The sequence below is a fragment of the Trachurus japonicus genome, chromosome 12, assembly GCF_045865225.1.
Source record: "Trachurus japonicus isolate A0001 chromosome 12, Traja_1.0".
NCBI classification, from domain to species: domain Eukaryota; kingdom Metazoa; phylum Chordata; class Actinopteri; order Carangiformes; family Carangidae; genus Trachurus; species Trachurus japonicus.
In genome coordinates this window covers 31051952-31112012 of record NC_140918.1, presented here as the reverse complement: position 1 = coordinate 31112012, position 60061 = coordinate 31051952, and the positions used below count along the sequence as shown (strand labels likewise).

The following is a 60061-nucleotide window of genomic DNA, read 5'->3' as shown; positions in this document are numbered from 1 at the left end:
GTTTTTTGTTGTTACTTCCTTATTTGTTCAATAAAACATTGGTTATTAGCATGTTTTATTGTGTCGTGTTAAGTCATCAGACATCACAAGAGTAACAAACAAACAGAGGCATTGCTTCTACAGTATATTATGTTTAGAGATGTGTTACATGTCATATATCCAGGGCCGTTGTAAAGGGGAGAAAGGTGATGATAATTCTAGGGGCCCAGCGCCCAGTAGGGCCCACAAAAAACCCCAGTAGTCTAATCTTTGTATGACTGAATTATTCTGCATAAGACCCTGACTAATACTCATAGTAATGCTGCATTAGCATCAAAACAAAGTAGGCTAAATAAAAAATTATAATACGTACGTAGTCTAAGAAAAAAAGTGGAAAAGTTAGGGGGTAGGGGCCCACTTCAGTATTCTTTCAGGGGGCCCAGAATTCCTAGCAACAGCCCTGCATATATCACATCACAGTACTAGATGTGTCATCATGTTGTAGTAAACTGCATCATCAAATCATTATCTTATCTTAATATTATATCTTCCAATCATATTACTAGACTGCATTTCATTGTGACCACTCTCTTATTAAACTATGATGTGCCATCTTTTGATATCATGTTACACCACTGTGTCATCCAGCATCATATATCCTGTCACATTGAGTATTGTGTTATTATTTTACCAGTCTGGATGTCTGAGTTCCACTGCGTGATGAGTTTCACTTTCTGTCTGTCCTCCAGTTGCATTCATGTGCTGTGGGGAAGTCCAGGAGTTGAGATGTTTAGTGTAAAAAGACAAACACTAAACACAGATGACACAGACAGCTGGAAGACTGGCGGCCAGAGACGAATAAGAAAAGAGAAACTGTCCGTCATGTTGGGGAAGGTTTGGGATGTCCGTCACATTAGTTCTGGTTTCCTCATGTGTGTATTATGTGTTGTTTCCTGTCACGGCTGCAATCAGAGGCAGCAGGTGATGAGAGGTGAGATGAGATCAAATTTTAAAGACGCCTGTGGGCAAATGGCATCTTAGCAGGAGCAGGCAACAAAAAGCAGCGTCCTCAGTTTGCAGCACAAAAAAAACAAAAACCCTCAACCATTAATGATGGATACATGGACACTGCAGGATGTCCTCAGCCACCCGGCCGTCTGTAGAAAGACTGAATTAATTTCACATTTATTTCCCTCAGACCCCAATAAGGAGACTGGAATTTATTCGTCATGCTTTATTGCCCAGCTTATTGAAAACTCCCTGTTGTTAATTTTACAGGAAAATGATGAGAATAATAATAAGTGTTGTGAGTTTTCAATCATTATTTTTTGTCTCTTTGTTATTTTATTGATTACATGATTTATATCAAACCCTATTTACACAAAAAGGAGATTTATGAAAATACACTTTGATCAGTTTTCACCTCCAGCATCTTTCTCTCAGGGCTGTAAATGTTATGAATCTCTATATGAATTATGACAGAGATAATTTGAGCAACACGGCCCATTTTGTAGTTCTTAATTAACACATAATCTGAATTAACAAAAGGACTTCTCATCTGTGATGTCATGAAAACAACTGAACACACTCCTTTAGCCGATGAAGATTTCTCATGCCTTTAATAAACTTTGAGACTCAGATTTAAATTAGAAATTCAAGGAATTTCTAATTAAGGATGGACAAAACAGAAGGAATCCTGTTCAGGTGATATCAGTAATGACAGAGGAGATACATATCACAGAAATGCAACAAAAGTATTTTATTTTCAGAGCTGGAGATAGGGACACACGTGGCATCAGTCTTTATTGTGATATCACAAATGAGAGTTTTCTAAAAAAAAAATTCTAAATAATCAATTATGAATAAGAATAATATAACCTAAGAGAAAATAAAACCTCAGAACAGATCATAACGTGGACGCTTTACATTCACATATAGTGTTATAGACGGATTACTCTGGTTAAATCAGAGGAAGACACTACACAATACTGATGTTTCATTCGAATCCCACCCTGGACATCAGCACCGTCCACGAAGCTGCAGCCATCAAAGACGCTGATTGGCCAGCCGCTCCGTGGGCCACGCTCTCGCTATCTCTGCCGGCCATTCCGATTGGTCTGATGCTCCATCAGTCACCCTCCATCAGCCCGCTTCTCTCCCCCGCCCCCCCCCCCCTCCTCCTCCTCCTCCCCGCAGCACGGTGGGTTGAGCGGTCTGCTAGGGGACCGTGGACAGCTCCCGTCTGAGCAGCAGAGTAACGCAGGAGGAGGAGAGAGCTGGATATGGGGAAGCCACCGCACAGGCCCGTATGATCGAGATAACAACACTTTTTTTTTTTTTTAATGTGCACATACCGGGGGGGGGAAATACACAAAGACGTGGAGCTGGAGAGGCCTTAGGAGGACGGGGGGAACAACCGAGGGAGTGAAGGAAAAGGAAAAAGGGGGGAGAGGATTCGGATACTGACCCATCCCGGAGCATCAGGGGGAGAAGCAGCGAGAGAAAGGAGGAGAAGGAGAGAGAATTCCGCTCGACCTGATGGACTGAGAGGACAGATGAATGAAGACTGCTTACACTAACGCCTATCGATGCCTGGCCAAGGACCTGGACGCTTACGCCATGAACACGGACATGACAATGGACGGCATCGGCAGCCTGCATGGCGGGGTGTCGGTGAGCTCCGTGGCCCCCGACGCCGCTGAGCTGATGACCGGCCACAGCCCGCACCACCACGGCCGCGGGGGGAGCTCGTTGTCGGCTGCGGCGGCGGCGGCGGCGGCGGCGGCGTCCAGCCTGCGGATCCACCAGGACCTGGCCGCTGCCGCCGCCGCGTCCTCGCGCTCCGCCATGGTGTCCGGCATGGCCAGCATCCTGGACGGCGGCGGGGAGTCGTACCGGCCGGAGCTGTCCCTGCCGCTGCACCACGCCATGAGCGTCCCCTGCGACACGTCCTCTCCCGGGATGGGGATGAGCGGCACCTACACCACCTTAACCCCGCTGCAGCCGCTGCCCCCCATCTCCACCGTGTCCGACAAGTTCCACCACCACCACCACCACCACCACCACCACCAGCGGCTCTCCGGGAACGTGAGCGGGAGCTTCACCCTGATGCGCGACGAGCGGGGGCTGCCGGGCATGAACAACCTGTACAGCCCCTACCACAAAGACCACATGTCCGGGATGGGTCAGAGCCTCTCCCCGGTGCTGGGCAACGGCCTGGGCTCCATACACAACTCCCAACAAGGTCTCCACAACTACGGCACCACGGCGCACGGAGGCGGCCACGACAAGATGCTGAACTTCGACGCGCACCACACCGCCTCCATGCTGGCCCGAGGGGGCGCGGACCACCACCACCAGCAGCAGCACCGGGGCCTCGGTGGCCCCGCGGGCGGGATGATGCCGCACCTGAACGGGATGCACCACCCGGGACACCCGGCCGCCTCCTCGGCGGGTCACCACCCCCACCCCCACGCCCACCCCCACCTCCAGTCTCCATCCCACGGGCCCGTGTTGGCTTCCACCCGGGAAAGACCGCCCTCCTCCTCGGGGACGCAGGGGGGGAACGGCTCGGGGCAGCTGGAGGAGATCAACACCAAGGAGGTAGCGCAGAGGATCACGGCGGAGCTGAAGAGGTACAGCATCCCCCAGGCCATCTTCGCCCAGAGGGTGCTGTGCCGCTCTCAGGGGACCCTGTCGGACCTGCTGCGGAACCCCAAACCCTGGAGTAAACTAAAGTCAGGCCGGGAGACCTTCAGGAGGATGTGGAAGTGGCTGCAGGAGCCCGAGTTTCAGAGGATGTCGGCCCTCAGACTTGCAGGTAAGAGCAGAGAGCCGTGGCCGCCTGATGGCCGCTGCTGTGGTTGGCTTTGTGCGTCCGGACAGGAGCAGGAATTATTGGAACTCACTCCGTAAAAATCAAAAGATCATTTCCCCCCACAATCACTAATTTGTGCAGACATCCCGTCCTCCGCTGGCTTTGTTTTGGCGCACTCAGTTCAGAGCTCCAATTTAGGTGAATGAAATTTATTTAGAATCACTGGTGTTATGATTACCATTATTGATCAATAACACAAAGAGATCGATACGAAATGACAAGGTCATGGGATTTCCCTCCAACTGTTTCCTCTCTCTCTCTCTCTCTCTCTCTGCTCTGCAGTAACACACATTTGCTTTTCATGTGTTTCACTCACACACTTTAACCCAGACCAGTTTTCTATTCTGCTCTAAATTTCTAAAAGCTTATCATTAAAATATTCAATCAAGCCAATCAGGATAATTAAATAGAAAAAAAGAAATAAAAATACAGGAATTTTATTAAGAATTGAAGAATTAACTAGCCTACATTAAACATCAAAGATGTTGATTAACCTAATTCAGTAGGGTACATTATGTTTTTATAGGGAGCTGTGTTGCTGTCATCAGCCTATGAAGGCTCATTGTATTGCTGTGGTGTGGACAGGGACAGAGGTGTGAGGATGCATTCAGAGCAGACAGAGATGACCACAGCAGCGTTTCTGATTGATAGTGAGGAGCTTGAAGTGATCAGGAGGCTGTGACACAAACACAAGGTTCGTAGCATCAGTGAGTCTGGTGCCCCCTCTAGTGAGGGACTTGGTTTCTGTCCCAACAACAAGCCTCTATTGTCTGCAGGGGACACAGCAGCAGCAGCAGCAGCAGCAGCAGCAGCAGCAGGGATCAAAATAAAAAAGGATCAGGTGGCTCCTGAGGATCAGGGTGACAGTGGATTATACCGAGGCCAGGCCACTGCACATTATACAGGAATATTCTAATATAAACCGTGTTATGTTTGTTATGTAGAGGTGGTGAGGAGTGAATGGTTTTATTTTACCATGTGATGTTTTTGTTTTTTATGCAAAATTAGAAATCAGTTGCAGATTAATGATCCTTTAAAAAGAGCAGTTATTCACCTGATTCATCACTTGAATCAGTTAAATAATCTGTCTTCACCTGCAGCTGTTTCCTATGGGGCACCATTTACGTCTATGCAGTAGGTGTGAAGCAGGAGAGACAACACAAGTCCACTGTCTCCAGTTTGGGACATTTTCAGCGTTGCATATATCAGCCTAAATCATTGTGTTTAAATACTTCATTTTAAACTCAGCATCTTTTACATTAGAAATAAAATATAAGTCAATTTATAATGCCGCTTTTTCTTTTTTGAAATAGATTAAAAAAAAGAAGTAAGTCAAATCAATCAGAGACACAGAAGATAAAATAAATGAAAGCTAAAATAATAAAAGATAATGGTGTGATAAAGAGAGGGAAGAGTGTAGATGTGTGTATTAACAGAAGTTATGTTAAAGTGTTAACCTCATTTGAATGAGTTTTTATGTTATTCATATGTTACAGTTACAGTATATTATCTTAAAATGAGGGAGACATTTTTCAACCAAACAATTCATTGTTTTTGTTTTTTTTTGTTTCCTGATTTCATTTAGTTCTCAAAGTTCTGAATCTGTTATTTGATAGCCACCTGGCTGTAACTGTTTATTATGTAGGATTTATTAGAAATGGGCCTAGATGAAATGGTGTCGATAGACCTGGGATCACTGGGAAAATCATGTTGAAACTTACTTAGTTTCAAACAAGCAGCCGATTGACCTCGGCTCACTCATCTCTGCTTCAGTTTATTTTATTGATCGAAGGAAAAGGCATCAGATCTTGGGACTAAAAATCTGCCATACCAAGTATCTGCGTAGAGCAGAGTATCACAACACTGCAGGTGACGGATCACAGAACGCTGTCTAACAGTTTGGAGCTTTTGTGAACTGTCTGTTAGCTCAGAGTGAATGCAAACAGTCATGAGATAAATGTGCTGCAGTTGTCTGAAATAATTTAAAGAAAGAAATCCCCTTAACTTCTGCTTTCACTTTGGATTTGACTGTTCAGTGAAAACCATCTCTACGGTGTCATGTTTGGATAAACTGAATACGTAAAACTCATCAAATGACCCTAAAAATGTTTCCACAAAAGGAAAAAAAAACAGGTTTTGTTTTGTCTTTATTTGTACAGGGATGTTGGTCATACATAACATTTTAAGTGGATGGGTATTACTGCGATTATTAATCATGCAGATTAGAGATTCAACATGAAGTTAGTAAAATAAACCAATTATTTTATGCGTTTTTTTGTAATTATAGATTTTGTTTTACACATTTCAAGAGAGTAACAATGCCCCTGTAACCTTTAGTATCATAGAAAAGTATAAATAAATCAACTTTATAGCTATTGGTGTGTCCTTTTGCATAACACTCACTTTTGCAATGCTGCATTTAAAAAAAACACGTTGAGATAACAGTACATAAAAATGTTAAATTTGAAGTAGGAAAAATGCACTGATAATTTAAAGGACACAACCTATGTGGAGTTAAACATGCCAGTTCTAACATACAGTATACTTCATTCTATAGACTTATACGTGTGTGTGCGTGTGTTGGATCCTCAGTGACTATAATAAGTGTATAATAATCTGAGAAATTACCTGAATCATGTTGTCAATGTACTACAAGATAAAAAAAACTTTATCGATCCTCAGGGAGTAAATTTAGCATTTAAGTAGCAGGAAACAGATCCCAGAGCAGTGAGAGGAAGAAGCTCCTAGAAGAGTGTGGCCTGTAAAAAAAAAAAAGAGTAGAGTATTTATACCAAACGTCTTTTATTGTTGTGTCCGATTGGTGTGTATTTATGGCCTGTTTTAAGAGTTCACTCTGAGTCATTAGAAAATAGATTAGACTTATTTTCCACAGCTTGACTCAATTTTTTTTTATAATTAAATTTAAAAGTAGCCGCTGTTTCTGACTGATTGGTGAACAGTTGAAAAAGTGGAGTGTATTTATATGATATTCTTTAGAGATTTAAATTTTTAAAAAAAAGTAAAATTACACACTCAATGACCTCATTGTCTCTTAGTTTCAGTAGGTTAATGTTCTCAGTATTAGTTGATGTAATGTGTATAAACCTGAGCACTATTTCATGTAACATTTAATGTTCCTAAATGATTGGGAAAAAAAAAACTTAACTAAAAACTAAACTATTTTATTTAATTAATTTCTATAGTATCTGGAGATTGTATCAGAGATTTTTTGAAATACCTGCTCTGGTAATTTTATGGCTGCGCCTGCGTCACATCACAATATTAATATCTGTAATATCTGTTGAGTGTGTGAACGTTGCTCTGAGATTTAAAGAAAGCAGCCACATTAACAGGTATAGAGCAGCAGGAGTCATGGTATAAAACTGACTTTTTTGCTGAACAGATTCAATTCGACAGTTCTTTTGAAATCAGTAGATGCCCCATTTGTTAGAAAACTGATGAAATCCATATTGAAATGGCCTTGATTTTCTGAGTTGATTCAGTTCAGCTCAGACCTCCAGTACGTATTTGAAATATGTGTTGTCCTTGATGAGGAAGAGATTATCTGTGCAGGAGATTGCTTTTCGGTGTCTTTGGTCTGTGGTTTTTCACTCTCAGCCAGCATAGCTATTTGATGATATACGTTAATAAATCTATAGGTTCATAGGAAGTGGCCTGGGTGATGCTGAGTAGAGGCTGGAGCTTTTCATTCATATGATCTGCACCTCTGCTTCTGAACATTGCGCTGATATTTCCACCTCATCACAATATTTGTATACATTATGATTGACAAGATTATGAAATTAAATAAGTGGAAACCTTTTTCTTTTAAATGAAATGAAAAATCAAAATGTAATTTAAAAAAAAGTTAATTGCAGGATGCAGAAACATTTGATGAGGTTTATGCAGCTTTAAAAGAAGGAAGCTGACTCCAGTTACTTTTAGATTTTGGATCAATTCAACAGTTGGTGTAGAGGGGATGGGATGACGTGTGACAACATCGTGACACATGCAAATCAGACAGCGCTGCAGCTGTGAGCAGTTTGTCTAAGCCAGCTAAACAATAAAACTGCATGGATGTTTCTGTATGTTCAGAGCTGACAGTGTAGCTACCGACACTGGCCTCAAACTGAGACCACACAACCAGATATCCCCTTTGTAAAAAAAAAATCTTTGCGCACTTAATGATCAGTTAAAATCATTAAATATCATTAAAAAGTAAACAACACAAATAGAAAGCTCAGTTCAACAGCTAAGTGTAGGTGAAAAAGACGTTGCATATTATCAAGGCTGAGGTAACAGGAGCCAGTCAGGGCAGGCACTACGGGTGATACTGTGAAAAAGAGACGGCTTATTGGATAATAGTGTTATAATTTTATGATATTTTTTTTACACACAACAAAAAAAGGGGATTGTTTCCTTTCAAGCTTTAATATGAAAATGTTCCTTTTGTTTTTTGTCATCCTGGTTTGGCCTGCTGTTCTAGCTCTCCTCCACGGTGACTGTAGAACGACTGTAGAAGCAGAGGGAGCTTCAGTTCCTAGATCAACAGCACCACAAGAAACCAATAGAGCTGAGGTCAAAGGTCAGAGCTGCAACACTCAGACAATAGATGGAGCAAATATTCCCCTGACCCCGAGACAAGCAGAGAGGAGGGAGAGAAGGAAGAGAGGGAAGAAGAGGAGAGCTATTTTTGTTTTCTGACTCGCTGAGTCTGCTGCATTCATGTCCTGTTAGTTCATAACAGCAGGAATAATTATTATAATAAGCCAATGCTGTGAATCTTATCACATCTTGGACCTTGAATGGTCAGTTAATTGTCCAAAAGTCATTTTTCTCATTTTAGTGTGAGGATAAAAAGCCTCCCCAGCAGTCTCTCTCTCTTTGTCTCTGTCTCTCTGTCTCTGTCTCTGTCTCATATCAAGCTCCGGGAATTTGTCTTTCACATTTTTACATGTTTAAAATTTGCTGTCAAAGGTTTGTGGACACATGTAATCCATAAGGTGGATGTCATTTTGCAGCCAGGCTGTTGTCGTGTTGAATGGGTTTGAGACTAGAGCTCTTCACAGACCAGTCAGGTTCTCCTACCTCAAACTGTGAAAACCATTTCCTCTCATTCTGGACGAGACTCTAACTGGAGAGTTCTCCTCCCCCACTGGAACAGAGCAGTTGTAGCCTGATAATTAAACTGCCATTTAGTTTCATTTGATTATTCAGTTTGACACTTTTGTTCACATTAAGGTCAATTTCACATGGTTGGACTATGGCTGTGACTTATATTCATATTGTGGATTATTGTAAACCAGGTTGTGAATTCTCAATGAGTCAAATACTAGCAAACCACACATCATGAGCAACGTTTTCTGTTGTTTGTTGTCGTGTGGTTGGGCAAAATTAAGACCGGTCAGATCCCTCTAAAACATTTTTTTGAAACTGTTAAATTGTTTTTGACTGATAGAAATAAACATTTTTGAAAATTGTTAGTTGCAGGTTTCCATGGATGTAGCTGAAAGTAGCCAGCAAGTCATCAGTCATCAATTAGCAAAACAACAGCTCTATGTAAAACACTGTGAAATATTGGGACCAGGCTCTAGGAACCAACCTAAAATCATGAAAACCACAAGTAACCTGTACTTAAAGGGATAGTTCACCCAAAATTCCCACACCCAAAACTCATTATCTACTCACCCTCATGTCGACTAAGAGCTGTGATTTTCAGAGTCCTCCGTGCCTTCTCTGAGTTACGGGGGCGTCCGTGCAGCAGTATTTGTCCATATAATGGTTGTCAATGGATACCAACTTTCTTCGTCCAAAAAGACACACCAAAAAACATCCAAATACCTCCATACTGCTCGTCTGTAATGTCCCTCTTGTATTGAAGCCCCGACATGAGAAATTGTTCCGCCAGTGAACTGAGACACTGGGAGCTTCCGCTACAAACAAGCTTAAAATATAGACTTATTTAATTTTTTTCTGAACAATTTCTCATGTCGGGGCTTCAATACAAGGGGGACATTACAGATGAGCAGTATGGAGGTATTTGGATGTTTTTTGGTGTGTCTTTTTGGACCAAGAAAGTTGGTATCCATTGACAACCATTATATGGACAAATACTGCTGCGCGGACCCCCCCGTAACTCAGAGAAGGAACGGAGGACACTGAAAATTCTCACAGCTCTTAGTTGACATGAGGGTGAGTAGATAATGAGTGAAATTTGAATTTTGGGTGAACCATCCCTTTAAGTATAACAACAGAGGCTGTCAGAGCTGCAGGTGAAGGCCTGTGGCTTTAGAATATGTTGGATCATGCATGGTGTCCTGGTGTCCACAAACCTTTGGCCACCTAGTCTGCGTAGAGAAATGACAAAACAGATTTAATGAGAATTCCAATGGAAGTAACAAATCTGTATAAATATCTGACTGGCTCCTTCTCTGCCTTCTGCTTCTGCCTCATTTTGAATCTGTTGCTTTTCCTTGCTGTCTCTCTCCTCCCTTGGACCCATCTCTCTCTCCTCTCTCTCTCTCTCTCTCTTTTGGTGGGGAGGTATTATGTGATTGTCGGGGGAATTGAACACAAGAGCAGAGGCAGCAACGGCCCAATGAATTATTGATGGGAATCTCGGCGTGACCCGCCTCGGTCTGCTCACTTCACTTCTTCACCTCGCAGCCGGGTTAACCAGGCAAAATGGAGGGTGAAGGAGAGCGAGAGAGGGAGAGAGAGAAGGAGAGAGAGGGAGAGAGAGGAGGAGTCCATTGTTTGGTTGGAGGATGCTGCCCGTTTGTGTCTGCAAAGTGAATTATGGATGAAAAGAAAACAATGCTCAAATCAGTGTTAGAATAGCTGAGTGCAAACGGCACGTTGCAGCAGGAGACAAAGCTGGACGCTAACAGATCACAGGATCAATTCCCACAGCACGTCACCCTGCTGCTCTCACACGCTCATTCTATTCTATGTCGCAGTTTTGTTTGTTTGTTTATTGCTGTTAAGTTGTATTCCAGTAAAGGCTGAGTTGCTGGAAGACTCTGTGGCTGTAATGCTGTAATGAGGATCCATTGCTTTTTTTTTCATGTGTTGGAGGAGAAAGCCATAGATCATCTGATGACAGATCCTTTAATGTCCACTTAGACTCAAATTGTCCTGAAAATCTGAATGACTGAACCTAAATATTTTCCATTTTATGCATCCTGCTGCGAGCAGACATAGTGCATTATTAATGAGCTGGACTCTGCTTTATGACACGGATTACCAGCAGTTAGTCCACGTGTGTGTGTGTGTGTGTGTGTGTGTGTGTGTGTGTGTGTGTGTGTGTGTGTGTTTGTGTGTGTTTGTGTGTGTGTGTGTCTGTTTGGTCGTACAGTTTCAGACTGTGGGAATACGGTCTGTGTCCGTTTTCAGGGTTTGCGCTCCGACCTCCTGCATATTCATAGGCCGCTATTGATCTGTAATAATGGATTTAAGGCTGGTGGGGGGAGACTTCTGATGTTTGTTTGTGTGTCAGCGTGAGAAGGTTTGACAGAAGCTGCGTCGGAACACGACTGCATATGTGAAAAAACGTAGTATAACGTCTTTTGTGTGTCCAGAAGGAGCTGTGAGTGGTTGTCACTGAGGAATCTGGGGATGTGAGCACACAGATCCATCCCAGATTAGACATGTTTATATCAACTATTTTCTCTTGTGTGTTTTCGGATTTAGAGACATCATCATGCAGGAGTGGAGACTTTTTTTTTTTTTTTAACATTCTGTTTATTAGATTTTTCCATATTCAAGACAAGTGTTTGAGTAACTCAGTGTGAACATATTTTTCAACCCAACCCCCCCTCCCGCACCCTCCCCACATTTACCATTACTGGTATATACCAGTAGTTTGTATTTAAGTATATTTACAGAAATATACTTAAATACAAACTATAGTGCTATAAGATCATAACATAAAATAAAACAAAACAAATGAAGAAAAATACATAGTGAAAATACAAAGATAAATTGATAAAAGGAAAAGTCAAATAAAATATAAATAGATTCTCTAGTCAGCAATTACGTCTAGTTTTGGTGTGATCCTTCAATCAACTATGTCCACTGTGTTCAGATGTTCAATCAAATTACTCCATATTCCTTCAAATGTATCTCGCCTTTGTTTTAGATTGTATTATTTTCTATACCAGAGGTCAGTTCACTAAGCCAAAGCGAGGGTATGGGCGGTGTTCCCTCTTCCATTTAGAGCTATGCATTTATTGGCTATTGTCAAAGCTATTCTTATGGTCTGATTTTGTTGGCCCTTACAGGCAGCATCGACCTGTCCCCTAATAGAGTTAACCTTGGTTCAGGTGGAATGTTTGTTTTTTCTATCTTGGATTATGGTTCTAAGTGTTGTTTCCCAGTAGTTGGACAGTTGTGAACAGGGCAGAACATATGAAGAAGAGAACCAGGAGTGAAGACTACAATTTGATCACAGAATGTAGATGTAAGGCTGATGCCTTCTGCTATCTTTGCCACTCACATAACCGTCACCTTGCTCATCATAGTGCTCCCACAAAAATATTCAACGACTATAGCATTTGAATTTTGTCGGCAAAGGGAATAATAAAAAAGCTACAATCTGTGACTCTACAGTAGATGTGTTTTTTTTTACTCCTACTCCAGCCAGCAGTGATAGATGTTAACACACCATCCAGGAAAGAGTGAACTGCAGCCCTGAAATAAGTTTGAAAAACACACAATGACTATTTCAGAGGAGCATCAACCTGGTGTGAACAGAAATTACAAAAGTGTTCAACCAGCTTTTATTAGCAAATAAAAAAACCCGCCCATACCCATAAATTTATACCAACAACACCTATTGATTCAAAGTGTGATGCAGAGGTTGGAGACCAGCTGTTGTTATCTAGCAGGTGAATTCTAGGGGAAGATTGCACATATCTGAAAGAGTTTGCCTGTTGATTTATGTGGGGGCTCTGCCTACAGCGATCTTTACTCAATCTGTAAACTCCAAACATCAGCCTCGCATCTTCAGAGCCTCCACAACCTTCACTGTAGCTCCCAATAAGAATATCAGAGGAATAGCGTAGTGATTTTTTATTAAGACTGTCCACACCAATTACGATGCTCCGGTCGGGCTGGAGCAATAGAAATGCGTCTGGGGCCGACTGAGCTGCTCGGGTTCAGAGGAGAAAATGGTCCTGTCGCCACTTTATTGCGGCGGTCAAATCAAACGTGACACCTGGACTCTGAGCTCATCGAGGCGGCGCACAATCAGCTACGCAATACGACACACAAACATACGCAAGGAGCTGCAGGGAGAACAGGAACCAGCTCTGAACCATGCTGCAGAGGATGGTGTCAGTGTGTGTATCTCACCACAGTAACATCATTGTTAAAATTCCTTGTTTGTTTGTGTGACCCCTGATCGAAGAGAAGGATGAGTAGTTTTCTCTCCTTGTGGACTGGAGCTGCAGGAGTAGAAGGGAAAAGGAATTCCCACCCTAATCTTCATCAGAATAATGAATAAATCTGTCTTTGTTTTTGTTATTTTAGTTTTCTTTTCCAGAGATCTTCTGTATCTTTATGATTTTGTTTTTGTGCACTCACAGTCTGGTGTTGGATTTTTAGTGAAATGTCACGTTTTTTCGGGTCCCTGTTGAAAACAACTCGATACATCTCATGAGGCTCATCTTGCAAACAATATAATTTGTTCAAGGTTCCAGTTGTATTCAGTCTCAGGTCCAATCAATATTGGAAACCTGTAAAAAAAAAATGTTTTTAGGTCAGGCCTGATGCAGTGGAGAGGGTGCAGAGCAGGAGCTGATCATTTACATACACTGTATTCCTAACATCATGGAGGATTGATTTACACATGTTTATATAGAACAAGCCAACTGGACCTCGCTCCAGATTTCTTTCTGTCATTCCTCTTTTGTTTCCTTCCTCTAGTTGTCTCTACCTCTTTCACTTTAATTAGTATTGGTGTCACTGTGCAGCTGAAATAACTCTGTCGGAGGCATAATGACCAACGACAGGCGGGAGGGAGCTGTCAGGCAGCGGGCAGGGTTTATAGTGAAAGACCAACCGTGCTACAAACAGAATGTCAACACAAGATCAGAGTCACTCATTCACTAAAAAAAAAGACAAATGAAAATTTGACTATCATGATTATTACTATTGTAGTTGCTGCTATTAGAACCCTTATTATTATTATTATTATTATTATTATTATTATTATTATTATTATTATTATTATTATTATTATTATTATTATTATTATTATTATTATCCTTATTTATTATTATTAAGATTGTTATATGATAATATTAAAACAATGTAAAATATACCAGTTAGATAGGATACACATAATTAATGAATAATTATAATTTAAAACAATGCATAAATGCATATTTTTCCTTCCTCTCTCTTTGGTGTCTCTCTCACTCTCTCTTGTTCTGTCTGCAAGTCAGTGTCTTTTTTTCCTGAAATGTGGGTGTGTGTGTGTTTGTGTGTGTGTGTGTGTGTGAGCGTGAAGCAGCAGTTTGGGCTCTGCCGCGCATGTGGACGGCTGATGTGGATCGATGGCTGTAATCCCGAGCAGATTAAAAGAGCATTAATACTGGCAATGATAACGTAAACGGTGCGGACCCAGATCTCCATTGATCTGCAGGAACCTGATCCAGACCAGTTCCTGGAAGAGATGGGAGAGGTGGGGTGTAGAGACAGAGAGAGGAGAGAGACAGAGAGAGAGAGAGAGAGAGAGAGAGAGAGAGAGGTGTATTTGATTGGCTCAGACCACAGAATAATAATAATAACAGACCACTTTGTATAAAATATTACATGCAAATGAATAACTTAGCAAGATGTGAGTGTGCACACGGAGCTGCTAGTGATCTCTACAGGCTTCCCTTTCCTCTGGTGGTAATCAACACTGGCACTGAAAATAAATGGTGACGTGCTGTGTTGGCCAATAAGAATGCAAGTCTCTTTAAACAAAGCGGTTTTCTCAGAGAGAAGTCTTTGTAGTCATTATTGATTGTTGTCGATGGGCTGATATATGAATTCACTGTATGTCCTCTGCTGTTGTGGTGTCGGTTGTTGCTGAGGCTGCTGAGCTCAGGTGGCTTTCTAGTCAGTGACCTGGTTGTCAGTGGATTCCATATCAAACCGAAGCAGAGCAGTAGAATCGGTGAAGTGGTAAAATGAGATTTTAGATTCATCTGCAGAGGCTTTATCTCATTATCTGTAAAATCCTTATTTTTTATATAGTTTGTGCTTTGGCCCAAAATGTCTCTGCACACTGAAGCATCCTCAGGAGGATGTCTGATAGATCCAAGGGCAACTCACAATGGTGGTGCATGATAAATAGGCCTACTGTAGAAACTGAAAGGTTCAGGAAACCCTTCATTCCTGTTGCCATCAAAATGCACATTGTGGCTATCATTATACTTGGCAATTACTGTAATATCATATCACTATAAGTTATGTAAGCTACTGGACAATTTGAATCTCCCTCCATGGGATGAATAAAGTATTTTTCTACTTCTTCTTCTTCTAAATGCTAATGTGCATGGATGGGTCAGGGTACACCGCTGTCATATTTCCCAGCATACCAACTTACACCCAACACATCTGTTTAATGACACATCTTTTCACTGATGAGTTGTTTCTCCTTTATCAAAGGATGTGATGTGCTCGATCCATTTGTTTTCCATTTATTGCGTTACCATAGATATATATACTGACTAGATGCCGCGTTCCCAGGCAACTCTATTGAGTGGAATGTGTCAACGCGGCCGCCATCTTGGTCCGGGGGAAGCCGTGTCACTGCACTAGTCAACAGAGGCAGAGGTCTATCAACCATTAAAATCGCCATAACTCACCGAATATTCAACCGATTTTCAAGCCGTTTGGTTTATTATAAATGTCAGACATATATTTATGATACAACAACAACAAAAAAGTTTTTGAAATTTTTTTATAATTTCTTTTTTAATGTATTAAACATACACTCATATACTCAGACACACACCCACATGCATAAATACACTGACATTTGTTCTACAAGGGTCTGACCGGGTCTGACTGCTTGTCAGACGTTTATGTCTATGGTCAGAAACCCTGGACCGAGATGGCGGCGCTATTGACGTACGCTGAGAAGCAGAAGGCGGCATCTAGTCAGTATATATATCTATGTTGCGTTACCCAGGTGAGCTAACTGATAACATGCTAGCTGGAAGAGAACATGCTAACACTAGTGCATCCCTAACGGAACTTGAGGTTTCTCTTTGAACCTTTTGACTAAAGTCTCATCTGTAAACCATGCTGTAGCTCTGTTGTGGTGGAATGAGGCAAGGCAAGGCAATTTTATTTGTATAGTCCATTTTTACAAACAGTTTGTCTCAAAGGTGATCAACAACATCCTCTACCCTTAGACCCTCACATCCACTCCCTAGAAAACCCTTTTAACAGGGACAAAATTGGACAAAACATCTCCACCTGTAATAACTTATAGTCAGGTCAGTTTGAGCTGCTGTTTCATAGAAATTTCCCCATTGAGGGAGGAATGGAGGCAGAAAAAGAAGCGGACCGTCCAGAGGACTTCCTGAACTTGAGTCTTTGGAATCTTTGTATTGGAGTCAATTGGCAGTAGGAAGGGGCCTGGCTGCACTCCGAGGCTCACAGTTTAAATTCTGTAAGTCTCTCTGCTTTTTTGAGAACATTGTGTGAGAGAGGACACGTTTGTCTACAACCGTGAAAAAAGCATGTGTGTAGAGTTTAATTTGGGGCTGGGAGCAGCGTGGAAAGAAGAAATTCAGACAATTTCAGGCAACTTCTCCCACTCAGGCTGCTGATGTCACCCACTCTAGCCTGAACGTTCTACACAATACACACCCATTATAATCTCAACATTCAGCGGTGATTGATCAAAAACCATAATACCTATTGACAGCTATTCCACAGCCATAGAGGTCAGTGCAGAGCATTAGCTTGGTGGCACTAAGGATAGATCAATAAATAAATTAATTAATCATTTAAATAGAAAAAATGGAACACTCAGCTTCGATGTCAAAAGGTCTGTTGTGACATCATCAGACAATAGTTGTATATACGTAGAAGAGAACACAATAGTTCATGACACACATTGCTGATAGATCCAGACGGTCTGTTCTGAGCACACAGTGTGATTTTTAAGCATAACGTTTTTCAAACTTTCTTGAAACTAATGCAATGGCGAGTTCTAGTCCAGAGGCAACAATCCAACAACTGAGGATGAAGATCGAGGCACAAATGATGGTGTCAAAGGTTTTCCAACATGAAATGTGCAACCTGAATCTCATGCTGGCTGACAAGAACGCCACCTGCGAAACTGAACATAAATGGGCGCTCCAACTTCACAGAGAGTTGAAGCAGACCAAAAAGCAGTTGGCTAGACAGCAATCAAGATTAAGATTAAGATCAAGACCAAGACTGCCTTTATTGCCATGGTATGATAAGAAATCCAAATCCCTGAAACAAATGTGTTTCAACCGGGGGAAGGAGACCAGGAAAGATCTGGAGGAGGCTTCATACCAACACGCCCAGAGGTATGAAACTGCCACGGTGTCAGAACATCAGCTTGTGGAGAAAAACCTGAGGGCTGAGATTGACAGGATGACCAAAGAGATCAGTTTAGCTCAACAAAAAGCATCAGAGCAGGAGCTGGCTTTTAAGACAGAGCTGCAGCAGCTGAAAACCCAGCTCAACGCTCAGCTCAGACTAAACTGTAAACTGACTAAGGAGCTTGGAGAGGAGAGAGAGAAGAACACAGCTCTCCATGAGGCTTCATACCAACACACCCAGACGTATGAAGCTGAAGTCCTCAGGGCCAGACGGCAGGCTGACAACCTGCAGCATGTGCTGGAGACAGAAGTGAAGGCTTATGCTGCCAGGATGATAGAAGACCAGCTCCTGGAGAAAAGACTGAGGGCCGAGATCAACACCCTCCAACAAAAGATGACCCAAGAGATCAGCTTGCTTCAGCAAAAAACATCGGACCAGGACCTGGCTCTGAAGAAAGAGCTGGAGGAGCTGAGAGCTCAGCTCATCCCTCAGCCCACTGCAGAGCTGCAGGCAGAGAGGAGCAACAAAAAGCCCCTCCAACAACACATGGCCCCCACACCAGAGGTCAACATGGACGGGCGTCCGCCATTCTCTGGGGCTGAGGAATCCAAAGAGGTGGAAGAGGAGCAGGGAGGCCTCGTCCAACGTATCTGAACTGACTTTCCCTCCCACCTTTTTTCCTTTTTCATCTTCTTAACTTTTCTTTTCTTAACCATCTTTCTCCTTTTTCTTTTGTGAATAATGAACATTAAAAAACAGCAACAAAAAAACAAACACAATCAAGTCTTTGAGATGTTCTTCCTAATATAATGTTGTATTTAGCAGCTTCTAAGTGTATAGTTAGGTCTTTAAAGTTGTTATTTTGCAATACCAACAATGGTTGAAATAATTTAAAATGAATTGAAATAAATAAATGATAGCTGCAGGTGGCAATTCTCGGGTTCTAACCTTTCTGTCTCAAGACTGAGCAAAATCAACAGGGTTCTACCGCTTGACCCTCTCTTGCTTTAGCTGAGCTGAAAGCTTCATACACACCTATAACCTCAAGATTGATCCAAATCTGGTTTTTCAGTTGTGCTTATATGTCATTTGTGGTGGCACCTATGGGTCAAGCTCAAAATGTTTTGGTAGGCATATTCCTAGTCCTGTTCTGAAGATATCTACCAAGATGTATGATTATTAGACACATGGTGAATGATTTATGGCAAATATTTGCTAAGCCCCGCCCTCTGAAAGAATATTTTGGTTGACGGCAATGACCAGTATTGCTCATTCATAATAGATATGACTATCTTAGTCCCCAGAGGCGGTGTACCAAATTTGGTGTCAAAATCTGAAAAGTTCCATTCATTTGACTGTTTTTTGTCTTGTGCAAATTAGCAACAAATCTATATTCGTGGCCTTTACGATCCAAGAGGCTTTTTTGTAGAGCACATTGAGCTGGACTTGGAACGCTAACCCTTTGGGGTTAGAACCCCAATAACAGGCATTCAGAAGTGAATGCACCAAGCAAGCTGCCTGATGAGTGACAATAATGTGTAAATGTTGTTTGCATGTCTGAATGGGAGAGGGAGTCCTACATGTTGGCCGTGCTGCAAGAGCATAACTGTCCTGCATGTGTTTTCAAAGTTGGTTGGTTGGTTTACTAAGATCCCCATTAGCTTTTGCAAGGCAGCAGCTTGTACTCACTAGAACTAAAGAACCTAAGGAACCAGTTGTCATCAGTGTAGCCCTGTTGTTTTTGTATTCACCTCTTTGTGACATCTTTTTTCTCTCCCGGGGTGAGTTTGTATTTATTCAGTTGACCTTTTGTTGTTTGTTGTTTGCTGTTTTTGCCGCTCAAGTTGAAACTAAACCCCACTGATCAAGAAGAGAAACCAGACTTTACGGCTCAGATCGGTTTTCTTTTCCTCTGTGCTCTCCTCCTGTAGATTTGGCAGTAAAAGCATTAAAAGCAGCCACTTTTATGTGGATCAGACGGATGGGTTTGAAGGGAATCCTCCTCTATTTGATTGGGCCAGATAACTGGATTCATTAAGGTGAATCTGTCTGTTATTGGATTATGTTTCATATTGGATGGATGGGATCCAATTGTAGATATTACAGCCTTTAATGGAGACAGGTTTAACAGGACACAGCGAGCAGCAACATATGACAGAGAAAAAAGTAAAAATAAAGAGGAAAAAAATAGAAAGAAAAAAAACAGTTGAATTAACTCTGAAAGTAAAATACATTTCTTAATAAAATGATAATAAATAGAATATGAAGATAAAAATAAAAGTACACAAATCAGAATGCTGAGCGAATTTTATTTTACTTCAGGGCACGAAATCTGATCAACTTGTATCGCCTTTTGCTGATCATTTGAGGACAAACATGGTTGCAAGTGGTGTAGCAGGATGTCTGTTTGTAGGTGCCCAACCTCCTTTTGATCAATCACAGATCACAATGAGACCTGTTGATCAGAGAATATTATCTCTCTTGTGTTTGTGCTCTGTTGAAGCTGAGTATGTGAGACAGAGCCAGGCTGCCCAAAAACACACACGGCTGATAAGAAAAGGTACTGAGAGGCTGGTTAACTCATCATCTATTAATCTGTCAGTGTGTGTGTGTGTGTGTGTGTGTGTGTGTGTGTGATGTCCAAACAGAGCTTCTCTCTGATTTGACACTGACTGACTGTTGACACTGTCAACACTCTGCAGGTTAAAGGTCAGTGGATGTTTTCAGCTTTTCAAACTTTCTTTCCAGAGACTTTCAGCACTTCTAGATATTTGAACCATCTGAGCTCTTGGGCTTTACTAGGATTCCCATAATGAAATATAATGTGGCTGTGGAGTCAGTGACTATATTTGCAACATTATTCTCTCTAATAACATGAAAAACAAGAAAAGGATAAATCACTATTTTGCGTATGTGTAAACTTCAGGTTTGGGTAAACATTTGGCATCTGGTGTTGATGGATCTTTGCCTTCAAGTCATGGGCAATGAAATGGGAACAATGCTTTCTGAGCTGTCAAAAGAAAATGATAACAAGAGCGTCTTTTCCCACCTGAGAGGTGGGAAGAACAAGGAGGTCAGCCCACTGGGCTTGAGTTGTACTAATGTTAGCTATGGGCCACTTGTTATTCCACTTGTAGACAGTTACAGACATTAAAGGGATATTTCAACATTTTGGCAAATTTGCCTAATGACATCATCCCTATAGTTTTAGGAGTAGGTTCATTACCTTATATTGTTGGTGCAAGCTGCTTTTAGATCGGCGGGGCAGAGACGTTTCGACTTTCCCTCATCAAACTCATCAAATACACAATCCAACAACTCCAAAACACTCTGGTGGACAAGTTGTGACCTGCACATTCACCACGCTATGAGATAATAATGGAACATTACGAGACAGAGTTGTTTTAAAGGCAAATGCGTAGCCTGAACTACTTTCCAGACATGGCTGCTCGGCAGAGTGACTTCAAAAGCGCAAGTAGTTCTGAGTATTTGCTTCATGTTACATAATTATACGTTGTGAATGTGCAGGTCACAACTTCTCCACAAGAGTGTTTTAGAGTTGTTGGATTGTGTATTTAGTTTGATGAGGGAAACACAGAAATACCATGAGCCTCCATTGCATTAGCTGAGCAGCTCGCGTCTCTGCTCCGCTGATCTAAAAACAGCTTGCACCGACAATTAAAGGTAACAAACCTAACCTACTCCTAAAACTATAGGGATTATGGCAATAAGTGAGTTTGCTAAAATGTTGAAATATCCCTTTAAGGCTGTGAAAGGACTTGTGTAACATTACTAAATATAAGCCAAAAAGCTAACAGTTTGTTAATTTAACAATTTGCTTTTTGAAAAAGTTTGGAACACGAGACTGATTCAGGAAACTGTTGTATGATGTAGTCAAGTGGAATTTGCTAAACAGCCTAATTATCTTAACTGAGAGTGACAGAGGCTGAATTGAAATACAACTCTGTCAGTTTTTCTTTAAGCTGTAGTGTGTGAAATTAGTTTATGAATGTCACAAATAATTTGTTTCTTTAGTGGTTCCAAAAGCCACAACTCCCCCATCCCCTGACATTTTGCATCTTTTCTACCCTGAATGACTTTGCACCCCTGTTTTTGGTTGAGCTGCTCCAACGTCACATCCACACTTAATTCAATTTTAGAGGTCATGAGAGGAAAAAGGTCACTGCACTGCAGCTCTGAGGCCGTGGTGAAGGTGTTCTCCCAGGGCAGCTCATACATTAATTCAACATATATAAATCCAAGGGAAAGAATAAAATATTACAGACAATTTAGAGAGGGTCAGCAGTTTAGTTCACACATCACGACAAACAGAAGCAGGAACATGAGAAATAAACCCTCACACTGCTTTTATTTTACTGTCAACTGATGTTGTTGTTATTATATGATAATATAAATCTGTTTGTTTAGTGACCATCCAAACTGTGTGGGTGAAAGAGACTAAATGGAAAAACAGACCCACTCAGAGAGAGAGAGAGAGAGGTGGATGACATCAAACTCCTCTGAGGCCATTTCTTCATCAGCCCAATGACATCACTGAGCCACCAGAGGCTGTGATTGGTCAGCTGCTTTCTTCTGGTAAACAAGTGGAGATACATTACAGTGTGTGTGTGTGTGTGTGTGTGTGTGTGTGTGTGTGTGTCAGCAGGCAGAGGGACCTTTGTCCGGTGATGTCACCACAGACCTTGTGGACGTACAGATTATACACTGATAAACACACACACACACACACACACACACACACACACACACACACACACACACTGTTGCAGTGACACACACTCGTAGTCCCTCTTTGTTCCTCACTACAGTCGGTCAGAAACAGAATGATCCATTGGGTCTGTATACTGTAGGCCTATATGTGATGCTGCTTTTACATTAACACTGAGGTTGAATGTGGAATAATTCACACTGGAAGGTTCAAAGAACTGATTCTGACTGTAAACAGACAAAAGACCTACATGTTGCTTATGATGTAATCATACTGGAGATGTAAATCTTTGCTTCACAAACATATTAGCCTACTTCATTTAGCAATTCAGTCATCATCTCTGTAACGTCCTAAAACAGCTAAACACCATTCAAACAGGTGGAAACGTTGGTTTTGTTGGGATCTATTTTCAGTGGTGGAGTAATTCAGGTGTGGTGCTTCAATGAGTTTACAGCAGCAGAACGGTTTATTTGACATTGACCACATACGAAATTAACCGTAACAAGTGTGTCCATGAAGGAACATCTGAGTGTCATCATCTGTATCTTTGCTCGGACATGTAAATGTAAAGCAAATGAAGAAGCAAATGAGGAAGTACCACCGTGTCCTCTCTCTTTCCAGCCGTTACACCAGTATCTTGCATATCATGCAGAAATATGTAGATGATTAATTGTAAAAAGTTAATATTTTTTATTGATTACACAAGTCACTCCAACAAGACAGTACCTACTTCACAGTCTTGCTATTGATTGTGTGCTTTGAACACAGTGTCAACCTTAGCTCCATTGAATGCACAGTCTAATATAGGCTAAGCATAGTCAGAAGCTTCATTTAGCATGTTAGCTTGCTTTTCCTAATTAGCGCTAAACAAAAGAAAGCTAAGTCAAATGGGCATGTGAGTAGTTTTACTTTTACTCCAAATTTGTCTGAATGGGGACATGACGGACAGGTATGGAGAGACAAGAGGACATCAACAGAAATAAAAGAGTTGTTGATATTTCAATCTGGATCAAAGTGATGGACCAAGACACGTGTCTAAAGACATCCAGTGTGTAACTAAAAGCTCTGTCATTTTCAACAGTGGGCCCTTGAAAATGGAGATGACAAGAATTTGTTTAGAATCCAAAATAATAAAACTAATGTAATCAATAGGAAGGTACATGTGTATGCTGCCTTATTCATAAGAGATACCACAAGACTGTTTCTACTGTGAGAGAGAGAGGGGAATAGAGATAAACAGCGTGTCTGTTGTTCCATTTCCGGTTATCTTGTCAAAACAGAAGAAGGAAAGTATCTTGGTGCATTAAGCACACAAACACACACACACACACACACACATACACACACAAAAGCTCATGGTGGAGTGCTGACTGCTAAGTGCTACAATGCCGCGTGTCTCTATGTAAATCTGTGTGTGTGTGTGTGGGTTTAAGTGCTGAGATATGATGCATGTTGCCTGACTAGAAGCCATGTTGAGCTTCTAGTCAGGTCTGGGACTTCCTGTCTGCCAGACCCTCTGAAACCAGATTCACTTCACTGAGTCAAATCACAGGGACACAGGTAGAAGGTGTAGAGAGGATCTGGATCAAATATGCTCACTGGTTGATCACATTACTTTACATTACATTACATTACTGTCATGTAGCAACATGACAGAGAAGTGTTAACTGTTCTGTGTGTGTGTTAGTGTGCATTCATTTTCATTCCTAATGTCTTAATTTACTGTAAATATTGGCATTTGGTATATTCTCTTCATAGATGGTTATGTGCTTTTTGGTGGAGTGGTTGCTTTGACCAATACATCATTGATCATATTGTTGGATGGATTGAATGGATTGTAACAAACGTGTGTGATATGTTTAGCGTGGCCTTTAAATGACTGGTGAAACTAAACAGAAACAGTTTCCACGTGTTTGAGGTGAATCAGTAAACGTATGCATTTTTTAACCTGATCATCAATGTAGAAAACCTCTTATTAATAAATAACAGTGCACTCAGGTAATTTACCCCAAACACAGGGTGAACCTGAATGTGTACAGTATGGGCAATTTCAGTTGGAATGATTTTTTTTTTCCATTTCATTTCATCTCAATGAAATAAACACTTTACAAAACACTTACAAATAGAGAAGGCGTAGACCATCTCTTCATAATAGAATTTACAGACACACAACTGACCCAACATAGAGCAGCACATATGATGAGGGTGAAAAAAATCATTTTAGGAGGCAGAAACCTGGAGCAGAACCAGACTCAGGGTGGGCAGACGTCTGTCTTGACCGGTTGGGTTTCGTAGGAAGAGAAAGAGAGACAAGGGGGAGGAAGAGAGGCGAAGAGGGGAGAGACAGAGACAGAGAGACTGACAGCCTGGTGCTCATGTGCTTAAGAGAGAAAACTAATTGCTGATGATGCAGAAGAGTGGCAGAGAGTTTACAATAATCTGGTCAGCACTACAACCTGATCTAAACCATCAGTGATGAGGCAAACTGTTTGAGACTGAGTCATTTACTGCAGGTTGGAGGAGAACGGGTACTAAGCCTAAACTCTAGTAACTAAGGGCTAATTAAAGGTTAACATATAAAAAAGTGTGTTCAGTTTGGATTTGAAGCCTGAATGGAGTCAGCTGTCCTTATGTCAGCAGGGAGGCTGATCCACAGCAAAGGAGTCTGATAGGAAAGGGCTCTGCAGCAGCTGAAGCCTTTTTAGGAAGTCCTACATTATGAGAGTAACCCGCATGGACTATACAGTTAAAAGATCAGGGCTGGTAAGAATGAACAAGTCCATTTAGAACTTTACATATAATCAGAAACACTTTAACACAAAAACAAAATGTTACAGTGATCAAGTCTAGATGAAACAAAGGCCTGAGTCAAGATTCAGTCATGGACAGAAAAGGCTGAATCTTCATTGTGTAACGCAGTTGAAGAAAATGGTTTTGGTGATATCTTGAATCTGATCTGATCTAAAGAGAAGGTTGAATGTAACATCTAGATTCTTGGCTGCCAGACTATGAGAAATCACACAGTTTTCAAGAGTTACTGTTCAATGATCAAACTTGTGTCTATGATAGGCCGTGATGACCAGCATCTGGGTTTTGCCTGAATTAAAGTTCGACACATCCAATTTTTCACTGCAGACGGAGAGATCTCTAATTTTATTGTCTAAGATGAATCACCAGCCTGCATGGGCTCATTCAGCTGAGTGTGCAGCGGATAATTTGGCAGAGAGGTGAGATAAATAGAAGGAAAAGCAGAGGACCCAGGACAGAACCCTGAGGTACTCCTTACTCCACAGCAGAATATGATTGTATTCTTTTCCTTGAAAATTATGCTTAAACAAATATGCTAAAAAAAAAAAACAGGTCAAATATCAAAAACAAAATTATTTACAGAACAACCTATTGAATGCAGCTTGATTCAAAGCACCATCACCGACTGCTACAACTACTGGTATCTTGAGTGTACCGTTGATCGATAAGCATAAATATTATTTCTGGAGAGATCCTCTAAGTGATGACGCTGTGAAGGAAGACCATGTGACTGAAATGACTTGTCAACACATCTTAGTGCTGCACTATGAGAAGTACTGTGGAGAGCCTGACACAGTGTATTAAATAACAGTTAACATTTGTGATTATTTGGGGGAAAAGTCCCCTGTGACACCAGAGGGAAGTGGCAGACATTAACAGATGTCATATCTGATGAACGGTCTGATCCAAGCATCACACAGCCCTGCCCGCTCATGACAGAGTGTCGAAGCAAGCGAATGTGGCGCCACACACAAGCAGTGAAGTGTATGTCGAAGGGTGACTTTACTACTTACCCTGCACTTATATGCCCTCTGTGTAATGGATACCAAGGCTTAAGTGGTAATGGTGTAATAAAAAAAGAAACAGAGAAGGAAAAGGAGAGCCACGAAGAAAGAGGGAGGGAGGAGAGAGACAGAAAGGGAGGAGGGGCTGGAGGATGAGGGAGAGGCAGAGGAAAGGAGGCAGGAAGAAAGAAAAGCAATGGAGGAGGAGAAAGAGAAAGGACAGGGAAGACAAAGGAGGAGAGTCAAAGAGATAATGGAAACAAAGGAGAGAGTTTTAAGAGAAAATGAAGAGATGAAATATGGGTGATGGATAGGACCGAAATAAAAGAGAAGGCGAAAATAGCAGAGGAGATAACAAAGAAGAAAAATATATACAAAAGGGAAAGGGGGGTGAAGAGGGTGATTGAGGAAATAACGATGAAAAAGAGAAAAGAGTAAAATACAAATGATGAAGGAGGAATGTCTGAGGCAGAGAGAGACAGACTTATATAAAGAGATAGATGGGGCTCTCCACATGATGACAGGCTTTTGTGCTATAAATCCTTTTTTCTTGGAGAATGAGGCCTGTCTGTCTGAGTGCAGCCCCGACAGACATCTATGACTTTATATTCAGTTTTATTGATCTCCAAACCTTCTGCTCTCTCTCGCTCTCTCCCTTTTTTTAATTTCTCTCTGTATGCTCCGTCTTTACCTCTCACTCTCCACCTCTTCAGTTCAGACTCCCTCTTCACTGTTCATCTGTCTGTGTCTGTCCATCAAAGACACAGACAGAGGGGGAAATGGACAAAAAGGAAAATCCTCCCTGTCAGCTCAGTTGTTAGCGCATCAAGAGCCATAGACTGAAGCAGGATGCTGTGAAAAAAGAAGCACAGCTCACTATTTACTGTGCCTTGCTGTTCTGCTCTCTTTATAAAGGAATAGTGCAGAGGGTTACAGGCTGTATGACCAGTGCTCTGATCCTTAGCTTCATGTGTGTGTGTGTGTGTGTGTGTGTGTGTGTGTGTGTGTGTTTTCAGTTTGAATGTGAGACCTGCTTTAGTGTACAATCTCTTCATGTGCACTTGACAATAACTATTAAATCCATCAGTGTGAGGTATGTGTAACACACAGTGTCTGGTGTATTCTGATTATACACAACAGGAATTTCATACATTTCATCTAAAAACATCCTGGCTGTGTGCACACCTTACCTGTTGTAAACTGGAAACCTGCCTGTCTTCAGGCCTACACTCCACCATGTCACTTTTTGGTGAGTAGTTCATCCACCAAGAACATCTGGGGTTCCACAAGACGACCCAGTTTCAAATCACACTGACTTTTATAATAGGTGAAATGACTGAAATATGCTGCAGAACTGTCCTCAGTGTTGTGTGGACAATGTGGAAACTGAGGTGACCATGGAGAAGCTGCCAGGCTGAGATCTACAGTATCTCTGTTGCCAGAATGAAAGCAGTCTAATGTTTACTGAGCTCCTCCTTCTCTTCTGCCTTCCTCTCTGTTAACTAAAAAAAAACAAAACAAAACTTGCTGTTTCACACACTTACTTTCTTTAAACTTTTACTAAAACTTTATCTCTCTATCAAAGTTCATGCACAAATTTGATCACAATAATTAACTCAAATATTGTGGGACTGGGCCTAAAACAGAACCCTGAGGAACACCACGTGTTCAATTGAGTCTGTTGAAGGAGTGGTTGCCCAAGGCCACTTTATTACAACACGTGATGAAACAAGTGAGTGACAGAAAATTATGGCAGCTATATCCAAAATGAACACCAACAGATGTTTACTTCCAGAAGCTGTTTCCAGCTGTGGAAAATAATCCCAATGTTAGCTCTTGTGCTTTTATTTCCATCACATCTTCTCTTTGCTGCTGAAGCTGGTTTGTAGCCCATGGGGCTGCTGTCCCTCTTCCTCCTCTGGAGTGAGGGCAGACTGGGCGATACGGTGACTCACTATCACATTACGGGATGGTAGGGCTGCCATCCAACACAGACTGAATTACACTACACAGGTGTTTTTGAAACAGAACTGTTATTTCTTTACATTCTGCAACAATTATGTTAAATTCTTTGAGGTTAAATATTCACATAGCGAGGATGGTATTGTTCTCCTCCTGCTTTCCTTATGTTTTTCTTTTCAATCCTCTTACTCCTCCCTCCCTCTTTCTCTGCTCCTCCCCTCCTCTCTTTCACCCCCTAGCCTCTCTGTTTGCTCTCTCTGTTTCTCCGTATTCACTTCAAATGGCTACTTCAATAAAACATTACCTTGATGTTTCTATTGACGTTCAGCAGCCCTTGACTCTTAAAACCTCTGTATAATACATTGATGTGTTTGCAGTGAGTGTTACCAGCTCTTGAGACTCAGCACTTGACTCAACAAGACTCCATTCAAGTGAATAGAGGACAGGCTTTAAGGTGGAATAATGCCTCTCAGGAGCCACATTGGAAGACTTGACCTCTTGCTCAGCGGTGGTTGTAAACAGCCGATAGTGTTTTTAAAATGTACCCCTTCATTTGTGTATGTGGCCTGAGTCCAGGCTGCTATCCTCCAATAGTGTTGTCAAAGCAGCTGCTGCTAATGTTACATTGCTAGCATACTGGGCCTGGGTTGACTGAGGAACAAAAGACATAATAGAATATGAAATATTCAGCATATGAGTCCCTGGCATGTGGTCAAATGCTTCTTTGACTTCAATGGCCAGACTCATGCCCTGTTGTTAATAATTGTAGCTGTAATCAGAAGAAAGAAAAATTAATGTACTGATATTTCTAATTAGATGCCAAATAATACAAAACCCTGAAAAGCAACACATTAATAAGGAGTTAGTGTCACATTGCACATTCAATTTCATATTTGTATTCCAGCCCATTATGGCCCATTGCCATAATCCCTATAGTTTGTTACCTTTAATTGTCTGTGCAAGCTGTTTTTAGATCGGCGTGGCAGAGATACGAGCTGCTCAGCTAACTCTACGGAGGCATAAGGTATTTCCGGCTTTCCCTCATCAAACACATCAAATACACAATCCAACAACTCCAAAACACTCTGGTGGACAAGTTGTGTCCTGCACATTCACCGCGCTATCAAATAATAATGGAAAGTTACGAGGCAGAGTTGTTGTCAAGGCAAATGCGTAGCCCAAACTACATTTCAAACACGGCTGCTTGGCAGAGTGGCTTCAAAAGCAAGAAGTTGTCGTAATGTTACATAATTGTTGTACATTATTATTTCAGTGTGTGGTGAATGTGCACAACATGTCTACAAGAGTGTTTTGGAGTTGTTGGATTGTGTATTTAGTTTAATGAGGGAAACGTGGCAATACCATGCAGCTCACGTCTCTGCCCCGCCGATCTAAAAACAGTTTGCACCGACAATTAAAGGTAATGAACCTACTGCTAAAACTGTTGGGATTATGGCAATGGGCCAATTTGCCAAAACGTTGAAATATCCTCAAACCAAAGTGAATGTACTTAATCATCAGTGTTACTTTCCCAAATCAGTAGCCACAGAAGCAAAGGACAATTGTTCTGATGATAGTGGTGATGAGAATGGCAGTGGTCAATGATGAGGAGGATGATTGGACTGTATGATTGTGACGACCAGGATGGCAACGGGCGTCGTCACAGTGGTGATAGTGATAGTGATGATGATGAGACTGTCACATGACTGATTGTGGAGGGTTGTGATAAAGCTTTGTAGTCTTATGATAGGCTAACCAAATCCTGGCACCAGCTTTGTGCCTGAAACATGGGATTCATACTGAGAACACAAATGAAGACTACATCACTCATTTTTCATAACACTTTAAAATATTCTTGATTGATAAGAGAATAGTTCAGGTTCGAACTCTGACCAGAGATATGATGGTCTTTCCCAATAGTGACTCATTTCCTTGTGTGAAGTGCAGTGTTTCAATACCGAGCCATATTTAAGATACTACTATGACCACAGTCATGATAAACATTGTGCTGATGATGCTTTTCTGACTGCGGATATTCAGTTATTATAGTATCTATGAGGTAACGGTGGTTGCTGATTACAGTAATGTTGAGCGCTCTGATGGAAGGTGTTTTCTGTAACGGCTCCACGCTGGGAGGAGAAGTGGAAAGTGCAGCAGCGTGAGTGACTCTGTATTTTCTGCTGAGCTCTTTTGCAGTTAGAGACGCATTTAGCCTCGCACTGAAGACTAACAGAGAGACTGGGAGAGCTGATGAAAGACAGAGGAACCATGCCTTATTGATCTTATTGATTCAGCCCTTTACCTTTAAAGAATAGCCACCCCTCCCCCACATGCTACCTCTCACCCCTCCTCAAACCGGTAAACCCCTTTTGAATAATATAATTGCGTATTTGATCCTTACTGTCACCTCCACCAGGAGGAGAAGAAGCCTGATTGAATCACTGGAGCGTGCTCTTTCTCCGTCGATGGCAGACTCTGTGAGGGGTTTTGATTGCTTCCTTTTTACACGTAGATGTGTCTGCACTTTTTTTTTTTACTAAAAAAAAAAACCTTGTCTGGTGTGAACTGCTGCTGAACTGCTTTTCATTAAGCTACAGTAAGCAGAAACTAGGAGAGAGCAAGTGTGTGTGTGTGTGTGTGTGTGTGTGTGTGTGTGTGTGTGTGTGTGTGTGTGTGTGTGTGTGTGTGTGGAGGGGGAGGGTTCACTGACGATATTTATAAACAGACAGAAACTTATGGAGCAGACACACACACCTAAATAATATTACTGATCCATATTATTATATGGGTTAGGGTATATTTCCAAGGAGCCCATTTCTTCTTACTACAGATGTTGAGCAGGATGTTAAAGGAGCAGTCAGTAGATGTAGTCATGACCTTTGCACAGCCAGACCTGCACAGTTTCTTCTATTGACAGTTTTGTACATTATGTACATTATACTACACATATTTATATATACGTATTTGCCACATTTTTTTCTATTTTAGTTATCTTTTCTATTTCTGTTTTATTCTATTATTCTATTTTTAGTATTTGATATATATCATTTGATGTATATAGTGTATATTTTCTTTAACTTAAGTCCTCATAATATGTCCTTGCTGCTGGATGTTTACATTTCCATTGGGATCAATGAAGTGTCTCTAAGTCTTAAGTGTAAATGAAAATAGAAGAGCTGTTGGACTTTGCTGTTTCGCCTCCATTCTCCAAAATAATAAAGGTGAAGTCTATAAACAGAGAGGAAAAAGAGCTCAATACGACTCTAATAGCAAAGCTGTAACACTAGTGTGATTAATATTCCACCCATCAGTCTGTTAGCTCACAGTCAGATCTCATCAGTAAATAGTCAGGTCCAGAGTCCAACTGTGACTCTAGCCTAAGCTTTGAACAAACAAAAACAAAACTGTGACACATTTTTGTTGTTTATATCCCCTTAATATAATACTATACAAAAAAATAGTAGCATTAATACTAATCCTCAATAAGGAACAGTGCAGCTGCTGTAAACAAAGTGTGCATTTATTGTGATTTTAAGGATGAGGTTGATTCTGATGCTATTCCGTCTCTCAGTTCTCTGGCAGTCAAGATGACTCAAAGCATTGCTATCTCTCACACACTCCTACACACACTACATATTCACTTACTGTAATGCTGTACGGTGATATTCAGAGATCAATAGTGCCACCTTTCAGTGACAAATTGCATTACAAGCACAACAGCTCCACTCCGGTGCATGTGGAGGATTAATCTTCACTTCAACAACACTTCACTCATTTACCCAGAGAGGGGAGGAACAGAAGAGAGGAATGATTATTGTGTGATGATGAACACTCAGAGCATGGGAACATTTACACTATCTGAGTCTTTTAACTTTGTGATGTTATCTACAGCGATAGATTCAAATCATGTTCTGCTCGTTTTCCTACAGTAAAAACCCAGATTTTTGTGGAGGTTTTCCTCTTCTCTCTTCTTCACCAGATCCTAACCATTCACATCTAGTAGACATGCTAACATTTTCCAACACACCAAATCTACCTGACTGTGGGAGAAACCTGTCTACACTCAGGGCCGTTGTATAGGGGAGAGAGGTGATGATAATTCTAGGGGCCCAATGCCCAGTGGGGCCCATAAAAACCCCAGTAGTCTTTGTATTACTGATTTATTCTGCATAAGACCCTGACTAATACTCATAGTAATGCTGCATTAGCATCAAAACAAAGTAGGCTAAATAAAAAATGATAATACATACGTAGTCTAAGGAAAAAAACTGGAAAAGTTAGGGGTTAGGGGCCCACTTTAGTATTCTTTAAGGGGGCCCAGAATTCCTAGCAACGGCCCTGTCTACACTGTTCAAATCTTTCAAACAACTGGCAGCAGGGTTCTGCTTTCTGTAAAATTAACATGTTTTTAATTTACACTTCTAAGACATCATCAGACTATCTATTATTATGCTTCATGAATTCACTGGCAAAATGTGTGTGTCCACACCTTAGACATGTAGAAATTGAAATGAGCTCCTTGTATTGTATTTGACAATCATCTATGAAATTCTAGCTAGCTGCTGAATCCTTCTATCATGATGTGCACTGCACATCTTCAGTAGGTTAATGCATAAATTGCACCAATTTATGATTGAAATAAAACCGCGACTCACCAAATAATTAGCAAGATGAGGATGGATGAAAAAAAAAAGATGGGATCCAGCTTCCCAAGTTGCAATAAATACTACATGATACTGTAATATAGATGGTTTGGCATTTATAACATTATAGTTTTGTTATAAAATGGTCAGTGGAGTGTTATTTAACTGATTTTTTTTGTATTAACAGTAAAGTGTTGTATTTAAAAATAACAGGTTAATTGCCTACTGTTGAAATCCTGCCATAAATGACCAGCAATCATTGACTGTAGAACGATGCATAAGACATGTGAAATACTCCAGTTTAATAAGATGGTGTGACCATAAACCATGGAGTCTGTGTTTGAATGTCTCTCTCAGCATAGACAACATGTTTGTGTTTGGATCAGGCGTGTTGTAAAGCTCCAGCCAGCCAGGCAGCGTGAGACAACAGGGAGCAGCACTGAGACAAAAAGCCCTAATCTTTCATTCTGTTGTCAGGTCGCTAAATGCTGTGATAAGAGGCTGAAAGGAGACGGGGGGAGGGATGTGGCCGTGTGTGTGTGTGTGTGTGTGTGTGTGTGTGTGTGTGTGTGTTTACAGCCAAGATAGTTTCCCCCTTACATAATAGTTTTGTTACTGAATTGAGTCCTTAACCTGATTTATATTGATCAGGCTCTGACTCGTGCATACTTAATTCAGAGTGGTAATCAAATCAAACAGACCCAGACCTCCCCTCCTCCTCCTCCTCCTCCACTGACAGACTGAGAGAGCAGCAGACACATTAGAGAGGGTGTTATTATAATTGTTGTTGTTTTATTTGGTCATAAAAGCAGTGTGAGCATAAATAACACAGATAAAAGAAAGAGATAGATTCTTCTTCTTCTGTGTATGAATATTTTAAAAGCTCAGTTCACCTTCAGTACAACCTTATCATAAACATGAGGATGACCTCTCTCTCTAACTTGACTCTACTCTGTATAGTATGTTCATTAATTTATGACATTATTTTGAATGTAATGTCTGTTAGATGTCGGCCTCTCCCTGGAGCTGATTGCTGTTGATCATGCAGTTTTATTTTATGTCCGTCTTTCTTTTATCCAATAATACCTACCAATGGGACAAGGGATGGAAATTAGCCTGGTGGCTACAGTCTCACATCTAGTTAGGTTTTTTTTTATTATTATTATTATTATTATTATTATTATTATTATTATTATTATTATTATTATTATTTTATTTTATTTTATTTATTTATTTTTTACAGTTTTTCTCCATTGGTTTGGCTCATGTCTTGAAACAGAAATTCCATTCTCAAAACTCTAAGATCATTTGGTAAAACAGTGTTATAGTTCAGCACAACACTAGATCACTTGCAAAAGCTCATCTCTCTCCCAAAACAGTTCACTTGCATGTGTCAAAACTAAATTCCTTTCTCATAAATAGTCAGTTTCCCCAAAATGCATCGTCCCTCTGGCATTGTGTGAGTCAAAATGTTTAGATGTTTTGTCTCTATGGCAGAGGAGCAGTGAAATGTCCCTCATGTCCTCCTCTCAGTCTGAGCCCAGTCCTTCACTGACAGTTTTTTGTCTCGCTAACAGAATACAATAGTGTATAAAACCGAATAAACAAATAAAATAATAGGTTTTTACAGTAGCCTCCAAGGTTTGATATCACACATTGCACTCATGCTACCAAGGAAATTGTAACCATTGTTATTCACATGTAAAGTAACTTCCATTCAACAGAGTAAGAAAATGTATACAGCATAATATACTGTAATATAAACACATAAACAAAAACAAGGAAAATGATAAGTAGCCTACAGTGCTGTAAATAAATATATGTTATTCATGGTTTTATGCTCTTGAGTAATTTTGACAAGTGAACAGACTATTGTACATGTGATGACTAGAATGAAATGAGGCTGACTTTGTTTTGGAGAGAACAACCATCAGACCGAGAATCAACAATCAGTTTAGATCAATAAGATCTATTCTCTTGGACATTGTGCTAACTTTAGCTATCTGTACTTAATCATTTACAAAGATGTACGAAGACATTTGCAATTTGATGAAATCAATGAGAAATTCAATTCTGTTGTGAACATTTGCCAAGTGGGTTGGAGGTTTGTCCATGTTGTTTTGAGAATGTCATTTCTGTTTGAAGAAATGAGCCAAACCAATGCAGAACAACTGTGTTCATGAATATGTAGCTACTGTCCCATTTTCTTTTTAAATAAATGAATAAAATGTAGCTAAATGTAAAAAAAAAAAAAAATTTTTAAATGGACACATGAATACAGTGAGACAACAGTAAAGTCATGGATAAAGTGAAAAGAGAGCCAGGTGATAAAAAATTTACCAAACTGCATCATATGTTGAAGGGAGACGGGTGAGTCATGTGTTCAATGTTATTACGCTCAAAGGGATTTTCTGTGATTAGAGGCGTATTATTGGTTATTGGTTAGTGATCGATGGACAGTGGAGGAGCTGGGCATGTTAAGCCTTCAGAGCTGTACTTCTCTGTAGTGAAACACCAGACGTGTGTTGGCACAGCTGAGTAATAGCCTACCACAGTGGAGGCAGACAGACAGACAGACAGACAGACAGCAGGTAAACAGATCCAGTATCAGATGCAGGGTTACACAACAACAAGGACTTGTGTTTGTGTTTCATATGAAAGACGCTGCGAAATCTCCTGCAATGTTTAAAGCAGAAGTAAGCGGAATGTTTTTTCTCGATTGTTTACACACATTTCCTGAAAGCATGCCTCATACTCTCAGAACTCTACACACAAATCCAAAAACACACACACAATGGGCAAAACCCCTAACTTCTCCTGCAAAATGAAACTTTACATTCAAAACAATGTTATTTATTCTCAAAATGCTATTTTAGTCTCAAATGACACACACAAACCATCATATGACTAGACATTTATAAGAACCAGTTGAACACTGATGTGCTCAGTGTAAAACACTATGATGAATGGAAAACACTTCTACTCCATTCATCATAATGACTCAGGCTTTTTTTTTTTTTTACTGTAACTACAGACAATATAAATGTGTTGTAAAATTTTAGAATATTGTTTTGATACTCAGAACACTCAAATACACGGTAACAAATGAAATGCGTGAAGACGCGACCAAGGTGGTCGTGTGACGATGCAGCTGTGCTGATCTGACCACAAAAGAAAAAAAAAAAAAGAGTCGGTCGGGGTCAGCTGGTTTACGGTTGGACAATTTTGAAAGAGTGAACACATAATTTTGACAAGATGAGACTACTGTAACATGTAGCTCACCTAGTAGAGCAGCACTCTTTGTAGTCGAAGACTTTGTTCTAGTCTAGGTTTGAATCCTTCCATCAACATGCAATTTTGGTGATCAATGCATTTTCTTTTCTCATCATCATTATGATCACTGCTATATATATGTGTGTGTGTGTGTGTGTGTGTGTGTTTGTGTTGTGTGGCCTCTCTCTGTTTGGTTTCTCTCTTTTTGGTGTCAGTCCATCACTGCCTGTTATGCTGCCCTTTTTTGCTAAAGCTCTGATTGCTAATTGTAAAACTGTGTGACAGGTGTTTACCCATGTGATGAGTCAGTGTGCATAGTAGGGAAACTAACTTTAGAATTTTGAATAACAGTGTGTTACTTGTGAAAACAAGATGCCAAATGCAGAGAATTGTGTGTAGTGTTTTGAAAAAAGTGTGTTATAGAACTGCAAATTGAGTGTAAAGCAGGAATTGTGCTTGTAGTTTAGCAGACTTGGTTCAGGGGGTTGGTGCATGAGTTAGATGTTGAGGCTATTGTGCCTCAAGAACCAGAAATTGTGTGTAAACAATTGAGAAAAACTGTAATATAAGTCTTAAATAGTTATATCTTCCGACGGCAATCATTTATATAGAGTGTTTGGTCTGAAACACGGGTCTGTCAGTCACTCTGCTCTGCTCTGAGCCGAGGAGAAAACATTCCTTGTATCCTACAACCTTTATCCAATGAGGAGAGAGAACGGCATAAAGGGGCGGCCCTCTCTGTGTGTGCAGGCAAGGGATGCGCGTGGATGTGGTGACGTAGGGACGAGGGCGGGGACTGCTAACTCCATCTGCTGACAGGAAGTTAGCCAAAACGACCGGATCGCTTACTTCTGCTTTAATGTTTTAAAAGCTCTAAATAAGGTTTTTTTTTATTTTCTCTCCTCTCCTCTCCTCTCCTCTGCTGTCTCTTCCCTCCTCTCAGCGTGTAAACGGAAGGAACAGGACACGGCGAAGGAGCGCAACAACACACCAAAGAAGTCGCGGCTGGTCTTCACTGACCTGCAGCGGCGCACCCTGCTGGCCATCTTCAAGGAGAACAAGCGGCCGTCCAAAGAGATGCAGCTGACCATCTCGCAGCAGCTGGGCCTGGAACTCACCACCGTCAGCAACTTCTTCATGAACGCTCGACGCCGGAGCCTGGACAAATGGACAGACGACGGAGCCAGCCCCGGCGGCCAATCTTCGGCGTCCAGCACTTGTACCAAAGCGTGATAATAGATGTTGTGGATGGGGAGGGAGGGAGGGAGGGGTCTTGATCGGGGTGGGTGCCACAGAGATGCAGGGAGGGACGTGAAGGCGGAGGGCGTGGGGTCGAGGGTTTTTGTCCGGTCGAAAGCGAGGAGGAAAACCAAACTTTTTACATTTTTTTTTGTTTGTTTGTCTGTTTTGCTTTTGTAGAGGGTGACAAACAGAGAGGGGCTGCTCACTGCCACGTCTAGTTTGTAGCCAAACCGCCTTTTACAACTCCATCCTAAATCCATAAAGAAGCTGAAGGGTAAACTCATCTAACGAAAACAAACACACAATCCTTACTGGGGAAACAAAACACACAAAAAAACCCCAACTAAGCTAAAGAATCATAGACTTTCACTGTTGATGTCTCTTGAAGGACAATAAGCTGACACACTAGCCCAAATACCAAAGACTAGAAGACGATGTATGTTTTCTAATATGCAATATACTAAGCTAGGAAACAACCAAACAATGAAACAAATGAAAGCTTTATGACGGCAGAATGTGTGAGAAGAAGCTGTGACCCTCCCATGTCCTGAGAGGGCAGCGACACATCAGTGTGGGCGCATGCAGAGTTCTCATTCAGATGTCAGGTTGTGGAGATTGCACAGCCAAATCTAGAAAGCTGTCATGGCTGGATTGTAATTTTTTTTTTTTTTCTATCAGGTTATGCAGCTGAGGGCAGACCAGAGATAAGAGGTTCCCATCATGAAAAACTAACCACGTTCCAATAGAAGTTCATCTCTACCCAGGCCTGGAAGGAGCCTGCACAGCTCTGACTCTTTTGTTAATATCTGCTAATTAATGGCAGAGTATGTGGCTGTGCAGTCTCCATCTGGAAAAAAAACCCATCCCCTTCCAAATTGTTCTTTATCACACAACGAGACTGTGACCTGAGATAAATCAAGATGGCCGATCAGATCACTGATACTTAAAACTCTTCACTTTTAACCAAAGAAAAAGCAGCATGGAACGATTTGACTCTTTAAAGTGGGCAGTGAGGATCCAGACAGTTAGGAAATGGCAAAATATGCAAGCACAAACAAAGACACGCACATACACACCACACACACACACACACACACACACACACACACACACACACACAAACATGCACCATGGCACATGCAACTTTCCTCATAATTTGAGCCGACATCTAGAACTACAAGCTTACTCAGCGTACTCCACATTGAGTCAAGTGTTAGTGTATTGTATATGAATATATGAAGCATACGTGAGCACAATCTTGAAGCACATTTTTTTTGCAATAGAAACTGGACTCTCTGCCGAGTGGTCTTCACATCTTAGAAAACTCAGGATGCCATTTTTTCTAAACAGTGGCTGAAATCCATTCGGCATCTGTCATTACACACTGTAATGTGCAAATGTACAAACACACACACAGACACACACGGACAAGGAAATATACTTGCTTTACAAAAATGCACGCACACAACTTTAAAGAGTCATTTCCCAGACGTTTTCCAGAATTCCCACCCCGGTACGAAACACTGTCAGCTAAACCAAAGCTAAGCTCCAGTTTACCCTGGCTTCACCCACCCATCATTTATATTACCATGGTAACCCACCACGGCAGCAGCTCCCCACTGAGCATTTTAGCATTAGCACAATCTTTGTCCTGTATGGGAACAGAGGTGCTGTTTGATGACATTTGAAACAATTTGAGTTGAATCTATAATTAATACCAAACATTTACATTAGAAACTTTAAGATGGAATTTTTAATGCACAACTTAAGGCGGAGCTAAAACCTCAGCCTGGATTTACTCAAATCAAAAGGCTTCATCTGTGATTGTAAAAATCAACACGTTCACATGTAAATGAGATTTATGGACACAACAGTACCCCATGATACATAAAGACAAGTCTTCTAATGGAACCATCCTTAAACAGAAAGATGGAGCCTTTTGCTGTAAATCCAGCTGTAGAACTAAGATGCTCTTTGGAGGGCTCCAGCTGCCGTCATACAAAACATCACTAACCAACCAACTAACACCACATCAACTGACAAGACACAAGAGCAAAACCAGTGACTAGGCTGAACCTGCGGAGGACGGACTGTCCAGGCGAATCAGGGCCTTTGTAATAGTTAAAGAGGACAATCTAAAGACGATGCCTGGCAGGACCGTCTCTCTCACAGGGTCAGTGGGCTGGGAGACAAGAGGACAGGTCTTCACGCTGCAAACACATGATTTTGATTAAGTTTGTGGACAGATCAGCTGTAAACCAAAACAATTTTACCACTTTTTTTTCAGCTTAAGATGAATCTTTATTTGCAGCATAGGAGAGTTGGATGTTTGGTAAAGGTCTCTGACCGCCTTTGTGTCTAGAAATGTTTTACCAAACATCCCTCACAACCACATCCCACCACCTGATTTTAGTGCATCACACAGTACCGCCTTTAAACATGATGTAAATACTAACGAACCCTTAAAACCTCAACCGCACCACCTCCTGCTCTTTTTACAGCCTTTACCATACGCAATCACCTCATCAATCATCTCTCACTCAAGCTATCAAACCAAAAAAGAAACAAAACCAAAGGAAAGGCGTCAGTCAGCAGCCCCTGCTCCTTAGGAACCCCAGGCTGAGTTGTGGCCTGGTTAGAGACAAGCCAAAGGCTTTGAGAATGATTTAAGATAAAAAAAAAAATGGACAAATGGACACTTTTTCTATTTATTGACAAATCGAAACCAAAGAAAACCTTTTTCTGCACCTAACTGTTCCAACAAACGGAAAAAAACTAACTGAGGATGGAAGAGAATTATTACCAAAAAGTAAAAAAGAAAAAAAAAAAAAAAAAAAGAGTGGCGGCGACGTCAAGGATGGAGGACGATGTCGAGGATGGAGGTTGATGATGAAGAGGAGGAGGAGACGGATGACATCACGGGAGCAGAGGAGTAGCTTTGTTCTGCCTGGTGTCGAGTCAGGCCATCTTTAAGGGGGAAGCAAGTTGGGGACTGAAAAGGGTAAAAACCACACGGGACGGAGGGACGGACCGAGCGGAGGAACGTCGTGGACCGTGTCCTTCCCTCCAACCCCCCCAGAAAAAGGCAGAACATTAATGTGTCTCTCACGGTTGAAGAGTGTCTTTAACGTGTGCCTATGCAGTTTTTCAAAGTTAAAAAAATGGTTTAGAGAACAACAGAAACCTCATCAGCTAACAAACCAAAGATTCACCGTTAACTCCAGCAGCAGTTTCCTCCCCCAGCCCCCCCCCCCCACCCCCCCAAAATAAGAAACATCCTCAGCACACACACACACCAGCAGCATGGTGTGCGTCCATGCTGGGAGCAGTGTGTTCTGGGTGTTGAATATTCCCCACTACCTTTCTGTCCTTTCAAAACACCTCTTATTTTGAAGGGTTGTTCCTCCAGCGTGATGTCCTTCGCACCTGCAAAAGTTACCATGACCAGGGCCGTTGCTAGGAATTCTGGGCCCCCTTAAAGAATACTAAAGTGGGCCCCTCCCCCTAACTTTTCCTTTTTTTTCTTAGACTACGTACTGTATGTATTATCGTTTTTTATTTAGCCTTCTTTGTTTTGATGCTAATGCAGCATTACACTGCAAAAACTCAAGTATCTTAGCAAGAATATTTGTCTTATTTCTAGTCAAAATGTCATTTCTAGTCAAAACAAATCTCATTATACTTAAAATAAGACACATCGTATTAAAAGTAGCTTGTTTTTAGACACTTTTTACTTCTTTCAAGCATATTTTCACTTGGAATAAGTAGAAAAAATCTGATAGTGGAGCAAGTTTTTCTTCCTTATTACAAGCACAAAAAACTTACTTTCACTGGCAGATTTTTCTATTTATTGTGAATTTAAGTGAAAATGATCTAAAAACAAGTTGATTTTTAGGTGATGAGTCTTATTTTAAGTGGAAAGAGATTAGTTTTGACTAGAAATGAGACATTTGGACAAGAAATAAGACAAATATTCTTGGAAAGATGTTGAGTTTTTACAGTGTACTATGAGTATTAGTCAGGGTCTTACGCAGAATAAATCAGTCATACAAAGATTAGACTACTGGGGTTTTTTATGGGCCCCACTGGGCGCTGGGCCCCTAGAATTACCATCACCTTTCTCCCCTATACAACGGCCCTGACCATGACTAAACCTTTCCACTGAAAAACTTCTGCTTTTATTTCATTGTGATTATGATTTTGTTGTTGTAGTTGTTGTTGTTGTTGTTGTTGTTTCCACCAAACGCCATCCCCCTGCTCCACAGGACAAAGTCTACCTCCAACAGTCTCCAGCAGTAGTAACAAAAGCTGCCAGACAACAGCACAGTGTCGGTTTCTCTCTTCACTCGCCCCCCCCCAGCTTCATGTTCATTCATGTGAAAGTGAAAACGTTTTGACAGATTGGAGGTGAAAGCAGCCTGGCGGTGCGTCACCAACCATGGAGTAAAACAAAAACCACCAAAAAACACTTCCCCATCTTCCATTTTTATTTACTTCCTTCCACCCAGTCTGGGGATTGGAACCGACCGCCGTCTCAGGGTGAGCCAGCCTGCTGTTGTCCGGCGACGCTCCCTACTGCAGAGACACTGACAATGTAATGCTTTGTGAAACGTACAGTACATACCAAAGATTTTCTGCTGTACAAACAGTAGCACACTGATCCCTTTTCCTTTTCCTCCATACCTGTTTAATAGTCAAGGATCCAGATCTGTGATCCAGGTCAATGGATTCTCCAATGATACCCACAGTGTTGTTTATCTCACTGCATCTGATTTTCTACTTTCCGCCCCAAACTTAGCAAAAACCTGCTGAAGCAGAAAGGCTTTGGATTGTTGACCTGTTGTGAGGAATCAAACTGAAAAAAACTATGTCCACAGTAAAACTAGTATGGACATTTTGAATAGAAAACAGGCTCTCGTGTACAAAACTACAAGGAGATGTTTGTGAGTTTGCTACATACCGTAGCCAGCATTAGCATTAACTGCTATTTAGAAAAGTTGTAAATTCATTCATTCATTATCTTTTCTCAAAGTTAGCATGCTAACCAGTTAGCCCCGCCTTGCCAGCCCATCGGGTCACTTTGTGGTAAGAATCCACCACAGTTTCCCGACCTGTGAAACTAGGGCTGCATATTAGAAATAGAATATGAGGCAAGTAAATAGCTGCTAATGCAAATTGTAGCTATGCAACAATTACAAAAACATAGAAATATATTTAAATTTTAATTTGAACATCCCAATGAGGGAATGTGACTCTAAAACAAAACTATGAACATACTGTTGACAATCCAGAGAAGAAAGTTCTGCTCAGCTGAGTTTTGTCAAACAAGAAAGATCTTTGCTGGTTTGGGTGAAGGAGTTTGTAAAGGTGGTCTGTTATGACATCATGCTGGAGGAGGACCCTCGCTGAGACTGGTGGGTGGACATGTCGCCCACCAGGTGTCAGTTTGTTCTTTAGGGGGGAGGGACTACGCTGCTGCTCCATAAATACAACAATAATGAAACGAAACCAAAAAAACAACTACGTCAACACCCGCTGAGAGAAACTGCTAAAATATCGGTCAAATAGCTTTATCCTTAGTTTTCTCTCTCTCTTTCTGTATGTAAAGCTTCTAGTCCAAAGAAATCCTCCACCCACCTGACGCCCCCATCCTGCTGACCACGCCCAACGGAGGGGCGTGGCTTCTGGCTCAGGGGGTGGTGGCCATTTTTCATTCCCACTTGCAGTTCTGTCTGGATGTAACACAGGCTAAACCTGCCAAACCAAAAAAATGAAATTAAAAATAAACTAAAAAAACATTTAAAAAGGAGGGGGGGAGGGGGGATTTGAAACCAAAAACCGTCCCAAAGAGGTTTCATCGCTTGTTTGTTTTTAAGTACTTAAAAATTATTTGCCAATACTTTTGTGTCAACTAATACTACCACTATGTTCCTGCCTAAGTTTTTGCAATATGTCATTTTTTTATTTAACGTAATTTATGTTTTCTTTTTAATTGTGAATTAATTTAAGCGAACAAATTTTGTTGCCAAATCTCCCTCTGAACCTTTTCCCTTGATGATTAGCTTTGCCAAAGTTTACATTGTACGTTCCCTTTTCTTTCTGTTTGATGATGTATTTATTTATGAGGTGTTTTAGAACACACTAGTTTTGTACTTAATAATAATTTAATGTTATTTAATTAGATGTAATTGTTTTTTGATGAATATTTATGAGTATTTAAGAATGTTAGTTGCATCAAAGATGCAGTGCTTATGCCAGGCCTGTTAATTTATTCTTAGTTAGCTTTACTTTAAAAAGCAAATGAAATGTGTTATGAATGTTTAGACTTAATGACAGAACAATGTAGGAATGTCAGATTAGACTTACGTACTTCTGAATGTCAAGACTTGCTCTCACTCTTTAGCCAATCTAGTTTTTTGTCCTGGTACTGATTTTTCTTTTTCTTTTGTTCTTTTTCTTTTTTTTTTCTTTTGAAAATGAAAACAATCTCTTTATGACAAATAATAGCATCGAATGATGAGCACTGCATCTGTTTTTCTTTTCCTCCTTGTGATTTTTGTGGCTAATTTATTGGTTGTTTTTCAATTCGTTCGCATCCTGCTGACCATTCTTGAACAAGCAATGAGTTTCAGACTGATGTTCTAGTGACACTTGATCAGGTGAAGTAAGGGCCACACACTGAGATAAACTGACTCACCAAAGATAACTGGAATCGTTGAGAGGCCAATAAACTGTGTGTTTACATCCACGCAGCTCATATCCTGGTTAAGATTTCATACATTTACTTTACTAAATGATGTACACATGTAAAGCATCTTTTTGCCTGCATGAGTGTTTTTTTCCCATGGAATCAATATTACAACATCAACTCTAAGGCAACATTATTTAGGTATTTGTTCTATTTCAAACATTATCATGTTTGTCACATCTCAAACATCTGTGTGACTAAGTTGAATAATAATGCTTGTGTAACATCTATGGAAATCTAATTTGATCATTTTAAAAAGATGCTTTTTACAGTGAAGACTAATAATATGTTGTGATCACCAACCCAAGAAACATTCAAGGGAACATGAGCACCAGAAACTTAAAGAGTTATTCTCAATCCATCTTTTTGAGCTAACATGTACAATACATGGATAGCCACTTCAGCACATTATCTTTTGAGCCACTGTATAATGTTAAAGGTTATTGTGTCTCATATTTCTATCAGGATTTTTGCATCTTTATGTTGAAGCTCAAACACAATGTGAAGTTCTGGGTAGCATATTTCATACACTCCATATTGGTGGTTCAGGTTTAATTTGGATTCTCCATCACTGATGATCAAATCTGCTCATTTACACTTTTTTCAAACCACGATTAGAGCTTATCCAGGTTATTCTAATCAGGATGTGATGTTAACACACACACACACACACACACCATCGCTACAGCTGCTTCAATGCCAGGATTTTGGTGTGTGTATATGTGTGTGTGTGTGTCAGCGTGAATGAAAACACACCTACTTGTTTTACCCGTTAGGAAGGAAATCTGTGAAGTCCCTTAAAGCTAGCTGCTTCCAAGACTGACTTTGTGAGTGTGTAAAAAGAAAAAAAAACTTTCTATATCAATAGTGAGAACCAGAGAGGCTACCTCACTGACTTTCCATTTGTCCTTTTAATCGTGTTGATGAAACCAAAGAAACCAAAGATGTTTTTCTTATTCAGTGCGGTCTGCGCTCAGCACCACGCTTCTGTGCTTTCCTCTTCTAAATGGTGACGCCACATTTTGTCCTCTTTTCTACTCTTTCTATCTCTCTCTTCTTCCCCTTTTTCTCCTCGGATTGTCTGTCGTTTTTTCCCTCTGAAAGAATACAGCGAGATGCAGGAGCAGTGCGTGGTCAGGTTGACTGCTGTATATCAGGGAGCACAGGCAGAGAAACACAGTGATTATAGATATGTAGATCAAAAGTCTTTCATTTTGCGTTGAATTTATTCACTGGGCCGTTTCATTCTGGGCAACAAGTGTTAGAGCTGCACAAATGTACAAATTCAGTAATAGGTATTAGAAGGAAATGTATTATACATGGGATTAACAGATGGAGGTTAAGAAAAAAAAGGAGTAAAAACAAAACACAGTCCTGAAAGCATTTGATGGAGGTGGAGATGACTGTGTTTCTTCATCAACTGCAAACTTTTCTTTCCAGTAAAACCCAGCCTTGTCTTGCTTTGTGCAACACTAAATGTGTTTGAGCAGCAGGATACCTAATGAACTACTTGTGGTCTTTACCTTTACCTAAGTCAGAAGGACAGTTTCTGTTGATGTGATATCACCAAAGTGATTCCAGTTGATCCTGTGGCAACCAAAAACCACCACATTACTACTCTACAATCCCACAGCTGCTTAGACTGTAAAGATCTGAAGATACACACACCAAAAAACAAATCATGTAGCAGGACACACAAATCATTGGTGACAAAGATCAAGTCCTAGTTGTATAGATGAACATCTTGGATCTGCTCTGTTGGCCTTACTGCCTGCACATCATCAGAAACACAACCTGGAGACTGATGATAGTGAATAGTCATTTGACTGATTACTGTACCTACACCAAAGCATTGTAGTCATCCTTTCCCCCAGCATTAAGGCTGAAGAGTTCCATGTGAACAAGCCCATGTTTCAAAGTCGCAGACACTTAAAATATTGTCTTTGTAATCATTGTGAGTCAATAAATTAAATGACAGTAGCAATGTGCAAGTAGGATGTTCTACTCCTGTCCATCTAACTTCCCTTCTCACGAACATTTAGCTTTAAAATCAACCCAGGAAGTCAAATGGTGGAGGGACTGATCTCTAGATCTTAGAGTGGGGGGGTTCAGCCGGTCTTCAGACTTCTCCTGCCACACTTTGCTTTTCCAGAGCGGGTGGTTTTGCAAACAAAGACACAGATAGCGCTTTTGTTGCAAAGTATGAGATAACCTTGGATGAGTGCCTTGCTTGAACCAAAGCGAAGTCTAGACCTCTCTGTTGTGCTATAAACGTTCTATTCCTGTGAATAATAAATACCTCAGCGCCGAGGCCACCGTCACTTGGCTCTGGCGCTTTGCAATGCAATCAGTGCAAAGAAATCCAGAGTGAATACCAAAGGCTTACTTTTCTGTTTGACTCTTCTCTTCTTTTTTATCTGTCTGTCTTTCTCTCTTTTGAGCTGAGTTTCCAGAGAAAACAATGTGGTTTTCAGATCTAGATCATCTTCTCACTGCAGCCCAAAGGAAGTACTACGAATACAAAACTGATATTATCTCTGTTTGTACATAAATCTTTGATGGTGATTTTGTGGGAAATTTAGGAAATAAGGAAACAAGAACAGGATTATGGGACCCAGAAAAATAAACAACAAAAAAAATTACTAATCACAACTTTAAAAACGTATTCTTTTCAAATCATGTTTGTCATCATTTTGTGATCAAGCACATATTAAATGTTATTATGATGTCTCAATTCGTTAACATTTTGAAAAAAACAGAGAGATCTTGAATGAATCATTTTTTTGAAAACAGTTTCAGTGGAAACACAGCTCACCCCCCCCTCCCCTCTTTCCTCAAATGGTTGCAAAGCTTTAAACGGTGGGAAAACTCAAAGACAAACTTGTGAGTGTTGTGCGCAGACCGTGCTCTCTTTACCGAACTGTTGCAGATATACCTCATAGACACTAGTGGTAGGATGATGTTATAATAGCATATGTCATGAAATATTCACTTGCTCTTCTTCCTTTTTTTGGTAACTGTAACTTAAAAATGAAACAAATGTGGGGAAAAAGCTTTATACATTTTTAAGTTTTTTTTTGTTTTTTTTTGTAAAAGTTAAAAAGGTACGCTTAAACCAAAAATGAAAAATGCTTGTCTTCTTCTATGTTCTCTTTCTTGTTGATGTATTCTTGTTTTCTCTCTGTCCATTCTGAGGATGGAGGGATTTTACGATTTACAATCTAATTTTGTTTTTGGATCTCTGGTTCTTTTGAAAGGGGTCACTGTCCCTTTGCGGATATTTTTTGGGATTGGGAACATTGTTGGAAAGATGATGCCAGAAGTTACTTGTTTCAGCCCAGCATAATAACACTTTCTTTGAGCCATTTATTTCATTTGAAATCCATTCACGTTTCACTTGATTTCCATGCATTATTTCTTGAGCTCTTATTTTGGTGCACTTCCTTTCCTGTGTTAAATTTGCTACCGTCACAGTTCCATTATCCATACCACAGTGCTATAGCCCAGATTTTATGCATGAGTATATTTACAATTAGCTAGCCGTGTAATGCATTGTGATTCTTATAATTAACCTTATTATTAGCACCCTTTCATTTCATCTCACATACAGGACTCTACGTTGCATCTTGTATTAGAATGACCTTTGATCTGCTAGCATCAAACCACTGAGCAACAGTTAGCTAACACATTTGCCAGCTCATTGGGACACCAGGTGTTCGTCCCTGTGATGGTGACACAGGACATGGGTTTGACAGGCAAACAGCTGCCGTCTTTGTTCAACTTTTTCCTTTTTTTTTTTTTTGCGCATTCAATCTTTAGTGAGGTTCACTGTATTTCACTGTAAATACCTTCTGCCAAGCCTGAAAATCACAAACATTTTGAGGCACTTGAGGGAATCTGACGTAGTAATACACTGACTGTCCAAACTAATATGACAGAAGTTAAAGGAGGGCCAAACTTTCAAAGTCGGACGCTGAGATGTTTCCAGATAGACTTAGGACTGAATCGGACATAAATAATTCTCTAAGGGTTTGATCATTTATGTCCAGAAATAGAACATTTTAGCCACTAGAGGTAGAAAGTAACATTTTAATGATATTTAGTGCAGCTGCAGAACTCCAACAGCTCCAAGGCAACTTGCTCAAACCTGAAGTTTGAATACTGTGACGAGAGAGAGAGAGAGAACAAATGTGCTGTTGAACAAAAGTACAGACAGAAGAGTACAAAGTGTTTCCTTATTGGGCTCAAGTTAAATCAGTATCCTAAATGTTTCACTGACAGAGATCAACAGTGAAAACCTCCACATGACACCACAAATCCTGCTGTGAAAAATTAAAGCAAGTGTTCAAGTCTGAGCACAGTATTCTGTGTTTTTATTGGAGTTCACACAGTGTTAGTCAGGGGATTACGCAGCATTTCCAGTCCTACTTGTCTTCCATCCCTTATTAACTCGTGAGCATTAACCGCCAGCTACACTATAGAATGTATTTGATCTGGTTCTAAACACTGAAAATCTGTTTGCAGCTCTTTGGACCAGCCAATCCCAGTTAAAGCAACAGGCAAAGAAGAGCTTCCTGTTCTAAGATGATTGTACCCTGATATTTACATGATAATCCACAGTGAGGCATAAATATTCTATTGCAGAACCCCTGACATGCTGTAAGATGATATATTTTGAGACAGTAACTTGCATGACCATGATAATAACTTGTGCAAAAAAGAATGACATCATCTTTCATGGACCTTAGGGCTGATCAGATCTATGTTACAGTAGCTGTACTTTCCAGGTAGACTCAGCTAAAAAATAGTGAAGGGTCAAAGGTCAAAGCGGCAGATTCATGATGTCAGATTTTGAACAAAAATCACAATCAGTCCATTGAATTCACTGCAGACAGCCTACAGTACATGTCAACTGTAATTAAAGCATCTCGTCCGCAAAACATTAAGTTTATACCCAAACTATCCAATCAAAATCACACACTCTCCCACCTTCGTGTTCACTGTCTTTCCTTTGTTCGTTACTTTGTCTTTGTCTTTTGGAGGATTGTTTATTACCATTTTTCTTTCATCGTTTGTCATACAGTAATCAAAAATCAAATTATGCATTTTTTTTTTATTATTATTTACATTTGGTTGGAACAGAAAAAGAGAAACAACTGAAAACTTGTGGTGTGGAATAAAACAATGATCAAACATGAAGGAGATATTTGGAGAATTAATGTTGTTCCACTCTATGTATAAAAGAAGAAAAAAAAACAATAAAGAAATCACAATGGTCTTATCCATGTACAGCTGATCCATCTCTTATGTTTTCATTACTGAATCATACACAGATGGGAAACAATGGCAGCATCATGTGGGATCTGATGTGTAGTGCACTTTGTCTTATGGAGTTAATAACACGAGGTTTAGTGGTGGACCAGATGCCCAAAGGAAACAAGACCAGTGTCTTCTTTTACTCTTTGTGGAGTTTGAGTTTTTGTAGAGCGCCGGCAACAATGAGAGATATAGGACTTCTTTTTTTCCATCTATCCATCAATCCATCTGGTTCTTTGTCTGTCTTTAATGACTCCATCACCTCCTCTGTCCCTCTCTACATCTCCTCCTCCTTCATTCTTTGCTTCTCACCCCCTCTCTCCTCTGTGTTCTCTCTGTGTAATCATACCAGCGTCCATCTCCGCTCATCAATCCACCTCGTCAACCCCCCCACCCCACCCCCCTCCCCTCTCCCCTTAAACTACCTCTCCTCCTCCCCTCCCCTTTTAATCACTCCATCTCATCCTCCATGCTTGTCGTACCTCTCTCTGTTGCCAGGGAAACACTGGTCCGTTCTGTAGCTGTTAATCCAATGACATTGTCTTTCTATTACCTGTGGGTCAGATTAACAAAACCTGCAGAGACAGAGCAGCCAGCAGAGAGAATGTGCAGGTGGTAAACACATATTCTCACTTATGCCAAATCTGCTGGGAGAAAAACAACCTAAACCAGAGAGGTTTTTCTTTTTCCACATACCTCAGAAGAGAGCAGATCCACCCAGCGGTGGTGGCTGCAGGCTGCATCACAGGTGCCTATAGGCTCCATCACTCAAACACTGGAGATGTAACAGGAAACCAGGGACCCAGTGCATTTTCAATTTGATTATACACCTGAATGAAAACTTTAGAAAAATGTATAAAATTGTTTTTATCATTGTTTTGATTTACAAAATAGCCAATAGCCATTATAGCCTGTCATGAAAACATGAGACTTTCACTTAAGTTTCTCCTGGTCTGAAGGGATGAAAAGCAGATCTGTACAGATATACTTTCATCATCTAAACCATGGTTTTTATCTGCCTTTCCCTTCCTCTGTCTTGCCCTCTCTCTCTTCTCCCAAATTTTTTTCCAATTTCTCTTTACGTTGTTCCTCTCTCTCTCTTCTTTCTCTCTCTCTGTAGAAATCAATGGTTGTTCTCTAAATAGGAGGTCACAGGGGTTGCAAGCGCTCGCGGCCCGGCTTTTCAATTACAAGCAGTCTGCAGTCACCGCAACACACACGCATGCACACGCGCACGCACACACACACACACACACCTTTCGTCCTGAACAGCCCTCCCCCCACCAGAGCTGCTGGGCCAACAGAAAGAGTGAAAGAGTCAAAAGAAAAGATTTCAGAGTTAAAAGGAAAACGATTTCTGTGTTGAAAGAGACAGAATTCAGAAAAAGATAGAAAGAAAGAAAGAAAGAAAGAAAGAAAGAAAGAAAGAAAGAAGAGAGGGAACATGAGGTAAAATGAGAGCTAAGATTAAGGATGTGAGGAGAGGAAGAGAGGAGGCCTTTATGACAATCTGGAGTTTGCTGCTGAGAACACACATCTTACTTTGAACATGACGACTGACAGTTGCTCTCTGATTCTCCCATCAGCCTCAATTTTAAGTGATGAGAGCAACATGATAATGAACCTCAAGTCCACACACTCAATTCAAACACTGTTAAACACTGCAGCTCTTTGCTGTTCCTCAGACACTGTATTATTATAACCGACCTCACACATGCACCTGAATTGTGAATCGTCTCATGTGTGTTAGTCCAGAAAGAGGTGGAAACATAGTCATGTGTCATTTCTGACCACACCTTCCAAAACTGTGACCATAAACGGGACTTTGTCGGAGCTGCTGTGGCCTCCCCACGTCCACAACTGTCACTGTCCATCCCACACACCCACTTGAACCATTGTTCAAGTGCCATTCCCCTGATCTGTGAGCGCGAGACGAAGAAAACAGGTGAGAGGAAGGAGAGAACAGAATACAAGAGGACACAAGGGGAGGTAAGGAAGGGAAGGAGACAGTGAGCGATAAAAGAGGAGAGGTGAGGCAGGACAGAATATCTAACAGGGAAAACAAAGAGACAAGAGGGGAAAAAAAGAGGAGAGATGAAAAGGAGGTCAGGGAGGACAGGAGAAAGGGTTATAAGAAAAAAGAAGGAGCTGAAATGGAAAGAGGAATTGTAGCTGGCTCAGATGAGGAAGAGGAGGGAGAAAAGGTGGGGGTTGGGTGGGGGGTTGTTCAACCCAGCCTGGCGCCTTCAGGGGTTATTGGGTCGTGGACAGCCAATCTCTCTCAGCTTAATCAACAGCAGCAGAGGTGATTGCAACACCGCAGGGGACTGCTGGGAAAAAAAAGACAGGAGGGAGGAAGAGGTGGAGAGATGGAGAGGGAGAGAATGAGATAGGAATGAGTGGGAAGATGTGTGTGAAGGGATGGGGGGGCTGTGGCGGAAGATGAGGAAAAGATTGGAAAAGGGGAAAAATTGGGGTAAGGATGGAGAGAGGAACAGGAGAGAGAAAGATGAGAGCGTGAGGGAGAAAGGAGTGAAGATTGGAAAAGATATGAGTGGGGAAAAAGGAGAGGAGGATGCCAGAGGGGAAAGGGAGAGATGCAGAGGTTGAGATGGAGGAGGGGGAAGATAAAGGGAGAGGTGAGAAAATGATGAAAATGATCGGAGGACAGGAGAAGGAAACAAGTGAGGGAATGAAGGAGAACAAGTCGAGGGGCAAATAAGGATGTGAGAGAAAAAAAGAGGATAGGAAAAATGACAGAAGAGGTGAAACAGACGGATGGAAAGACAAGGACAGCAAGAGTAAGGGGAGAGGGGATGAGAAAAGGGAACTGAACTACATAGGAAAGGAAGCAAGGAAACAAGACAACATAATGCTATACAGGTAATTCACCATGTTCACCTTCATCTCTCAGTTGTCATTAAAATGCCATCACTTCTGCAGGTCAGAGCATCAGTATTAAATACTGTATGTTAATGAGAACCAGCCACTATCTAACTGTGTTTAGAGTCAGAGATGAAGATGATGATGATGTAAATGGGATCTGAGTCGAGTTCAGGATCTGAATTCTAAAGTCAGCATATAAAATCATGAACTCAGAATGGAAACAAGTGACTCTTGAAGAAACATTGTTAATCTGCACGAGATGATATTTCACAAAATACAGTTTGAAACACATTACTCATATCTACATTATAGGTTAGACTTTATTTATCCCAGAGGGGGAATTCATTTGTAACAGCAGCATACAAGATAATCAGGACATTGAGTAAATAAATATATAATAAGATATATAAATTATACAAAAAAATAAAATACATAATACATGAAGATAGCCTACTTTAAAAACTACTGTGCTCAATAACGGATTAAAGGGATAGTTCACCTAAAATTCAAATTTCACTCTATCTACTCACCCTCATGTCAACTAAGAGCTGTGAGAATTTTCAGAGTCCTCCGTGCCTTCTCTGAGTTACGGGGGGGGGGGGGGGTTCGTGCAGCAGTATTTGTCCATATAATGGTTGTGAATGGATACCAACTTTCTTTATCCAAAAAGACACACCAAAAAACATCCAAATACCTCCATAGTGCTCGTCTGTAATGTCCCTCTTGTATTGAAGCCCCGACATGAGAAATTGTTCAGAAAAAAATTAAATATGTCTATGTTTTAAGCTTGTTTGTAGAGGAAGCTCCCAGTGTCTCGGTTCACCGCTCTTCCTGTGTCAGTGCAAATCTGCACCGACAATTTCTCATGTCGGGGCTTCAATACAAGAGGGACATTACAGACGAGCAGTATGGAGGTATTTGGATGTTTTTTGGTGTCTCTTTTTGGACGAAGAAAGTTAGTATCCATTCACAACCATTATATGGACAAATACTGCTGCACGAACCCCCCGTAACTCAGAGAAGGCACGGAGGACTCTGAAAATTCTCCCAGCTCTTAGTCGACATGAGGGTGAGTAGATAATGAGTGAAATTTGAATTTTGGGTGAACTATCCCTTTAAAATTGCTTGCTGGTAGACAAACAAAAGATAAAAAATGGTATTAAGTGCAACAGACATTACAGACCATCTATCTAGAACTGTTAAATAGTCTAACTGCCATTGGGATTTTACACTGAGGGTGTTTCAGCCTGTTGCTGTGGGAGGGGGTTACACATTATGGATGTCAATTTGTTCAACATACAGTTTCCAGGGGGCTGATACACACAGAGCTGGCTTTTTTGATCAGCTTGTTTATGTTTTTCCTGTCCCAACAGATGGCACCATGATGTCATAGAAGGTCCTTAATTATTACTCTAAATGATTTCAGCCTTCTCAGAGGATGTAGCCGACATGGTCCCTTTCTGAAGGTGGCATCTGTGTAGGATGTTCACCTGTGTTGTCAGTGGGTGTAAACAACACACAGCAGGTTGTGACTGAAGAAACTCACACAAACACCAGTGGTCGGTTGTATTCTTTTTCAACTGTACTTTATTTAGAAGGAAGACTCATCATCAGGTGTCATCACGCTCATGTCTCTCAAATATAAAAAAAACAAACAAAACATGACTGAACAGTGGAGACATGTTTGAGTGCTGTGGAACACATCCAAAAAACAAAAATAAATAAATTCAGACAACCCAAATGACGCTGGAGCTGCAAGAAAGCTATAGCGTTTGTTATATATACATATGTATGTATGTATATATGTATGTACATACATGTAATATTATACACATACATACACACATACATTTATACACAATGTAAGTGCTGCACAATGCACTTTCAGCTAAACATACTCACACAGATCAAAACTGTTTTTAACACAACAGAGCTGTCAAAGTGACACACAAGATAAGTGGAAATAAATTAAAAAACATGTTTGTGGAGGAAAAACCCAGCCTAACAGCACATCTGTCCTCCTGCTGTGGCATCACATCTTTGCCATTTCTGCACTTATTCCAGGTTTCAGACCTGTATCAAAGAAACATTTTTTTTTTTTTGAAGATTTTTTTTCTCTTTTTTTAAACCTATTGTTTTGTACTTTGAAGGGTTTGGACACTGAGCTTGAGTGTCTGTGGGGTCAACTTGCAGAGCAATCCTCAAGACTGATATTTGAGCCCGTTGAGCCAAGTGTTAATTAGGTCACCGTTTCAGCTGCCTTCAGTTACGCACGCAGAGCTGTTAGACAAAGGAAACCCTGAGTTTGTCAAACTCTTGATGAAGTATTCCTCAAAAGCCTAATGGTGCCAAATGAAACATGTGGAAGAGCACCCAACATGTCTGTACTGAACCAGAACATGTGCTGTAAAGTGCATATATGTGTCAGCAGAACAGCTGTACATCATGCAGCATTATTGAAGACCACCGGTGGACAGGACGTGCAGCCATGTTGGACGACTGGTCAAACGTCTATCTGCATGTTTCTGATGTGCTGGGAGGCTGCTGAAGCTATATGTGAAGAGAAGAAGACTCTGGTCTTCATCGGTCTTCCAACATGGCGTCTCATCGTTGACAACGTCCAAAAGCACCAGTGTCCAGCCATCATGTGGTACAAGGTGTGATGTACACTACTACGCTGACTGGAAAAAGGCAGAGGGTGACCAGTTCCTCCCAACAGCTCCACTGACGGTTAGTCATCCAATCACAGAGGTTCTAGGTCTCAAAGACCTCACTTGTCTTTTTGGGATTAGATAATCACAAAGTTGGTAAAGTCACTGTCTGTTTTCCGATTTACGGTTTTGATTTAATATTTTTTGCAAACACTTCCCTAGTTCCTTCAATCAAGTGGAAGATGTCCACCTGTCAGAAATGTTTCTCTCCACCAACAAAGTGGTGGTGCACAGACTGCCGCTTTACAGAGGCTGTGATTTCCAATGTGTCTGACTGTAACAGAAGAACTCAACACACGGAAATGAAACACGAGGAGAGAGCTGTCGACGGCCCACATCACAGCAGGAACATGTCAAGTCAGATTTCAGGGTGGATTTTTCCTGGTTAAGCACATATAAAAATGACATAAAGCACAAGTCCAGTATTTCTAGTTAATCAGTGTAAAAGGCACATTGTCATGGCATGACAGAACAGAGGGGACGGGGTCAGAGATCAGAGGTCAAGTTACTGCCTGTTAGTTTTGAGGTTTGCTTTTGACATTCACACGTTACCATGGCGTCCTGTCCCGAGCAAACACAACAGCAGGTGGAACTGAACCAGCAACTTCCTGTGGTTGCAGTGACCACTGGTGAGATCAGATGAAACACTCCTCATTTCCACCTAATGACTAAACTAAATGAAGTTATTCAGTGAGTTACTGCATTGCCATCAAGGTGTGAGTGGACACAGGAACTGCATTGAGGCTTAGGCAGAGGTCAGCGTCTATCAGCACTGTCAAACTAAACTCTTAACCTACACTTCATCTATTCAAACTCTGATACATCTGTGCTACTTCTCTAAATGGTAGATTTTTAAAGATAATATACTGCATTAAAGGACAGCTCCAGCATTATTGTGATGTTTCTTTATGTTTTCCCTCCACATGAGAACCATACGTAGCACTAACTAGCACAAACATTTTGTGTTAGTGACAGAAAAAGCCTCCTTAGCTTAGTTCAACATTTTGGCAAATTTGCCTATTGCCATAATCCCTATAGTTTTAGGTTTAGGTTAGGTAGGTTCATTAACTTTAATTGTCGGTGCAAGCTATTTTTAGATCAGCGGGACAGAGACGCAAGCTGCTCAGCTAATGCAACGGAGGTGCACGGTATTTTCCCCTTTCCCTCATCAAACTCATCAAATACACAATTCAACAAGTTGTGACCTGCACATTCACCATGATATATAATAATGGAACGTTACCAGACAGAGTTGTTTTCGAGGCAAATGCGTAGCCGGAACTACATTCCAGACACGGCTGCTGGGCGGAGTGGTTTAAAAGTTCAGAGTATTTGCTTCATATTATTTCACAGTGTGGTGAATGTGCACTTCATAGCTTCTTCACAAGAGCATTTTGGGTGTTGTTAGCTTTGAGGGAAATGCAAAAGTACCGTTTCATGAGTAGCTCACAACTCTGCTCCGCCGATCTAAAAACAGCTTGCACTGACAATTAAAGGTAATGAACCTACCCCTAAGACTATACGGAATAGCCATGGCAATAGGAGAATTTGCCAAAATGTTGAATTATCCGTTTAATGCTTAATTTGTTCCAAAATCATTTCCATATGAATGATAGGAGAATTAGATGAGTGATGAGAAGCAGAATGTGAAAGTAACTGGCTGACATCAGAGAGGAGGCATCAATCTAACTAGTCATTAGACATTGACTACTCTACTGAGTGGAGAACAGCCTGCTGTGTGTTTATAGTCATATAAATCTGTCTTCCCTTTTTCAGCAAGCTCACAGAGCGTTAGTCACACTTTCTTTGCATCGCTTTACATTTGGAAGGACCCACCAGACTGTACATGTTGTGTTTCTCTCAGGAAGTGGATGCTAGCAGCTTAGCTGGCTAACATTAGCGTTGCTACTCAGTGCTGTTTCCCCAGCGTAATGCAGAGGAGGGTGGTGCGGCCTGCGTTAGCCCTGTGTTCCAGTGAGAATTAACTAATAAGCAGCTCTTTGACGATCAGTAACTTAAACATCATCGTTTCCTCCTTTCAGGGGTTCAACAGTGATCTGCAGCAGCTACATCTGCATGTGAACTAACCAAAACTGAAATGAACACATCTTAACTGGTTTTGATTTAACAGCTCGAGTATTTGACTTCAATTGACTTAGTTAAAGGGATAGTTCAACATTTTGGCAAATTGGCCCATTGCCATAATCGCTATAGTCATAGCAGTAGGTTCATTACCTTTAATTGTAGGTGTAAGCTATTTTCAGTACAGCTGGCTGCTCAGAGCTACGCTATGGAGGCTAAGGGAATTTCTTGGTTTCCCTCATTAAACTCATCAAATTCAACATCCCAAAACTCCACAGCGCTTTTGTAGACAAGTTGTGAGCTGCACAACCACCACGCTATGAGATAATGACGGAACGATACGAAACGGAGCCGTTTTCGAGGTAAATACAGGGTAAATACGGAGACTGCTTGCTGAAAAACTGTCCCTGAACGCAACGCGCATCAGCGGTTTTGTATGAATTTACCTCGAAAACGGCTCCGTTTCGTATCGTTCCGTCATTATCTCATAGCGTGGTGGTTGTGCAGCTCACAACTTGTCTACAAAAGCGCTGTGGAGTTTTGGGATTTTGTATTTGATGAGTTTAATGAGGGAAACCAAGAAATTCCCTTAGCCTCCATAGCGTAGCTCTGAGCAGCCAGCTGCTGCGCTCCGCTGTACTAAAAATAGCTTACACCTACAATTAAAGGTAATGAACCTACTGCTATGACTATAGCAATTATGGCAATGGGCCAATTTGCCAAAATGTTGAACTATCCCTATAAGAGGAGGAGAAAAACGGTACAGAAATAAAACATGTAAATGACTTTGTATAGTCACTATATAATTCTCCTCACTTGTAAACCATCTCAACATTTTTTTCCAAGGCACCCTGAGAATTCCTGACCCCTGATGCTTAATTTCTCTTTTTAAATTTCAGCTGAACTACAGCTTCACTCTGCTTTGTTGTCGAGGTCACGCGCTGTCACTTTTAAACATAAGCTCCGTTCAGCACCAACGTGAATGGACGAGTAATACAATTATTGACACTTCTAATCACATTATTATATCTTCATGTAGTGAATACACAGCGAAAGCTTTATATCTTCAATCCTTAAATAATTCTTCTCTCTCAGAGACTCACTGGTATGCACCTGTCAGGCAGCAGCACTTTGAGCAGCATCCACCTCCTCCAAATCACATTGCAGGGATTGCAGCACGATGGATGGGTGGGGGTTACAAGCTGGAGGGGTCAGTGGCGTGAAGCGTCAGGTGAGACAGGGGCAGAGAATCAGCCGACCAACCAGATCCCTTGCGTGCAGTGTCATCATTATGTTTGACTGTTACAGACACTGGCGAGAAGAGAAACAGGGTCTCTGGTGGAGGTTTGCAGGGGCTAAGCAAATGGAATGTAAGCAAGGGAAATGTCATTAAAAAAAAACACACAAAAAACAAATCAACTAGTGCAAGGCTTTTTCCTGTAGCTCTGATGTGATATGAACAGTTTTCTGCAGTGTCAGTTCTGTCATTGACTCTCAGAAGGAATCTGCAAATCTACATCACAGCACGTTTCTCTTAAATCTAAGGAACAATTTGTGCTTTCCTGATGCTGCTTACTTTTCAAAATCAAACAGCATCTTCTGACATTCATTAAAATGAATTTGTATTCAGTAGTCAGAATCTATACTAAGTATTCTGAGTTGACTTTTGTCTGTTTAAAAAATAAAGAATCTGGTGGCTCACCAAATCCAGTCACAAGACCAAAACCATCTGAGTGTATTTGCAGAAACCATTGGGTCTGTTCTTCTTGCTGCATGTGAACTGACACTTGCAGGGGAAACTGTGTGTGTTTATGTGCGTATGTATGAAACTTCTGTGTAATGAAGAAGGCCTTGTGTTTCTTCACAGGTGAGCCCCACCTTCAGGAGAGGCATCAGAGTGTGTGCGTGTGTTTGTGGTGCAGTTCTATGAGAGTTTCTGGTTGGCAAAGAAGGCCTTGGTCTCTCCACAGGTGGGGTTGGTGCAGAGCGGGCAGCGCAGGGTCAGCTGGCGGGAACACGGCTCGTTGGACTTCAGGTGGGACTGGACCAGGTCTGCCAGAGCCTGGACAGAACAAAAGACACGCACATTCAGTATGGGGAGGGAAAGAAACAGTCGCTCTCTTCCTCGTCTTAACTTTGCAGTGTGAAGCCTCCATCATGAATGCCCATCACTAATGTATAGATGCTTCACATTAAAAGGAAGGAAATCTAGTAAGTTATTGGTCTTATTCAGCTTTTAATTTGAAACATTGGGGGGAAGTGTTGAGTTTCATTGAGAGAAATTTCATAATGACGACCTAAAGAGGAGATAGAGAGGAGTGAATAAAAACAATACTTTTTACTTTAACGGCTGCCACAGTCATCAGAATAAAAAATTGTAGTGGCCCAATATCCAGATTCATTATTCAGCAATGAGTGTACCAGTTTTGATGCTTTTATCACAAAATGAACAATAGTTTGGCTTTGCCGCCCCACTATTTGAGTTCTTTCATATGACTCACTAGCCTAGAGATCTAGACGCACCCTAGCGGCAGCAAATATATTTGCTCCGTAGGTGGGTCTAGAAACGAGCCATAGGAACTTTTTGAGTCTCGAACACCGTTTGTGTTCACCAATCACAGCGCTCTATCTGTTTAGAGAGTCGTTGGGCGGGCTTAACGCGATGACGACATACATTTTAATTGGCTTGTCAGGCTAACGTCATCCTGCTCTTTGCTCTGATTGGTCGTAGCGCTACCCTATTGCGTGCAGAGGCAGTTTGAAAGACAGCCTTCATCCCGCCCCCTGGATTGAGCCGAGGTCTACCGGTCGTTGCCAGACTAGACATAGCACCGTCATGCAGGACAGTGGGCTCCATTCTGAAACTCCAACATTTTTTTTTTAGTTTTTATGTACCATACATGATTTAATCATGACAATTTTCATCTCAAACAATTTTCCATGCCAAGACAAAAAGAAAATGGGGACAGTTGTCGCTGTCGGATGTATAGCTCAGGAGCTATATAGATTTAATTTTTTTATTTTTCACAGCTGGAAATCCAGGGTGGCCACAAAAGATGGTAAAAAAAAAAACACACGCATGGGACAATAATTTGCACAGGGATCATCAAAATTCATTTACTAGACACGTTAAGGATTACAAAAAGAAGCGAAGTTTAGAAAAATATATCTTTTGGGTGCATGGGACCCCCCCCCCCCTTCTTCCTACTAGACTAAAAGG

At 41.0% G+C, this 60061-nt stretch overlaps 2 protein-coding genes and 1 long non-coding RNA gene across 4 annotated transcripts in view; 2 read left to right on the top strand and 1 right to left on the bottom strand.

Annotated features, from left to right (window-relative positions):
• Positions 1 to 2180: 2180 nt before the first annotated feature.
• On the top strand, positions 2181 to 37423 carry onecut2 (one cut homeobox 2). Of its 2 annotated transcripts, XM_085794227.1 has the most exons (3): positions 2181 to 3799; positions 8343 to 8441; positions 36800 to 37423. In XM_085794227.1, exons 1-3 carry the CDS (start codon positions 2539 to 2541, stop codon positions 37087 to 37089), a joined length of 1650 nt encoding a protein of 549 aa, XP_085650353.1. In that variant the 5' UTR covers positions 2181 to 2538; the 3' UTR covers positions 37090 to 37423. The 2 variants fall into 2 exon arrangements, with proteins under 2 accessions (XP_085650353.1, XP_085650354.1); XM_085794228.1 differs by lacking the exon at positions 8343 to 8441 and having other exon boundaries at positions 2186 to 3799.
• Positions 37424 to 41920: 4497 nt separating this feature from the next.
• LOC146977805 (uncharacterized) lies at positions 41921 to 43862 on the top strand. The gene is made up of 2 exons (XR_015037303.1): positions 41921 to 42017; positions 42091 to 43862. It is a non-coding gene; the product is annotated as an uncharacterized LOC146977805 (long non-coding RNA).
• Positions 43863 to 58258: 14396 nt separating this feature from the next.
• The window catches only part of fech (ferrochelatase), a 14001-nt gene continuing 12198 nt past the window's right edge, over positions 58259 to 60061 (bottom strand). The window contains exon 11 of the mRNA XM_085794226.1: positions 58259 to 58903. Coding sequence (XP_085650352.1) covers positions 58766 to 58903 — 138 coding nt within the window. The 3' untranslated portion in view covers positions 58259 to 58765. The remainder of the gene's footprint in view (positions 58904 to 60061) is intronic.

Bases quoted from the DNA above. Each gene is read 5' to 3' on its own strand.
- onecut2 (XM_085794227.1), top strand. From the start codon at position 2,539: ATGAAGACTGCTTACACTAACGCCTATCGATGCCTGGCCAAGGACCTG. The intron at 3,800-8,342 runs GTAAGAGCAGAG...CTGCTGTTCTAG, and splicing joins GTCGGCCCTCAGACTTGCAG to CTCTCCTCCACGGTGACTGT. The intron at 8,442-36,799 runs GTCAGAGCTGCA...CCCTCCTCTCAG, and splicing joins CAATAGAGCTGAGGTCAAAG to CGTGTAAACGGAAGGAACAG.